We start from the raw sequence: 72,089 nt of genomic DNA, 5'->3' as shown, positions 1-72,089 counted from the left end.
GCTGGGCCGTATGGGATACCTTGGTCCACGAGGATCCTTTGTATCTCAACCTCCTTCAGGTATTCCGGGCATCTTCTGCTGGAGGTTAGATGCTCATGGCTTTTGCAAAATTTGCAGTAGGATCGGTCGGGACACTGTGGGCGGTTGTTGGGCTCGTCGGTCGCCATTGAGGCGTCCGCGGGATGATGCTTGGAACAGTTGCCACATAGTTGTTCTGCACTTGGACATCGCTTGCCGGTGTGTCTAAAGTTCCAACATCGGAAACACCTCATGGGATTAAGGGAAGTAGTTTCTGGTTGGGCATCTGAACCAGCCGAAGGTGACGTGGCCCGGGATGACTGTGCCTGCGAAGGTCAGAATAATCGTCGGTGTATTGGCCAACTTACCGTCGGGGAGTCGCTTTTCGATCCGGTGTAGCTCCTTCACACCTTGATTCTTCAGTTGGCTCAGAAGGTAGTCGTCTGGAAGGTCCTTGGCGTCCACGTTCGAGACCACACATCTGACGGAGTTCAGTTGTGGGTGTTCGATAACCGATACCGGTGTTCCGTCGCTCAACTTGTCCATCTGCAGCAGCTTGTCAAATTGTTTCGGGTTACGAACCTTGAGGGCATACGAGGTCCCTGCGTTTTCCTTGTTCGCGCTTTCGATTGCTCCCCCGAGGAAAGCTTCAACAGAGAGGCGGAGAAGGAACGGGTTGGCCGGAAGTGGGCGACCGTTCACACCTTGCAGTCTCGCGATCTGGAGTGGTCCGGATGAGTTGTCAGGGTCCATATAACTCGGGAGCCGTCTCCCGGTATATTCACCGTCGATACGGTTGGTGATCGTGCCATTACTGGGGCCCCCTGGGTCCCCTAGGCGAATGGGGTGGCCCGAGGCCACCGCCATGATAAACCCGCGCGCACCGCCAAACGACGCGGGCGGATTTCGAAAAGAACTCGACGAATCGAACGACCGTGCGTCTCCACCGCTGATAAAAAAGAGATCGTCACTTCCGCCACACAAGTCTCTTATGTACTTATATACCGCACTAGTAACCGAGCGTCTCCACCAGGACGGCCTGGGAAAATTTCAACCCATCGCACTGGGTTCACTCGCACTCACACTTACCTCGAGTACCGTGCGCCTCCACCGAAACGCAAAATAACTACCACCGCGCGGAGAAACGTGGGCTTGGTCGGCGTCACCGTCCGAATGACGTCACGACCAGCAGAAACTAGAAAATACGGAAAATCTCCGGAACCAGTGGCCAGATCGGGTCGGGTCCAAGGGTAGGTCCCGGAGCCGTGGCCCACTAGACCCTGGCCAAATTTCGCGTCGAAATTCCCAAAAAAATGGCAGTCGATTTTTTAATGGGTTTTAATTAATTGTCACGTCAATCAGCCGAAACTGATGGAGTCCCCGCCGAATGACGTCACGGGGGCCACTCGCGCACTCGCACCGGGAGATGGGGCGTAGCACCAACCGCCGAAAACAACGACACACGCGCCGAGAACCACCGTCACTAACGCCGAAAGTACGGGGAAGAGCACTGAACGACCGAAAACACTCGCCCGGTAGATGGGGCGGAACACCACTCGTCCGAATAAAGAAAACGCGCCGAAATAAAAAGCTCAATAAGCACTCGCTACGAAAACGACCGTCTCGTTTGCTTGTTCGAGCTAAACTGAGAGAACAATTAATTGCAGATAAGTTTAACGAATATTTTGTCAGCAGTGTTTCATCGATTAATGCATCTATTGAATTAGTTGATGAACCCGACGAAATCCGACAGCCGATCAATGTTAACTGTAGATTTGAAGGCTTTCACCCAATAACATTGGAAGAATTAAGGAATATTTGCTTCTCGATGGGAAAAACGGCTGGTGTAGATAACGTAAATGCAAAAGTGATACAAGACTGCTTTGATGTCATCGGAGACAGCTTGCTGGACCTAATTAATGAATCTATACAAACTGGGCACGTGCCACAAGTTTGGAAGGAATCCCTTGTGATTCCTATACAAAAAGTTGCTGGAACGATTAAATCCGAAGAGTTTGTGTGTGTGTGTGTTTTTTTTTTCTTCCTAAACAATGGAGGGGGAATCTGCTCAACAGACATCCTGGGTTGACCAGGAAGTACGGGGTTAGGGATCACCGAGGGAGGCAGGACTACATTCCCGACCCGCTAAACCGTTTCCATTGCCGCCAAGCCCATAGTCCCTTCGGTACAACCAGAAAGTAATGCTTCAAAGGGGGGCCAGTGCACAACGCACCCTCGAGGTTAGCTGCGTGTCCTTGCAGCACCGAACATCGTAACTCGCTTTTTTAGAAGAACACCATGGTATCGTGCCAGCGCGTTGCCGGCTTTCCAGGTGGCCTTATCACGCCCTATGTCCTCGGAAGGTGGGAAGGGTCGACTTCGCGCCTGCTTCCCTCTGCACGACTGGTATCAAGAATGATGATGCCGCGTGCACCCCAAATTGACCTTTCTGCGATAGGGCCTATTCGCCAGCACACAGAGGGACTTGCCGACGCCTGCCCCAGCCTTGACGAGGACCCCTTTCCGTCCTCGGGCTCGGAACCCGCCCGGTCGACCGACGCCGCGAAAGCGACGATACCATGTTGTTCTTCGCGCGGCCACTTGTTCGATAAAAGGATCGAGTTCGACCACAGAGCATGACCACCGGTATGACCCATGAAGCCGACTCCGATCCCTTGGACCACCTCTTATTTGCGCCTGAACTAGCCATCGCTTGAGTCCACGCGCCACCTTCTGTGTAGCTCCGAAACGATTTGGGCGATAGCCGATTAAACGGCGTTCCAGCCAACTTCATCTTTACACATCCTCCGAACTAGGTTGTCCGGGTAGTGTCCAGACCACATGTGGCAAGCATGTGGTCACGCATTGCGCGAAAACATGAGCACATGAACAACACGTGTTCCGCCGTTTCCTCTAAACCTGCGCACACCAAACACTCAGGGCGAGGCCGAGCAAGCCAGCTGCGTTACCTGCACTTTGATTTTGCAGCACGCTGAAACGCCGGGCACATCGAACCCCCATGGGGTGCATGCTGTTCACAGCTTTGCTGGAACAAATCAAACAATTGGGAGGGTTCGTGCAGCATTGTGCCTTATGTCCCTCCAATCCGCAGCGTCGGCAGAGATTGCTTCTGTCAGGGCCTTTGCAGTCCCATTGCGCACCGAGTCCCGAGTTCACCGAGCTTGACGGCACTCCTCATCGCCTTCAAAACATCCGAGTACTTAGCCTCGTCCGCCGTGATGACTAGGGCATCGCCCTGGAGCGATTGGCGCCTACCCTAGAACTTCTTGCTACCCTCATTCGCCTGGGCCTTCTTTTCGGCCCTTGACGTCTTCGGTTTCCTCTTGTTCTTGACCAGGGTCCAGGAGGCGTCACCCCCCTCTATTTCCCTGGTCTGGTGCGGCTGAGAACTTTCAACCTGCCGTAACCCCTTATCACCGTCTTTCCTGAGTGGACGGACCTTTCCAGGTCCTTCCTCCCCCGGTTTTGGAGGTACCTGACCGGGGTTCAGCTTCCCAGCCCCACTACCCTTGTTCGGGGTAGTAACCCTCCGCGTTTTGGAGCGGCCCCCAGGGAGCTCATCCCCTGGAGACTGTCTCCCCCGTTTTTGTATCTGCTCCGTTTGAGCAGTCACCCCCGACGTACCCGCAAATACTTGAGCCTCAGTCTGGGTAGACTTTGGGACCACCGTCTTCGCTGGCACGCCTTCGGTCGATTCGACCTTGTCCGAGTCCGCGAATCCTCAGTCTGGGTAGACCTCGACTCCACCGATTTCACGGGTTTACACTTGGCCGTTCCGACCGCCCTCTCCAGCCTGGCGTCCAGCATCGACTTTCGAAGTTTCTGCAAGCTCCTCTTGAGGTCCTTGCTGATATTATGCTTCGATGACGCAAAGTCGATGATGGCGTCCAGCTGTTCCGTCGCCACCTCGAAGGCCGAAAGCCCATCGCGTTTGCGGTTCATCGCCTCCACAAGCCATGGGCCGTCAATAACCCCTACCGACGTTTTTATAGCCGAGAGGAAGGTTGAGTGACCCACGCTGGCGCTGCGCACTGAGCTGCCGACTATTTCCTCTGGCCTCCTAGGCGGAGACCTGAACAACCCACCTCTTGCGAAGGGGTTGTCGCCTACACTACTACCACTAATTGAAGAATTGACTTGGTTTTCCATTTTGGTCCCACGAGTTGCTCGGGAAAAGAGGTCCACCACGCCAGAGCCCAGCATGACGCGGTAAGGGACAATTACTGTGGAGGGTGCCCAGGTACCCCACAGGCTCCGTTAAAGGCCTAGCTTATTATTTCACCCCCCTGGCCATGCATCCCCTCGGCACGGGTCGCTTGACGCCTTGGGATTAGCCTCTTAACCTCTTGCGAAGGGGTTGTCGCCTACACTACTACCACTAATTGAAGAATTGACTTGGTTTTCCATTTTGGTCCCACGAGTTGCTCGGGAAAAGAGGTCCACCACGCCAGAGCCCAGCATGACGCGGTAAGGGACAATTACTGTGGAGGGTGCCCAGGTACCCCACAGGCTCCGTTAAAGGCCTAGCTTATTATTTCACCCCTCTGGCCATGCATCCCCTCGGCACGGGTCGCTTGACGCCTTGGGATTAGGGGTTAGGGACGATGGTCCCGGTCTAACTCGCAGTGGCCATGGGGAGGGGTCGTCAAGCCCTTGGACAAAGTCCCTGCTGCCCCCCCCCCCGTGTGTGTGTGTGTGTGTGTGTGTGTGTGTGTGTGTGTGTGTGTATGTGTGTGTGTATGTGTGTGTGTGTATGTGTGTGTGTGTGTGCGCAAAACTACTCAAAAAATGTCACTCATTTTTCGGGCACTTATCCTCAACCGATTTGCTCGCAACAAATTGCATTTGACGCAGAATCCTGTCCCATTGTTTCCTATTTGAAATTGGCCAGATCGGACTATGGGATCGAAAGTTATGGCCAAAATACAAATTCATACGAAAAAATCGCGTAAAAAATGTCACTCATTTTTCGGGCATTTATCCTCAACCGATTTGCTCGCAACAAATTGCATTCGACGCAAAATCCTGTCCTATGGTTTCCTATTTGAAATTGGCCAGGTCGGACTATGGGATCAAAAGTTATGGCCAAAATACAAATTTATACGAAAAAATCGCGTAAAAATGTCACTCATTTTTCGGGCACTTATCCTCAACCGATTTGCTCACAACAAGTTGCATTCAACGCAGAATCCTGTCTCACTGTTTCCTATTTGAAATTGGTTAGATCGGACTATGGGATCGAAAGTTATGGCCAAAATACAAATTCATACGGAAAAATCGCGTAAAAAATGTCATTCATTTTTCGGGCACTTATCCTCAACCGATTTGCTCACAACAACTTGCATTCGACGTTGAATCCTGTCCGTTTTATCCTTTTGAAAATTGGCCATATCGAACTATGGGATCGAAAATTATACCATTTTTGCCTTTCTCGTATACAAAGTATACGTAAAGGCTATATGTTCGCTCGAAAAACGAACTTTTGATAGGAGTCCCGGCTCAGAAGTTATGGCCAAAATACATTTTTTTCACCAAAAGTGCGTAGAAATTACTCACTCGAAAAAAAAAAACGGGAAAGGCACCATCACCGCTAGGTGGATTAATCTGGGTTAATTTGAATAATGATTTTTCTTTCTGTGTACCAATTAATTCACTTCACGCCCAAAAACTGTTGAAAACTGCTTTCCAAAAATCGAAGTGAGAGACAAATTTGACGACAGTAGTGTGAATGTAATAAAATGCGGAAGACTCAAATTCACTAGCGCAATAAGTGAAATGGTGAGTACAAAATCTACGCGATGCAACTTCATTCAATCTGAACAATACAACGTATACGCCAGCCAACACGCAAACAAAGATGTGCATACACAAGTAAATAATCATCTCTTCGCAGTTGCCAGATTAATTTATTGGAAAAAACATTGCTGTTTGTCGTATTGAACAATAAAACCAAAAATAAATATTGAAACATGTTACGTAAGCTTCTATTACATTCCAAGTGGTGTATAAAAAAAATTTAAACCGATAAATACCCACACGCAAAAAAATATTGCAGTCGAAACTACCATTCCGAGGGTTATTTTAAGAATACGCACCGACGATTTTCAGCAGATAACAAACCCGTTTGATTTTACCATGCGCGCAGTAGAAATCAACTGTGGCCTATGCGGAATGTTGTCACTTGAACTGAAACAGTTGTGAATTTCTCTGGAACCACGGTAAAATTTACTGAAATTTCATGGTTGTTTTAAAAAAAGAGCGTAGTCTACAAAATAGTAGTTTTTACCACGGATTTTTTTTCAGTGCATATATTTGATACACCATGAACATGTCTTATGATATAAATTAAACAATTCGTCAAGTCTGGCAACATTATGCATCAGCTGGCATACACTCAAAATAATCTAAACGTTGTTTCCACCTGAATTTTCAGGTACATTTTACGTGCACACGTAGCTGCAAATGCTTCAGAAAATTCAGGTGAAACTTACGTGTCCGGTGAATTCTATCCAAAACTCAGGTAGAACTTACCTGATTTTCACGTAGAATGAAATTTCTATCGGAAAATCAGGTAAAAGTTACGTGAATTTCAGGTGGAAAAAATCTACGTATTTTTTCAGGTGGAAAGAACGTGCAGATTTTTTTGGGTGTATTTTTACAGCCCCATTTCCACCCACCCCAGTTGTAAACAACATTTTATTCATCGCTGCTGCACTTTTCCGTACCAATTGCATCACTATTACAAACAAGTGATACAGTCATTAATTTTCAAAACATTGTGATGGAGTCTTGAGCCTTAACACTAGGATTGATTCGCTAAAAAAACTTACGCGGATACATTCGTGCAGAAAATCGTTGTAACTAAATTTTCAAATGGGTATATCTCAGTGGTTTTTCAACCGATTTTCTCAGTTTTTTCACCAACCTCTTAGCCATCTCTTCTAGTTTCTGGACATTGCAAAATATTGTATCTAGGGGTGTTCAATTTTGCACTAGAGCTGTGGGAGTAAGGCAACGGATTTAGAAAAATGCGATTTTGGAGATATACAGTCACTCTCAAAATTGAGCGTACAGCATGGATTAGACACAGATAACAGATGTTGAAACTAGCATACCATACGTGTGTAAACATCCGCAACCGTTAATTCAAATGTATTTTAAATTGGGACCGCGTTTGGCAATCGATTGGAGATGGCGCAAGAATCATTGTTATTGAAAACGCAGCCCGATTGCGGCTGTCAAATGCATTGGCTGCGTTCGACGGTTGTAATTCAGCTGCATCCTTATGTACTGCCGCAATCAGTTGAGTAGATGGCAGTAGTGGGCCAACGTATATCAATTCAAAAGTTTACACAGGATTTTCAATAAAATTTGTTCTAGCTTAAATATCTGTTATCTGTGGTATAACTTTATTTAAAAGTCGATGTATATGTAGCTTATAAGCTCAGGACACTCATTAATAATAATATTAATAAAAGAGCAGCACACGGATACATTATAAGATGTCATTTTATATTTGAAGACTCAGTCACCGTACACAGAGCCAAAAAAGTTAGGATCCCAACATTTTCTTATCGTGCAGTTTCGAGCGAAAAAAAACCGGACGTGACATGACATAAGAGAGAGAACGATCGTACAAGATATGGACAATTCATCAATCCGAATACGGAGGTCAAATGGGAGGCAATATTGTCGGCGTAGCACCAAGTTAGAATTCGGAAGTCGGGACTTCCGAACCGAACTTTCTTCCGAAGTTTTATTTGTCAAACTAATTGATGCGTTGTTTAGCGCATCTTTAGGCGAATCCAGCGCACTACTTCCGAAGTTGGGAAAGTTGCCTGAATCTGGAGAAAAATCCAACTTCGGTATAAAAAGCGGTATAAATTTATTCCGGATACACAATAAATTTGTGAAGGCCGTGCTACAATGAAGAGTGCAGCGGCGAATTTCGACAATTAATCCATTTATTTTCTAACGTACGAAAAGAACGGCGAAATGCTGAGCCTCGATCACGGTTGTCCAGTAACCTTGGGGATTTTTTTGAATTTTCAATAAATAAGTAAATAATTATTTTGGTGTTTGATTTATTCAAATTGAAAGCACACAAAACTTGTTGTTTCTAAAGTATCACAGTGAAATTGAAAACAAACTACATTTTTTTAAAGAGAAAAATGTTAGTATGAAAGTAAAATACACTTTTAGTTTTAAGGTGATTATAGAATGAAGCACGTGGTGAATTTCTAATTCACAACACGTTTATCTGCATACATTTCCATAAGCCCAAATCTGGCGTAATAGTTTTTGTACAGTGCCAAAACTCAAATCATGATTGTTCAGCATAACTAAGCAAACGATCTACCATTATTTCAGCCACATACGCGTTATGGTTCTTTCATCTCGTGCTCTTGAAAAAAATATTGGAAAAGCACGTGGTTTACAAAATGGCCGATTTCTGGCTTCATTCTATAATCACCTTAAGAGGATAATGTTATTTTAAAAAGTAAGCTGTTGTCAAAGCTCTCACCGAAGTGACATTTCTGCAATTGTAGATTTAATAAGCTAATACTTTCTACTGAAAATCACTAACTATTTTTCTTAATTTTACCAACGTTTTCTCAATTTTACCAACGATTTTTTTTTGTGTGTGGGGACAAATTTGGTTGAATCATTTAAATTCACCAAGATATCATTAAATAAGCTGCCAAACTCTTAAAAAAGTTTATTTTTACTCGCCACATGGAAATCTTTCAATTGTATCCCTTATGGTAACAGATCGTGGAGTTCAATCCAAATTTAATTATGAAATTACGATTTTAAGCTATCTTTTCAATATTCAATCAGAAGTGCTCTACGGGATTGAAAAGCTGTTTTCATGTTCGGTACCTTAACATGCACCTTGTACTTTTAGAATTTGACTGTGAATGATTGGATTCAATAATATTACTCTTAATGATAGACCTGAGACAATAATCGAGCTTTAAAACAAATTTACGTTGAAGACATATTAAATTTGAATTATGTTATTCCTAACATTTGTCGTTTTCTCTGTATGTTTATATCTGTTTTCATCATTTACCGACTGAATTTTGACAAATTAATCGTATGTCTCGCTCGATTTCGATTATCTATCATATATAAGATACGATGCCGGTGAAACATACAAATTAAAGCATTTATTTTGCCCACAGGCATTGAATTGTTAAATAGCAATGTTCTTACTTCTCACTTGTTCGCCATTTCGACCAAAACATGGAAAAATTTCAAAACATTGAATGTTTAAGTAGCGGATGTTTATTATTATAAATATAATCATGAAAAAACAATATGAAAATACAATAATCGTGTTTATAATAAGAAATTTTATAGAGAAAAAATCGCTGTACGCTCAATTTTGTCACATCTAATAGGCGTATTTTGAGATTATTTTCAAATAAATGAACTTTAGAGAAGAAATTTCAACAATTTTATGTACGCATACATTGAAGGAAGGGATGAATATTGAAATGCATTAAAAACAACCGAGCTAACCATTTAATTTCCTTTGAAATTTTCGAATGTAGTCAACTAATCCATACTGTACGCTCAATTTTGAGAGTGACTGTACTTATCTTTCATTACCAAAAATGATATCTATTCATATAATGATCAGTGTTGGTAAAAACTCAAAATCTCAAAAAAAACTTAAAACTTATATACGAAACATGTGTGATAATAAATTATGATGTTCTAGGATCTCCGAACTGTATTGGAATTTGAATCAAATGGTCTACCGAATCAACCAAAGCTTCCATGGTCAAGCCGCAGTATCAACCCAATTATGTCCTCCGAGTATTTGTCTTTCACTTGCGTCTCAAATCCAAACATATGAGATGTTGTAAGATCTTCAAATTGTCCCGGTATGAGTAAAATGGTCTATCGAATCAACCATGGCTTACATGATGTCCCCAGACGCGGTTTCAACCCAGTTATGTCCTCCGAGTATTCATATTTCACTTGCGTCTCAAATCCAGGAAATTGAGATGTTGTAAGATCTCCAAGTTCTCCTGAGTTCGAGTAAAATGGTCTACCGAATCAACCAAGGCTTCCATGATTCTTTCCATGTAAATCTATACTTATGCGATATCTTCAATTCAATTTTCTACAGGTAATCGGTTTATTTCGGCATTTCTGACCGAGAAAAAACCGTGGCGCAATGACCAAATGTCTGCAGATGTTCGATGCGCACACCAAAGAGCTGGACAGAGCTGGATTATTCGGATTAAGTTGGTTGGCAGCTGCTGTTCGGACGCTCTGGCGCGTTTGTTTTGAGATCCAACAAACTAACTAATGTGATCTAACTCTAATTGATTCGATCAAAACTATTAAACTAATAAAATAAACATGCTCAAACTGTATACTCTGATTCCATTTTGAATTTCAAGAGAAAAATAAGAATAAGGGATAAGGGTGAAGGGAGCTTTTTTGGATTTTTTTTTATAAAATGTTGCACTATATCTTCTACAATGTCACCATTTTTATTTGACAGTGCTACAATTTTATTTTGAAAGTATAACCTTTTATTTTCAGAGCGGCGACCAACTTTTGAACCATTGGTGTATTAAAAGTTTGGGTACCTTTGCTTTGAAGACATGCAACTCTCTACGAAAAAGAACCAACGAAACTTTTTATTTTAACCTGTTAATACGAGACAAAATGAAACGCGTGCTTTGCAGTGGATATAAGAACAACTAGTAATTTTTATTTGACGTTACAATACACAACAAAACAGTATTAGGTAATTCAATTGTATTTAACTCAAGTTACACTGTTATCATCCCCCTTCAATTAATTACCCCAAGCATATCCCTTAGTTTCCGAAATCTTGGCGAGGCCAACCCCTTAGTCATTACATCTGCTAATTGATCTTCGGTTGGCAAGTATTTCAGTTGTACTCTTTCCCTCTGAACTAATTCTCGCACAAAAAAGTTTTGGATTTCAACATGCTTCATTCGCTTATGCTTGCGTGGCTCTACTGTCACCGAGATACATGGTTGGTTGTCCTCGTATATGCTCACCGGTTCTACCACCTTGACACCAACAGAATTCAGCATGTTCACGATCCAAACTACTTCGCAGCTGGCCTGACACAAGGCCATTAGTTCCGCTTCCGTAGTCGATAAGGCCACAGACGACTGTTTCTTTGTCGCCCATGTCACAGTTGATCCAAAGAGTTTGACGACATATCCGGACACCGAACGCCGGTCATTGGGATCATTGCCCCAATCTGCATCCGTGAACGCTTCCAACATCTCCGCCGATTCAGTTCGTCGATACACCAGCTTGCCGTCACTAGTACCTTTCAGGTATCTAAGTACACTGAGGTGCACCCAGTGTTCCTCGGTAGCACCACACTGGAACCCAGCGAAGTAACTCACTGCCGCACAGATGTCTGGTCGTGAGGTTATCATTAGGTACATGAGGCACCCTACCAGTTCTCTGTATGGCTTATCCGTAGTCTGTTCCTTGGTGCCTTTCATAAGTTTCAGGTGCGGCTCCATGGGAATGGGCGAAGGCTTGCACTCCTCCATACCAAACCGCTCGAGAACGCTCTGGATGTATGCCCGCTGATCGATAGTCATCGTTCCCGCTTGTCTGTCTCGCTGAATATTCAACCCGAGAAAACTTTTCACCTCCTGAAGGTCCGTTCTCTCGAACTCTGTTGAAAACCGTTTCTTGATGACTTCAATCGCTTGCAGAGAATTACTCAGGATTAAAATATCATCCACATAAATGACGACTAGTACGACGACGCCATCACACGACCACTGATAAAGACAGAAGTCATACTCGCTGCGTTTGAACCTCAGTTTGCACATAAAGTCGTGAAACCGCTGGTTCCAATTCCGAGAAGCTTGCTTTAGACCGTAAATGGCTTTATTGAGTCTGCAAACACGATTCTTCCCCCTCTCAAACCCAGCGGGTTGACGCATGAAAATTTCCTCGTCAAGCGAGCCGTTCAAGAAGGCACTGCCAAAGCCAGAAGAATGCGTAGCGTGGCCATTTTTGCCACAGGTCAATTGCCATAGTCAAATCCCAGTTTGCCATAGTCAAATCCCAGCCGCTGCGTAAAGCCACGAGCAACCAGTCTAGCTTTATACCGCTCCACCCCACCTTCACTGTTCCGCTTCACCTTGAACACCCACTTGCTGTCAATCACCTTCTTTCCAGCGAGTAATTCGACAAGTTGCCACGTATCATTCTTTTCTAGTGATTCTAGTTCTTCTCTGATAGCACTCTTCCACAACTGCCAGTCACCCCTTTTCTTAAGTTCATTCACATTAGTCGGAATATTTTCATCGAATTCTTCCGCACTCAGAGCAAATGCACTTATGTTCATGTTGTACTCACTGTGCCAGCTCGGTGAAACCGCATTTCTACCGCTTTTTCGAACACCGTCCTCTACCACGGGACCACTTGAGGGGCATCTGACACTTCACTCTCATCATTGCCATCGTCCGAAAAACAAATCTTTCCGAATCTGTATGTATCGTCTTGCTCTGTAACACTCGCATCAAGTTCACTTTCCGTATCAGCTACCCGGTCTTCACTAATAACTTCATCGTTCTTCTTCTTCTTTGACTTCACCGTACAAAGACGCAGCTCGCCCTCATTAAAGATGACATCACGGCCGACGAAAACCTTGGTACCATTCCATAATCGGAACCCATTCGGCGCATACCCAACAAAGCTTACCTTTTCACTCTTAGCATCCAACTTTTTGCGCAACTGTTTCGGCACATGCACATAGCAGTCGCTGCCAAAAACTCGCAGGTTCGCAACATCTGGCTTATTACCATTCCAGGCTTCATACGGTGTCACATCTCCCACCACAGCAGCACTTGGGCTCCGATTCATCAAATACACGGCAGTGTACACAGCTTCGCCCCACAGTAACTTCGGGAGACCACTGGCTTGCAACATCGCTCGGGCTTTCTCCTCGATGGTACGATTAAGCCGCTCGCTCACGCCATTTTGCTCTGGCGTGTACGGAACCGTTTTCTCCATCTGAATTCCCTTGCTGCGACAAAACTCCTTCATTGCACGACTAGAATATTCTCCCCCATTATCGGTTCTGAGGCGAGAAATCTTCGAGCCGAAAAGAGCACTGGCCATAGCCTCATATTCCTTCAAACACTCAAGCACTTGGTCCTTTGTTTGCATCAAATACACCACCGAAACGTGAGTATAATCGTCCGTGAACGACACGAAATATTCATTTCCGTCCCACGACACTGGCGTTATCTTCCCACATACGTTACTGTGAACGATTTCCAACGGGCGCGAAGCGCGTTTCGAATCACTACGCGCTTTGAACGGTTCACGGGTTTGCTTCGCGGTTATGCACGGCTCACAGAGCAGTTTCTCAGTTTTCTTCACATCACTTGCGATTTTCATACCATCCACCATTCCCCTATTCACTAACTTCAGCAAGTTATCGTTTCCGAGGTGGCCAAATCGCAGGTGCCACAGTTCCAACTGCTTGTTTACTTTTCCGGTGATCATCGCATTGGATTTTTCGCTTCGCAGCTTCACGCACTCAAAATCCATACAGTAGAGCCGGCCGAGCTGGCGACCTGTAGCGACCACTTCATTATCGGCCTCAACTGTCACACACCCACCGAAGAAAATCACTTTCTTTTCAGAGTTCTCTAAGCGCCTCAGCGACAGCAAATTTAACGATAATTCCGGAATGTACAAAACATCTTCGATCCGAATTTCTATTTCGCTACCATCCACAATCGCACAAGCAGTAACACTTGGTAACACGACCTTTAAACCGAGCAATCAGATTTACTCCACTTTTGGCAGTCTGAATGACTACTGGCGACTCAATCTTCTCCAGACAATCGAAAACCGCTTTGTTGTTCGACATGTGTTCCGATGCTCCACTGTCCAAATACCACTTGGAACTCGCCACCGCACTAGCCGCAACAACATCTGAATGACTATCCGCCGCAACAAACGAAACTGTTTTCGTCCCGACGTTCGCGGTATTCACTGCACTTTTCTTCGACTGCTTCGGGGGGGCTATTTTGTATTCATTTTTCGGGCACTGCGCTTTTCGGTGCCCCGGCTGACCACAACTAAAACACTTGAGTTTTGCTTTGTTTTGCTTTCCAGCAAAAGCCGCTCCGTCCACCTCTGCTTCCTGCTGCTGCCCGCGACGCTTTGCCTCCACATCCAAATACTTTTGGCGAACGAGATCCAACGTGAGCTTATCGGACACCGCCTCCATGGCAGTGGTGACCGCATCGTACGATGACGGCATTGTCAACATCAAATGACAAATGACATTCTCCTCGTCCATCTGTGCACCGGCTCCTTTGATTTCCCGGACCAGCTTATCAAAACGGAGAAAGTGGTCCTGCAGTCGGTCATTTTCCTGGAAGCGCATGGAGAGCAGCTGTCGTTTCAATAGGAAACGATTGGTGATACTCTTCCTTTCGAATACATCGTGAAGCCCGTCCCAAATCTGTTTCGGATTTTGTTTGTCTTTAATGGAACGTACACACGGTCAAGCAATTCGACCAACATTGACTCCACCTCTCGTTTATTCAAACATCCATCAAGTTTTACCAACAGCGGCACGAACAATCGACCAACAATATCATACACGAAAGACCGAAGCGCCAACTTGAGTACCAAACATCAGAAACTATATGAGGGTTTGTGCAACTTCACTACAAATGCTCAAACATGTTCGGCGAACCTTGACTCCAGCCCCGACAACTCAAACCAAAATCAAACCGTTTTAATTTTTTCCAACCGAGCCGCCAACTGTCAAATGGTTGTTCGAACAACTTCACACACGTTCAAACAAAGCAGCAACAGAAGCGTTTTCTGGAGGGCGGAGTCAATGTTCGTCAAACTGCTTGACTGGTGTGTACGTAGCATAATGTATTCGAGGTGACTGTCCGCTATCGCTTGAATCAGCACGGACCGACACTTGTTGTCCTGCTTTATTCGTGCTTTCTTCTTCGCCTCCTTGACCGCTTTTACGTCCGCCGTTTCTGTCGCTGGAATCACCCAAAAGCTCTCATACTCCGCCGCTACCTCGACGCACTGAAGCACTTCCAACTGTTGGAGATATGCTTTCATACGGAACACCCAGTTGTTAAAACCGGTCCCGTCGAACGGCTTAATCCGGAGACTTCTGGTATCGTCCTCCATTCCCGACACTTTTTGCGGTACTTTTCCGAAAAAAAAACGCGATTATGCTGGGCACATAAACCTGTTAATACGAGACAAAATGAAACGCGTGCTTTGCAGTGGATATAAGAACAACTAGTAATTTTTATTTGACGTTACGATACACAACAAAACAGTATTAGGTAATTCAATTGTATTTAACTCAAGTTACACTGTTATCATAACCAACGATTTTTTTAATTTGAATAATGATTTTTCTTTCTGTGTACCAATTAATTCACTTCACGCCCAAAAACTGTTGAAAACTGCTTTCCAAAAATCGAAGTAAGAGACAAATTTGACGACAGTAGTGTGAATGCAATAAAATGCGGAAGACTCAAATTCACTAGCGCAATAAGTGAAATGGTGAGTACAAAATCTACGCGATGCAACTTCATTCAATACAACGTATACGCCAGCCAGCACGCAAACAAAGATGTGCATACACAAGTAAATAATCATCTCTTCGCAGTTGCCAGATTAATTTATTGGAAAAAAAAACATTGCTGTTTGTCGTATTAAACAATAAAACCAAAAATAAATATTGAAACATGTTACGTAAGCTTCTATTACATTCCAAGTGGTGCATAAAAAAATTTAAACCGATAAATACCCATATATTTGATACACCATGAACATGTCTTATGATATAAATTAAACAATTCGTCAAATCTGGCAACATTATGCACCAGCTGGCATATTTTTACAGCCCCATTTCCACCCACCCCAGTTGTAAACAACATTTTATTCATCGCTGCTGCACTTTTCTGTACCAATTGCATCACTATTACAAACAAGTGATACAGTCATTAATTTTCAAAACATTGTGATGGAGTCTTGAGCCTTAACACTAGGATTGATTCGCTAAAAAAACTTACGCGGATATAGACTAACGCAAAATGAACTCCCCCAAGAAATTATGACGTTTGAGCGGGTCGCATAATGAACGCAAACTGAACTTTTGTTCGAGAAGACGACCCGCTCAAATGTCAAAATCCATCGGGTGAGTGAATTCGATGAACCCCTGCATAAGTCTATTGCGATTTTTTTCACCATTTAGACTCTTACGATAAAAATTTCGTCTTACTCAGATTTCGATTTCGCTGCTGGCTACCGTGCGTATTTAACTTGAAGATCGTGACAGCTGCCGCAAGCCCCCTCATGTTTACATATTTTTTCATTGTTCTCAGCTCTCCAGCTGATCATGTTTACACAACAAAACCAGCTGGCGCTTCGATGTTTACATTCAGTCCTATTGTTCTCAACCGACCACGTGCTTGACGATCAAGGTAATCTATAAAAAGGTTGTCGAAAATGCCTTGAAATACAAAATTGACAACTCTTGAATTTCGTCGAGCGAATCTAATCATTCGTGAAAAATAAATACAATACATTCGTGCAGAAAATCGTTGTAACTAAATTTTCAAATGGGTATATCTCAGTGGTTTTTCAACCGATTTTCTCAGTTTTTTCACCAACCTCTTAGCCATCTCTTCTAGTTTCTGGACATTGCAAAATATTGTATCTAGGGGTGTTCAATTTTTCACTAGAGCTGTGGGAGTAAAGCAACGGATTTAGAAAAATGCGATTTTGGAGATATACTTATCTTTCATTACCAAAAATGATATCTATTCATATAATGATCAGTGTTGGTAGTAACTCAAAATCTCAAAAAAACTTAAAACTCATATACGAAACATGCACGTAAAAAAAATTAATGTTATATATTATTAGGATTTCTAATACTTTTTTGCCGAAACAGGCGCTTAATGATATGTATAAGAAAAAACATATACATCGCATTAATCACATACATTCCAAAACTTATACTTATTATTAACTTATGAATGTTATTAGCTTTTTGATATGGGATCATTCATTAGGTGGCATAATGAGGAGTATAAGTATTTTCGAATGGTTTTTTGCCATAACATATAAGGTTATTCTTTTACGTGTGTGAGATAATAAATTTATATAAAATTTATATAAATAAATTTATATAAAAAATATAAATTTTTTTTTTTAAATTTATCTTTCACTTGCGTCTCAAATCCAGGCATTTGAGTTGTTGTAAGATCTCCAAATTGTCCTGGAGTTTGAGTTAAATGGGCCCTCCTTAGCCGTGCGGTAAGATGCGCGGCTACAAAGCAAGACCATGCTGAGGGTGGCTAGGTTCGATTCCCGGTGCCGGTCTGGACAATTTTAGGATTGGAAATTGTCGCGACTTCTCTGGGCATAAAAATATCATCGTGTTAGCCTCATGATATACGAATGCAGAAATTGTAGCTTGGCTTGGAAACCTCGCAGCTAATAACTGTGGAAGTGCTTAATGAAGCTGCGAGGCGGCAATGTCCCAGTGGGGGATGTAATGCCAATGAAGAAGAAGAAGAAGACTCACATTTAAATTACGCGAACATTTTTTGCTCCGCACTCAACGTTTGTTTATTACAATTATACTCAAGTCGATTTTCACCCATTAATGGATATAAACTTTGAACTTCGAAATGAGGAAAAGTATACAATAGACCTCTTCATGTTTTCAAAAAGTATCAAAAATTCAACCGGTCAGCCCAGAATCACAATTCTTATGCTAAAAAAAGTCTCCTGTCAAATTTTCAGCAAATTCGGATAAAATTTCGAGGTGGCTCAAGTCGATTTAGTGTTTTTGGGCTATTTTCAATTTTGGAAAAAATCTAACAAGAGATATAAACATCGAAAACTATCGCAACAACCTCTATACGGACGCTTTTGGTGTGCTCTACAAGTCTTGTGAACATTGCGATTCGTTCCGTTCACGTTTTGTCCATGTTAAAGTGATTTTCAAGCTGCATAAAAATACTGTTTTCCCCAAACATCGTTGTTCTACAAAATTCTTGAATCTATGACAAATGATTGCTAATTTATTATATTATTATTCCTCTTTTTTCCCTGGAAAAATACTGTTTTCCCCAAACGTCGTTGTCTCCAAAATTCTTGAATTTATGACAAATGATTGCTAATTTATTATATTATTATTCCTCTTTTTTCCCTGGAAATTTGAGTTATATAATTGCTTATGTGTGATTTACCGTTAAATTCTTAAAAAATCAGAAGCTGAACATTTGCCATAAATTTGCACGCTGAGATTTCTTCAAACAAGTTGTTCAAACAAAGAAGCTTCGATTTCACTTGTTACTACGATGCACTCGATGTTAAAAGCATGCAAACATATGGTGATATTAACAAAATTTGGAAGTCGTTTGTTGTAAGCATCAAATATCATATGATTTGTTTTATGTTTTGTTCGAACAACTTGTTTGAAGAAAACCTAACGTGCAAATTTACGACAAATGTTCAGCTTCTGATTTTTAAGAATTCAACGGTAAATCGCACATTGGCAATTATATTACTCAAATTTCCAGGGAAAAAAGAGGAATAATAAATTAGCAATCATTTGTCATAAATTCAAGAATTTTGTAGACAACGACGTTTGGGGAAAACAGTATTTTTATGCACTTTAAAGCTTAAAAATCACTTTAACATGGACAAAACGTGAACGGAACGAATCGCAAGGGTCACAAAACTTGTAGAGCACACCAAAAGCTTCCGTATAGAGGTTGTTGCGATAGTTTTCGACATTTATATCTCTTGTTAGATTTTTTCCAAAATTGAAAATAGCCCAAAAACAGTAACTTGAGCTACCTCGAAATTTTATCCGAATTAGCTGAAAATTTGATAGTAGACTTTTTTTAGCATAAGAATTGTGATTCTGGGCTGACCGGTTGAATTTTTGATACTTTTTGAAAACATGAAGAGGTCTAGTATACAATCAAGAGACACCAGAACCGGCCTCATGTTTGAGGTCGCAATACGCACACCCAATATTTTTTTACACGGTTGGTATTCTTTACTGGGAAATGATTTTTCACAGCTTTTTAAATACCACCTGTTTTTTTTTAATTTTTTGTGATTTTTTTCATGGGGTTAACTCAAAGTTTCATTTACACTAATGGTCTTAATCGACTAAAACCGACCCGTGTAAAAAGAACTTCGTTCTGTAAAATGGATTTCAATACAGATCAGAATACAACATTTTAAGAAAATCTATAATTTTGCTGCAAAACCGGCAAAATGTTTTACGCTTTACTGAACGGAGTAACATGAACCCACTTGGGAATCGTAGTAATAATATTTCATTGTAGTTTTAAACATTTTTTGGTGTCACCGATCTAGCAACAGTACACGCAGAAAAAATTATTTTAAAAACAACAATATTTCACATAAATTTAAAAAGGATTTCGCATTGTTTTGGCGGTAATAAGAAATATTGTTGTTTCAACAATCCAATATTATTGTTTTTACGAGAGCTGGAGCTGGAATTTGAAGGAGCTTTCTGAAAAGCTTTCATCGACTACAATACTATTGTTGATTCAACAAGAGATCTATGTTTAATTCAAATGCCATTAATTTTGGATTAAAATGGCTTTTCTTTCGGCAATATTACATTGAATTCAAATAAATATTTCAATTGTTTTTTTGGTTTTGTTGTTAATATTTTTTTCCGTTTTTTCACAAGAATAATAAAAATGATACAGCTTTTTATTTTACAATCTCCGCCTGCGTTCTTGTTATATAGAGGAACCAAACGCCGTTCTGAAACCGAATCCTTTTAGTATAGAAAATCAGGAAAAATTAAATTATTTGCTCACCTGTTGGGAAACGTACCTATCATCCAATGCTGAACATACAATGTTTGACCTCCAGCGCTTCTTCAGAACTCCGTCGTATGTGCGTTTTGTTCAATTGGTGAAATTGCTAGTTGAATCTTTCCTCGAAGTGGGTTTCATGTCCTGTAATAATCAAAAGTCAAAACCAGATTAAAACACAATTTCTAATTATTGGTAAAAATATAAAAACATACTTACCTTGATGAATAAATGGCAAATATCCTACATGAAGTCGCCAACTTATTCTCGAGCGTTTTTAAAAACAAATTTTCTCATCGTCGTTGACACTAAAATCAATCCGTACATTTCAAAATGCCTAATTATTTTTGTGAAACAAATACCAGGTGACGGCAAGCATTTGCATTCGCCGCACGCACCTCTATAACATCATACACACCAACAAGCTCTATACTGGTTTTGTAATAGCTCTGTATCGCTCAAAAGGCTAAAGATAATGTAAATGGCTACTTGGCTATATTCCATCGTTGGCCGTGTTCATACATTATGTAATATTAAACCGTGCGTGAACCCGGTTGGTTAGACCCTTATGATCAAGTCATCATATGTATATGAATTCAAAAAGCATAATCAAGACCTACACAAAATTATGTCAAAATGACTCAGCAAAACCGTGATTATTACAATCTGGGTAAGGATTAGGGTGGCTCAAATTAGTATGGGAAAAACTTTTTTCATTTTTTTAATGGGCCGCCATCTTATTAGGCCCTATTTGACGCCCTGATGCTCTGGACAAAATTTCAGCCAAATCGGTCAACGTTTGGGCGGTGCTAAACTCGTTGGAAGTTTATATGGAAAAATGTATGCAGAAACATCCAAAAACAGTGAATTACAGTTGGACGGCACAACTTACGATGCAGAACTATGATACTCATTCAGATCTTTAAGAATTTAATACAGAATGTTATGCAGAAAACCGCGAAGGCTTAATTATTAGCATTTCTCTGAATTGGGGTTTGGGTAAATTTCGTTTCTTTTACCTTTGAAAAGAAATAAATTCACCCCTACAACACTCCTAATATCTTTGTCTAATAAACTCTAATCTTCTCGCGGTTTTCAGCATACCATTCTGTATTTAATTCTACAAGAACTGAAAGAGTATCATGATCGTAAATTGTGCCGTCCAACTGCAAATCACTGTTTTTGGATGTTTCTGGATACATTTTTCCATATAAACTTCCAATGAGTTTAGCACCGCCCAAACGTTGACCGATTTGGCTGAAACTTTGTCCAGAGCATCAGGGCATCAAATAGAACCGAATAAGAGGGCGGCCCATCAAAAAACTTGAAAAGTGATTACTATGTCTGAAACTTGATTATGCATATGTACAACATGTGATAGATTTAGTTCGGAAAAGGTATTGGAGGGTAACCGCCCCTTCGGTGGGGTTTGATCCCACGACCCCAGTTCGCATGATAGGTGCTTTCCCCACTAAGCTACGAAGGACCTCCGTCGTCCTCCGCAGCTTAGCGGGTACTGATGAAACCAAATTCCCAGCACCAGGTACCAGCCGATCTCTCGCAATACATTTTCAGAACTAACTCTCTCAAATGTATTTTTGTACACATGTCAACCAAGTAGGATGAGTATTTAGTATTGTCCGGCTCCTACACCTGGTGCTGGGAATTTGGTTTCATCAGTACCCGCTAAGCTGCGGAGGACGACGGAGGTTCTTCGTAGCTTAGTAGGGAAAGCACCTGTCATGCGAACTGGGGTCGTGGGATCAAACCCCACCGAAGGGGCGGTTACCCTCCAATACCTTTTCCGAACTAAATCTATCACATGTTGTACATATGCATAATCAAGTTCCAGACGACATAGTAATTAATTTCCACACCGGGTGGCTTAATACCCGGCATATAGGCAATTAACTTTTAATGTGTTGAAAAAGTGTTTTTTGAGCCACCCTAGTAAGGATACATTTACTCAAATCTGGATAACCGTGTAAACGAAAATATCTTGGTAACGGATACCCAGATCTTTTCGCTGCAGAAAATTGGTATTAAGCAAAAAGTGTTAAATAAAACAATTTTCCCAACGCATATTATTTGCCGACATTTGCCTCACGATATATTAATGCAAAAATGATAAATTTAGATTAGAAACTTTGCAGTGACCAACTGTGGAAGCGTTTAATAAATACAGAGCTGCGAGGCAGCAATGTCCCAGAGAGGGATATTACAACAAAGAAAAAGAGCAGATCCCTTCATTTTGAAACAAGAATGTTAAATCGGAATACGTTAAATCGGATTGATCTGCTTCTGCCGCCATTATCGTGCAATCATTTGGCGTCCAAACTACATCACTGCATATCTGTATTGCATTTTTGAAACGGCATTTGTTAAGAGAAGCGTAAGCATTTATCAAACGGCTATTCTTATTTTAACGAAAAGATACATAATACTATATTTTGCCCACAAAAACATACTGGGGTTATTTTCTAATGTATATACACAAACCGTACGAGCTTTTTTGAAAACCTCATTCCAAATCAATATTGTTGAAAAAATAATAAATCGTTATTGTTATTATCACGACAAATCTGTTTGAAACAATAAATTTTGTCGTATTTTCTATAAAATATGACCATTTGAAAACAACAACCATTTTTTGGTTCAATGTATATTATTTTCTGTCCGTGTAGTAATAATAATAATAGCAATTCAAACGTAACAAACATTAGAATGAGAAGACATATTTTAGAAATCGTGCTCTTAGTTCGTTATTAATACATAATAGAGGTCTCATGCTTGATTAATAATGACGTAAGGAAGTGTAGTAACCATAACTGGTTGACCATGGAATACGAAAAGCCAAATAATCATGTATGAATGAGTGTATTTATATATTCACTTATTGCAAATTGTATTGAATCATAGGAAAAGGATTGAGGTTTAGACTCAACAGTCATCGCTTAACTGCTTTCTCCATGAATAAGCAAACAAGCATGTTGTAGTAAATATGCTTTGATTGTGAAACGCACTTGAATACATATAAATGGGTGTCTTTCGCTATCTCGTTTGTGTGTAGAGTATGAGACGAGAGTAAAATATGAAACTATGGACAAAAGACAAAAATCAAAAAAGAAAACACCTTTACTGACGGGAAAAGCACACTTCCATACGTGCCTAGTTTGGAACGAGATATGTGGAATCAATCTGATGAACGTTCAATATGTGCTAGTAACTTCAATTTGCTGAAGGATATTACGAAGAAAAGAATGATATAGTCGATATTTGTAAAACACTTTTTACTGTAGACGTTGCGCGAGTAACATCGTTTTGGTACTCCAAATACCACCAACTATAGAAACAATATGTGAAAGGAGCGAGTGAGACAGCCACGCAGTATGAGATCAACGGGAGCGTGTTGCTGATCCAACAGTGGAAACTGCAGAGCGGGGGAAAGAAAGTAGCCGAACAACAAAAATCACGTTCATCATACAAAGTTTTCATTAAGAGTTGAAGAAGTGGAAAGAGTTCAGTCAGTCGCGCAGAGTGATCGGGCGAAGAAAGTCGTGTTTTTTGCCTTCAAGGAAGAAACGTGTGTGTGTGTGGAAGACTCAGTTCGTCGTAGATTAAGTATAGTGAGTTTAGAACGAGTTGATTTTGGGTGACAACTTGATTTGGTTCAGGGTGAAAAATAGTTGAGGATACTTAACAATAGTGCTCCGTTGACATTAGTGGATTATGGAGTTCAAACTTTGTTGAGACTTTATATTCTCAATTTGGACAGGATACTGGAACTGGAAATACACGCTGTTAGTGAATAAGTTCATCGAATTATCAAGAAAACGTGTACTCAAGTCTGAAATGGTTTGGAATCGTATAGCATGTGAATTTTGAAAATGGACTGGATATTTTCAGTTAAAAATAAAGTGAAACTTATTTTACTATAGAAATGTTCTTCAGGCATTAAATTGGCCAGGGAACTAGATTTGCCCGAAGAAAAGAAAAAAAATCTCGCCTTGATATCATGTCAGCATTGTCGTTACAAATATACAAAAGTGATTTTTCAATGTCATGATCGAGAAAAGTTCCAGCTATGAAATGATGAATTTCGAACATAAATGAATAAAAAATATGAGCGGATTAAAAATTTGCACTCAAATCATATGAAAAAATATTAGATCAATTGTTAATAGGCACAGGGCATGTCTTCTTTTTCTTCTTCTTCTTCTTCTTCTTCTTCTTTATTGGCATTACATTCCCCACTGGGATATTGCCGCCTCACATTAAGCATTTCCACAGTTAATTACCATTTCTGCATTCGTATATCATGAGGCTAACACGATGATACTTTTATGCCCAGGAAAGTCGAGAAATCGGCACCGGAAATCGAACCCAGCCACCCTCAGCATGGTCTTGCTTTGTAGTCGCGCATCTTACCTCGCGGCTAAGGAGTTCCGGCTATGAAATGATGAATTTCGAACATAAATAAATAATTAACACGAGCGTATAAAAAATTTGCACCCAGATCGTTTGAACAAATATTAGATCAATTGTTAATAGGCAGAGGGCATGCAGGTCATGCCCAATTTCGATTCCAAATGTATTACTTGATTGTAGGCAGAGCTAATCATCCGGTGATAATAATTAATGCCACTGGGTGCAAAAAAAAAACTTTAAGCACGTTTTTGTAATGACAAAAATTAGGCTTTAATTGGATTATTCGGATCTAAAATGCTGTAAATCAGACAATACATATAACATCAGATTAGTAGAGGACAGCATAACTACGAACAGTTCCCATGATTGCAAAAGCGATAGTGGAACCTGTTTCTGGAAACTTACAATCCCAGAGCTTGCGTACATATTAAGCAAAGGTTTAGTTGTTTGGGAATAATTTTTACAGCTATAGGTATTATGATTTTACCGAAATATGGAAACTTACTGTAAAAATCATGATTTCTTCTACCGATGACTCAATGAATAGAAAAAATATATTAGTGGATTGCAATGAAATTATTGACTTTTTCAGCGTTTATTTTTTTCTTCCGTACCTTGAAATACTGGAACCGACAGTGAAAGTCAAAGTACAATATTTACCAAATACCCTATCAAACATACTTTTCAAAAATCCATTAAAAAAATGATCAATAAACATTTGTTACTTAAAAGAAATTAACAAATCGTCATTTGCATTATTCTGAAAACTGCGGTTTTGCTTCGGTTAAGTTTTTAGTTTTTCAATTCTTAATCATATGGTACACTAACGTTGACATATTAATTCTGCTGACCAGTGACGCATTTATTGAAATTATCAGACTTGACAGCTACGTTTGTCAGCAATCCATTCTAGTTGTTGAATCCTTTGATGTACAGACAGGGCAACTATACTTACTTGGGAATCAACCCTCATGTTTTGTTCCTTGGATGCCTGGGTCAATCATGGAGCAGCAACTACTAAGTGAACGGTCATCAACATTTTAACATATGTACAGTCGGGAAACAACGCACGAGAAAAAGGTTTTTTTGCCTTTCTCGTATACTAAGTATACGTAAAGGCTATATGATCGTTCCAAAAACAAACTTTATAGAAGGCCCGGAGTGTTATATATCGACTCAGTTCGACGAACTGAGGTGATGTCTGTCTGTGTGTGTTTTTTTTTCTTCCTAAGCAGTACTGGAATTTCTCATTTTCAATGAGAGATGTCACGCGATGTTTACATATCTGCTCCTTTCAATATCTATAGAAACACGAAGGATGAATGGCATGCTACAAAAATCTCAAAAAAATATTTGTCCCGTGACAGGGCATGAAAGTGTGCAATATTTGCTTTATTGTTGTGTTTATTGACATTTTCAACTCAGTGAATTAAAGGAATATGATTAATTTATCGACTAGTCACTGTTCTTCACATATATCTTTTAAAATAATTTAGAAATTATAGTTGTAAAATAAAGTGCAACATCCTTTCATGACTGCCTTTTATGCGATATTGATCAAAGAACCCACGATTCTTTCATTTGGTCGCCTGAAATAGAAAAAGGCGCTTTGCTCTTTGTCTTGTGACGATCACGACCTTTTCCAGTACTGTTCCTAAGCAATGGAGGGGGAATCTGCTCAACAGACATCCTGGGTTGTCCAGGAAGTGCGGGGTTAGGGGCCACCTCCGACAGCAAACGAGGGAGGCAGGACTGCATCCCCGACCCGCTAAACCGTTTCCATTGCCGCCAAGCCCATCGACTTCTTGCTACCGCCTACCATAGACTTCTTGCTACCCTCATTCGCCTGGGCCTTCTCTTCGGCCCTTGACGTCTTCGGTTTCCTCTTGTTCTTGACCAGGGTCCAGGAAGCGTCATCCCTCTCTATTTCCCTGGTCTGGTGTGGCTGAGAACTTTCAGCCTGCCGTAACCCCTTACCACCGTCTTTTCTGAGTGGACGGACCTTTGCAGGTCCTTCCTCCCCCGGTTTTGGAGGTAACTGGCCGGGGTTCAGCTTCCCAGCCCCACTACCCTTGTTCGGGGTAGTAACCCTCCGCGTTTTGGAGCGGCCCCCAGGGAGCTCATCTCCTGGAGACTGTCTCCCCCATTTTTGTGTCTGCTCCGTTGGAGCAGTAACCCCCGACGTGCCCGCAAATACTTGAGCCTCAGTCTGGGTAGACTTTGGTACCACCGTCTTCGGTGGCACGCCCTCGGTCGATTCGACCTTGCCCGAGTCCGCGAATCCTTGGGCCTCAGTCTGGGTAGACCTCGACTCCACCGATTTCACGGGTTTACACTTGGCCGTCCCGGCCGCCCTCTCCAGCTTGGCGTCCAGCATCGACTTTCGAAGTTTCTGAAAGCTACTCTTGAGGTCCTTGCTGATATTATGCTTCGATGACGCAAAGTCGATGATGGCGTACAGATGTTCCGTCGCCACCTCGAAGGCCGAAAGCCCATCGCGTTTGCGGTTTATCGCCTCCATAAGCCATGGGCCGTCAATAACCCCTACCGGCGTTTTTTTAGTCGAGAGGAAGGTTGAGTGACCCACGCTGGCGCTGCGCACAGAGCTGCCGACTATTGCCTCTGGCCTCCTAGGCGGAGACCTGAACAACCCACCTCTTGCGAAGGGGTTGTCGCCTACACTACTACCACTAATTGAAGAATTGACTTGGTTTTCCATTTTGGTCCCACGAGTTGCTCGGGAAAAGAGGTCCACCACGCCAGAGCCCAGCATGACGCGGTAAGCGACAATTACTGTGGAGGGTGCCCAGGTACCCCACAGGCTCCGTTAAAGGCCTAGCTTATTATTTCATCCCCCTGGCCATGCATCCCCTCGACACGGGTCGCTTGACGCCTTGGGATTAGGGGTTAGGGACGATGGTCCCGGTCTAACTCGCAGTGGCCATGGGGAGGGGTCGTCAAATGTGTGTGTGTGTGTGTGTGTGTGTGTGTGTGTGTGTGTGTGTGTGTGTGTGTGTGTGTGTGTGTGTGTGTGTGTGTGTGTGTGTGTGTGTGTGTGTGTGTGTGTGTGTGTGTGTGTGTGTGTGTGTGTGTGTGTGTGTGTGTGTGTGTGTGTGTGTGTGTGTGTGTGTGTGTGTGTGTGTGTGTTGCAGAGGTGGTCCGACAGTTCCGGTGGTGGATAACGTCCGCACTGGCGATGCCCTACATACCCGAAGCACTTCCTTCTTCTGTCTTCTTTCTTCAGCAGGTTGACTGATCGAGTGCCGAAGTCGGTCCGACGATTCCGGTTGGCAGAAAACTTCCGGTTCACCGGCGCCCCGACGACCCGAGGCCAACACTGCTCACTATGCTGGATTTTCCTCCGAGTCAACGCTTGTTTGCTGATCCCTTCTCCATCTACGCTGCAGCTCTGACAATATTTGCCTCACGACTCTGCTTACCACATTCCACGTATCTTCATCGTGACACATTCGCTCTGCGATGTTGTCCACGCTTAGGGCAGGCATTCCTCTACGTGCTTCCGCAAACCTCGGACAATCGAATAACACGTGCTCTGGAGTCTCCTCTACGTTGATACACGCCGGGCAGAATGGCGATGACGCATGGCCACATCGGTGCAGATATTGGCGGAAACAACCGTGTCCGGATAGGAACTGAGTGAGGTGAAAGTTCACCTCTCCATGCTCCCTGTTCACCCACGTCGACACATTGGGGATGAGCCGGTGGGTCCACCTTCCATTGTCTGCATTGTCCCACTCCTGCTGCCACTTCACCATTGAGTCCAGTCTCATCGTCTCCCTCACATTTCTGGTACCTCTCCGTTGGTAGCACTCGATATCCTCTGCTAAGGTTATGCAGATTGGAATCATCCCTGCGATAACGCAAACTGCCTCTGACGAAATTGTTCGGTACGCACTCGCCACTCGAATGGCCATTAGACGAAACACGCTATTCAACTTCCTGCGATTACGTTTCGTCTTGAGCGCAGCTCCCCAGGCTGGAACGCCGTACCTAAGTATTGAGGATGATACGGTCGCCAGAAGACGCCTACAGCTGCCTCTCGGTCCGCCAACGTTCGGCATGATCCTAGCAAGCGCACTGACCATCTTTGCCGCCTTCTCGCAGGAATAGTCGACATGGGTGTTGAAATTCAAACGGTCGTCGATCATCACTCCTAGATGTCTCAAAGCCCGCACGGACGGTATGTCGTGCTCTCCGACGATAATCTGCATTCGCTGTATGATTCGGCAGTTGCTGACCAGCATCACTTCCGTTTTGTGGTGAGCAAGCTGTAGCTTGACCCCATTCATCCAGTTTTCAACTGCGTCGGTCGTCTCCGCCACCAGCATATCTACCTCTTCCAGCGACTCTCCGGTTATCGTTAGAACGACATCATCCGCGAATCCGAAGATCTGCACGCCTTTGGGCAACTTCAGCTTTAGCACTCCGTTGTACATAACGTTCCACAGCATTGGGCCAAGTATGGAGCCTTGCGGAACACCCGCCGTAACCCTAATCGACTTCTGCCCCGAGTTCGTATCGTAGACCAGAATCCGGTTTTCGAAGTAGCTCTTAAGGATTCTACACAAATAGCCAGGAACCCGCATTCCATGCAGCGCTACGGCGATGGCCTCCCAGCTGGCACTGTTGAACGCATTTTTGACGTCAATTGTTACTACGGCGCAGAACCGATTGCCGCACCTCTTTTTCTTGGATGCTTTCTCTGCAACATCAACGACCGCCTTAATTGCATCCACCGTCGATCTGCCTTTTCGGAATGCAAACTGCTTCTCCGACAAGCCGATCTCACCCTCCGTGAACTGCGTCAGCCTGTTAAGGATAATCCTTTCCAGAAGCTTCCCCAGTGTATCCAGCAGGCATATGGGCCTATACGAAGCTGGACTCCCCAACGGTTTTCCTGGTTTCGGCAGTAACACCAGTTTCTGAATCTTCCACTTATTCGGAAAGTAACCATCTGCTACGCATTTCTGCAGCACCATTCTGAACAAATCTGGAAACGCCAGTATCGCAGTTTTTAAAGCCACGTTTGGAATTCCATCCGGACCCGGAGCTTTCTTCTTCTTCAGACCTTTCGCCACTGATGACAGCTCGTCGTTGGAGACTTGCATACCTGCAATGGTGACACGGTCTTCATCTTCGTACGGTGCAGGCGGCCACATCGTAGAATCATGTTGCGGGAAAAGACCGTCCACGATGATCTTCAGCTTGTCCGGACACATCTCCGCTGGCGTCGCTGGACCCTTGATTTTCGTTATTGCCACCCGATAAGCATTGCCCCAAGGATCAGCGTCAGCTTCTTGGCACAACTGCTTGAAGCAGTTGGACTTGCTGACTTTGATCTCTCGTTTGAAAGCCGCTCTAGCTTCCCGGAAAACTATCTTACGTTCTTCTCTTACCGTTTCAGACCTTGCCCTCTGAAAACGTCTCCTGGCCCTGAGACAGGCAGCACGAAGATTGGCAAGAGATTCGTTCCACCAGTAATTTGGGCGTCGGCTGTCTAATGGCTCAAGTTTTCTTGGCATCGACGCATCGCAAGCCCTCGCTAACGTTTCCGTCAGTTCATCTGCTTCCAGATTTATTGCGCCGCTGTCAACTCGAAGTGCTTCGATGAAAAGCTCCTTGTCAAAGTCCTTCGTTTTCCATCTTCGCCCGGTCGTCCTTATCCCTCTCCGCGTCGTCGGTAGCCGTGTTCCAACACTATACCGGATAGCTTGGTGATCACTATGAGTGTAGTCCTCACAAACTCTCCAGTTCATGTTTCTCACCAGCGACGGGCTGCAAAACGTCACGTCAATGATGGACTCCCTGCTGTCTCTGCGAAATGTACTAACGGTACCTTCGTTACACAGTCCGACTTCCAGCTCTGCAAGCGCCTCCAGCAAACTGTAACCTCTGGCGTTGGTCAGCCTGCTCCCCCAATCCACTGCCCAAGCATTGAAGTCGCCTCCGATGATTGCGGGTTTAAGGCCGATCAGCTTCTCCGTGAGTGCATCCAGCATCCTGTTATACTGCTCTAAAGTCTAAAGCTACACACGAAGATCCCGTTGATTTTGGCGACAACAAAACCTTCGTTAGAGCTGTCTACCACCTCTTGGATAGGGAATCTGCCCATCACTTGGATAGCCGCAATCCCCGTAGCATCCGCCACCCAGTTGCCGTTGTCAGAAGGGATCCGGTACGGCTCAGCAATAATTGCCACGTCGCACATTGCTTCTGTTGTCGACTGCCACAACAGCTGCTGTGCGGTGTCGCAATGATTGAGATTCAACTGGATGATCTCCATTAATCTCGGCCCGCCATCGCCTTCTTGTATGCAGGGCATTGGAAGCCACCCGTCGTATGGTCGTTTCCGTCCTCCGGAGCAGGCATCGCGGTTGCTTCGTACAGTCCCTAGCAACGTGTCCTTCTTCGCCACATTTTCTACATAGACCGGATCTATCCGAACCTTTGCAGTTTCGCGCCTGGTGTCCAAACGCCATGCATTTGAAGCATCTCTCCATCTCTTTGGTGACCCGCGGAGTGAATCTCAACGAGCACACCGACCATCCGACTTTCACCTTGCCCACCTCCACCATTTTGTTGGCAGCAACTGCTGGTAATCGTATCGCTGCTACTTGTGTACCACCGTACGCTTTCCTCAGCCGGATCGTCATCTGCACCTCACTCAGCATACATTGTGAGACAAGAGCCTCCCTCAGTTCGTCTTCCGACGTAATCTCGTCCAGGTCTCTGCACTCGACTACTGCCTCCTGTGTAAGAGCTCTTACGTTTGCTTCACTGCCCAAGGAATTGGCAACGAGCTCCCGGAAGGCCGAGCTTTTGATTGTTGGATCTTTCTTCAGCTCGAACAGCAACTCCCCCTTCTGGGTACGCCTAGTCCTCACTACTTTCTCTCCCAAGTCCTTGAGATCCGGGTTTTCTCTCACTTTCCTTAGGATTGCTGCATACGTCGTCCTGTCGCTCGCTTCGATGATCAGGGCGTCGCCCTTGACCCTCTCCTGAGGAGATCGACGTTTTTCTTTCTTCTTCTGTTCCTTCTTCTTTTCCACAGTCACCTTCTGCTTCTTCCTCTTCTCTCGCTGGCTTTCTACGGTTTGCCATTCACCGTTCTTGGCGCCATCCTTTAGTACGTTAGCACAATCGTGCACGTTCCGCTGCTTCTTCGGGACTTCCTGCTCCCCTGGCGAGTCCCTGCTTCGCTTCTCCGTGCGAGTATTTTGGATGCTCATTGGTGTCTGCTGTGTGTCTGCTGCATGCTCCGCTCCCTCTCTCAGCGTTTTTTCAGCTGCCTCAGCTCTTTTTTTGAGCGCGTTCTGTTCGTGCTCGGCAGCTTTAACGGCGGATTTGATGCTCGTCACTAGAACCTTTATCTTAGTGTGGACATTGTGTTTGTCCTTCACGAAGTCATAAAGCTCGTTGACTCGCTTCCGCACTTCCATCAGGTTGGACCTCCCAAGTTGTAGTTCCTCCTGAATAACACTACTTGCCGATTTTGGTGTGGACACCCTATTCTCGGATCCTAGCTCCTGTTGGCCTGCCTGGTTCTCAGAAGTCTTGGCCAAACTGCTGGTACTTGCTACTGCTGCCTGCGCCATCACTGGAGATCGCTGCAGCTTCCCACTCTTTGCGAAAACAATCGCTCCGCCTGCTCCTTCGTTGATTTTTGTATTCGTTTCCATGTTAAAGGGTCCCTCCGGGCCGTTATCTCTACCCGTTGTAGATAGTCGCCTTTTGTGATCCCATGGGTGCCTTTGTAAACAGTGAGGTCCATGCAAGGGTTGACTCCGGTGCCTTATAGCACCGTGTTCAGAGCCGGATCGACGTAGATTAGGAATGTTACATCTGAACCTACTACCCACCAGTCTAGGTGACAGGTGTTGAGCGTTACCGGAGGCCTGCCAGGTTGTTTACCGGGACGGAGGCAGTCGAACCATTAGCCTGCCTGCCGTTTCAAAAAGATGTCACTCTTTTTTACTCAGGAAACAGAATAGCTCGACTGTCAGCCCATATACGCCTAATCCTATCCAAAAACCGAGAATCGTCCAATGTCGTTTGCCGTGACCAGTATACCATAATCAGGATCTTACTGGTATGAATCCTGATGTGCCAGTTGGCACTCCTCTTGGGCTTGTGTGCTTTGAGCGGCGTACGGTCGCTGTGATAGGGCCTGCTTGCAGACACATGCAGCTTTTTATAGAGGTTCAACAGAGCCCACTGTCAAACCCCACCACATCCTAGACAGGCCCCCTAACTCGCAATGGCCATGGGGAGGGGTCGTCAAGCCCTTGGACAAAGTCCCTGCTGCCCTGAGTGTGTGTGTGTGTGTGTGTGTGTGTGTGTGTGTGTGTGTGTGTGTGTGTGTGTGTGTGTGTGTGTGTGTGTGTGTGTGTGTGTGTGTGTGTGTGTGTGTGTGTGTGTGTGTGGGTGGGTGTGTTTTTTTTCTTCCTAAGCAATGGAGGGGGAATCTGCTCAACAGACATCCTGGGTTGACCAGGAAGTGCGGGGTTAGGGATCACCGAGGGAGGCAGGACTACATCCTCGACCCGCTAAACCGTTTCCATTCCCGCCAAGCCCATAGTCCCTTCGGTACAACCAGAAAGTAATGCTTCAAAGGGGGGCCAGTGCACAACGCACCCTCGAGGTTAGCTGCGTGTCCTTGCAGCACCGAACATCGTAACTCGCTTTTTTAGAAGAACACCATGGTATCGTGCCAGCGCGTTGCCGGCTTTCCAGGTGGCCTTACCACGCCCTATGTCCTCGGAAGGTGGGAAGGGTCGACTTTGCGCCTGCTTCCCTCTGCACGACTGGTGTCAAGAATGATGATGCCGCGTGCACCCCAAATTGACCTTTCTGCGATAGGGCCTATTCGCCAGAACACAGAGGACTTGCCGACGCGGTGCCATTTTTGCCCCAGCCTTGACGAGGACATCTTTCCGTCCTCGGGCTCGGAACCCGCCTGGTTGACCAACGCCGCGAAAGCGACGATACCATGTTGTTCTTCGCGCGGCCACTTGTTCGATAAAAGGATCGAGTTCGACCACAGAGCATGACCACCGGTATGACCCATGAAGCCGACTCCGATCCCTTGGACCACCTCTTATTTGCGCCTGAACTAGCCATCCTTGAGTCCACGCGCCACCTTCTGTGAGCTCCGAGACGATTTGGGCGATAGCCGATAAAACGGCGTTCCAGCCAACTTCATCTTTACACATCCTCCGAACTAGGTTGTCCGGGGTAGTGTCCAGACCACATGTGGCAAGCATGTGGTCACGCATTGCGCGAAAACGTGAGCACACGAACAACACGTGTTCCGCCGTTTCCTCTAAACCTGCGCACATCAAACACTCGGGCGAGGCCGAGCAAGCCAGCGGCGTTACCTACACTGTGATTTTGCAGCACGCTTAAACGTCGGGCACATCGAACTCCTCATGGGGTGCTTGCTGTTCACAGCTTTGCTGGAACAAATCAAACAATTGGGAGGGTTCGTGCAGCATTGTGCCTTATGTCCCTCCAATCCGCAGCGTCGGCAGAGATTGCTTCTGTCAGGGTCTTTGCAGTCCCATTGCTTGTGCCCCAATTCCAGGCACTTGAAGCAAACTTCGGGTTGCTCGTATATGCTCACTGGGCATACCGACCATCCCACCTTGACGCTGCCTAACTTGACTACCTTGGAGGCGTCCGCTGCAGATAACCGAACCAATGCTACCTGCGTCCCTGCCGGACCTTTCCGTAGCCGAACGGCTGCGGTGGGCGTCTCCACTTCACACTCTCGCCGCAGTGCCGTGACGAGCTCTTCGACTTCGGTGATCTCGTCCAGGTCTTTAACCCTTAGATTCACCTCCTTAGTCACCACCTCTGCCAACTTCTTGTAGGCGGCGCCCTTTTGCGAGACGCCCCGCTTCAGCTCGAGGATCATCTCGCCCATCCGGGTACGTCTTATTCGACGTAGGGAGTGAGTGCTAGTAATGGACCCCGTGCGTATAATGGACCCCCTGAACAAAAACCGAGAGTTTACGCTTGAATCTTCAATTTCCTGCAAACTTCCATAGGATAAAGTTGCTTCACTTATCAGGGTAGTAGTTCCATCCAATTGTCTTGCACTGGGAGACTGGAATTTAGTTATATTAACTAATTTATGAATGTAAACGCGCTAGAGGGTCCATTACTAGCACAGAAGGGGGGTCCATAATAGGCAACAGGAACATGTGGAAATGGAACATGTGAATCAAATGGGGGGACCATAATACGTATGTAAACAAACTCGATGTTGCGTATTATGGACCCGGGGGTGGCCATAATAGGCAACCTGGCTACATACTTTTAAAATACATATTTTAGTAGTAAAAATGAATGTTTTACCATGTGTTATGTACGAAACGCGATGCTGCTACCTGTTGATTGTCATCTAGTGCTGCAGAATGGCAATTTGTCATGAGTCTTACTCTAGCGAAGCGATTGAAGTAAGTTTCCGTCGTTAAGGGGTCCATTACTAGCACTCACTCCCTACGTCGGCGCCGAGTTCACCGAGCTTGACGTCATAGAGAATTCGGTCGTTATGATTATCAGCAAACTACATTGTTATTAATCGAAATATTACTTAAGTATGGAACCAAACTTAGCAAATTGTCAAAAATTATAAAAATACTAAAAATTATATCACCCAACCAGCGGATGGCAGATTTTAATACAGTTCTGCATAAGAACCTTGCAGAAACTGTATAATAATTGGGCATATACAAAATCTGTATTATTTCAATACAATTATTGTATTGAAATAATACAGATTTGTATTATTTTAATACAATATTTGTATAAAAAGCTTACAGAATTGTATATGCCCAGATTTTATACAATAATTGTCAGATTTGTTTTTTGGGTGTAGATGCTGAGTAGAAAGCAGATATAGGGGAAAATACCTATTCTTGGCAGTCTAAGACATTCGCCAAATAGAATGATAAAAATAATGAATAAATACACTAAAACACAGGTATAGTTCAACTGGTATACTTTTGTATGCTCTTTCTTTGATGATTGGTGTTCACTAAATATAACAGCTTTTACCACAAACTCAGTAAATTTAATATAAAGTAACAGGTCAACGTTTCTTCTATTGGCAACGTTTCTTCTATTTCTTCTATTGGCAATTTCTATTATCAGCAATGAGTTTGCTCCCTTTAGCAACTAGACATGGAAGTAGAAAACTAGTAATGTATTGGTGCCAAATGCTGGTTGTTTATATCCTCCAGTAGTAAAATTCATTCATATTAATCGGCCACACGCTCATCGCTTCACTCAATTTTGGAACAAACTTTATTGTTTATCAAATTGGCTTAAAACAAAACATGGATTTTTAGCCTTGTCATCAATTTTATGTGATGTAGACATATAGGCAAAAGCATTTAGACACATTGTAAAACAAATTTAACCCTTATGCGTCCAACAAAATACAAACTTAAATGGCAGATAGGGTACCCGTGTACCCAGATATTGATATTATCATAACTTTTACCATTTTCAACCTATTTGAATAATGTTGGCCATTTTGGAGAAGGGAACTTAAATGCTTTTTGTCCGCTGCCAAGATTTACATCTTTTGTCTTTTGTAATGCCTTAGAGTCGTAAGCAAAAGTCTATCAACCAGTTTCAAATATACAACTTGCTCTTTGAGGTCCTTACATGATATGTTCGTTTCATCAAAAAAATCATGGTGGTTGTGTACAAGACACGACCGCTCGACGTAAACTACGTAAAACTAAATCTATACACATAAGAATGAATTTTTGTCTGTCTGCCCTTATAGACTAGGAAACGGCATGAACATTTGTATGTAGAGGTTTTTGGTAACGATGAAGGTTCTTATGATGGTATTAGACCCCTCCTCTTCTGGAAGGGGGGCTCCCATCATACAAATGAAATACAAATTTCTGCTTTAATCGAAAATTAATCCTAACCTCGTGAGTCTTCATATATCAATAATGGGCAGCACTGTCCTATCCAGCCGTTGGAGCCACCCCATTCTTACACTACGTTTCACAGTTGAATAATAGATAATACCCTAAAAGTAGGCAATTATTTATGGTTGAAATGCGCTATGTAGGAACGGGAATGGTTATGATTGTTTTGATGAGCTTGGAAAGTATTGAAGTTGCAAAAGTAAAACGGTCCTGTCAGCCACATAAGGGTTAAAATACTAAGATGTGGCTATCACTTTTGATATAATTCATGGTCTGCATACAAATCTGAATAGAAGCATTTGTAAGTATTTTAACATTTTTGCCTTTCTCGTATACAAAGTATACGTAAAGGCTATAGGATCACTCCAAAACCGAACTTTTGATAGAAGGCTCGGAGACCCATAGTGTTATATACCAATCGACTCAGTTTGACGAATTGAGGTGATGTATGTATGTGTGTATGTATGTGTGTGTGTGTGTGTGTGTGTGTGTACAAAAATGTGAGACACACTTTTTGGTACTTAGCATTATTCGATTTGCTCTCAACAAATTGCAGTCGACGCGGATTGCGGTCTAGTTGTTTCCTATTGAAAATTGGCCTGATCGGTCATTGCATTCCAAAGTTATTGAAAAAACATTGTTTTTCTGCCAAGGGTCCCCCCTTGGGAAATTTTTTTTCAAAAACGAAGAAAAATTTTTTTTTTTTAAAGATTGCAGCAATGCATTCAAACGTCCACAAATGCATATGAATTGATGGAAAAAGTAAAATCTATCCACCTAAAGTGCTATTTCGACCTCTTTTATGTGTTTTTCTTATTTTTTTAATGCGCGAGAAAGGCACCACCAACGCTAGGTGGATTGATCTGGGTTTTTTTTAAATAAATGCCATCGCCGGATATTTTGTTCGTATTTTTGCTAAAATAAAATCACATAGAATTGTGCGTGGTATCTTTTGAGCGTGTGTTTGATATGCTCACAAACACATTCTCTCGCTCTATTCCGAAGTGTGCTGCTGTCAAAGAAAACGAACAGTCCCGATTTTATTTAGTGAAACATAGAGCAAATATTGCATAAATTTGCTCTTTGTGGTGATAATCAAGTGTTGGTAAAGTGTAAAAAGTAGTTTACGTACTTAATTTGTCGTGTCATAAGCAATAAATAGGAAAAACAGGTGATCCAAAAAAGTAAGTAACAGTTTACTTTTCGTGCGCTGCTTTCTTTGGCAATGCAATAATAGCAAGGATTTCGTACGTGCAAATTTGTTTCGGTGATTAACACATCAAATCTTGCTACTTTTACACAAACAACTTATTCAAATGAAAGCTTAGACATGAAATTGTGTGATTGAATCAAAATTATGTTCATAAATAGTGTATGTTTGCTGGAAAACGCAAATATTGTTGAGGGTGCCAACAACCGTCGCACCCTGCCAATGCCGTATTTACCCTACCTGATTAAACTAATGATAATATCAGGTTAATATTCAAACTAAAACTACTGTTATCTCAAATTGTTTAAATAACTCTGGCAAATCTGCACTTAGAAAAAAGAAAAACTCATAAAATGTTTTTGAATAAATGTTGTGTCAATATTTTCCTCTATTTTGAAAATCACCCCTATTCTTGTTCACGAACGAATGAAACTTTCGAAAGAATGCAGTTCGTTCGAATCGTTTCTCCATTTAATTTTGCTGGCGTAAACGAGAATGCACATTAGCTTTCGTTCGAAAGCGCGTTCGTACGTAAACAAGAATAAGGGTGAATACCCTTGCAATCTGTTGGAATATAGATGTTAGAATCTATACCAGATGAAATTGTCAATGTGGAACGAGAGTAATTTATGATATTCAAAACTTATTGATATGCACAGCGTAGATAATATACTTCAATACTTGAAATAGAAAAAAAACTACGAATGTACATTTCTAAAATAACAATACAAACAAATTTGTTGGCTTCGTGGCCGTGCGGATAGCGACGTCAATCGTCTAGACGCATGTGCTATGGAGTGTGGGTTCGATTCCCGCCCCGCTAAAGAGAAAACTTTTCGTGATCGAAGAATTCTCCACTGGTCCATAGGGTGTTATGTGTCCTGTCCGTTGTCTCATGCAAGGTGTTAAGTGTTCAGTCTGTACGACTTCTGGTCGACGAATTGAATACAACTCTAAGTTTTTCTACAGATTAACATTAAAAATTTCAACGGACCCAAGATAATTCTTGGAATATGTTTTCATGTAGCTAAGTAGAACGAGGAAATATTTTTAGAACATATTTTATCCCTATCAGTGAACACCATAAATCAGGATACACAAAAATACAAGAGCGAAAAAAAAATGAATTTGTTGTTTATATGAATATCCTGAATTTATATGAATATCCTGGAATCCTGGGTTGGACGTCCAGGAAGTGCGGGTTAGGGACCACCTCCATCAGCAAACGAGGGAGGCAGGACTACATCCCCGATTCGCTAAACCGTTTCCATTGCCGCCAAGCCCGCCGTCTCTTCGGTACAACCAAAAAGTAATGCTTCAAAAGGGGGCCAGTGCACAACGCACCCTCGAGGATGGCTGCGTGTCCTTGCAGCACCGAACATCTTTACCCGCTTAGGTGGCCTTACCACGCCATATGTCCTCGGAAGGTGGGAAGGGTCGACTTCGCGCCTGCTTCCCTCTGCACGGCAGGTATCAAGAATGATTATGCCGCGTGCACCCCAAATTGATCTCTCTGAGATAGGGCCAATTCGTCATCTCACAGAGAGACTTGCCGACGCTGTGCCCGAGGACCCCTTTCCGTCCTCGGGCTCGGAACGCGCCCGTTTGACCGACGCCGCGAAATCGAGAGTAATTTATGATACTAATTTACGATACCATTTTGTTCTTCGTGCGGCCACTTGTTCGATAAAAGGATCAAGTTCGACCACAGGGCATGACCACAGGTATGACCCATGAAGCCGACTCCGATCCCTTGGACCACCTCTTATTTGCGCCTAAACTAGCCATCCTTGAGTCCACGCGCCACCTTCTGTATAGCTCCGAACGATTTGGACGATAGCCAATAAAACGGCGTTCCAGCCAACTTCCTTTACACATCCTCCGAACTAGGTTGTCCGGAGTAGTCGCCAGACCACATGTGGCAAGCATGTGGTCACGCATTGCGCGAAAACGTGGGCACACTAACAACACGTGTTCCGCCATTTCCTCTAAACCTGCGCACACCAAACACTCGGGTGAGGCCGAGCAAGCCAGCTGCGTTACCTGCACTGTGATTTTGCAGCACGCATAAACGCCGGGCACATCGAACCCCCCATGGGGTGCTTGCTGTTCACAGCTTTGCTGGAACAAATCAAACAATTGGGAGGGTTCGTGCAGCATTGGGCCTTATGTGCCTCCAATCCGCAGCGTCGACAGAGATTGCTTCTGTCAGGGCCTTTGCAGTCCCATTGCTTGTGCCCCGGTTCCAGGCACTTGAAGCAAACTTCGGGTTGTTCGTATATGCTCACAGGGCACACCGACCATCCCACCTTGACGCTCCCTAACTTGACTACCTAGGAGGCATCCGCTGCAGATAGCCTACCCAATGCTACCTGCATCCCTGCCGGACCTTTCCGTAGCCGAAAGGGCTGCGGTGGGCGTCTCCACTTCACACTGTCGCCGCAGTGCCGTGACGAGCTTTTTTTTAGACTTTAAAGTCGATGATGGCGTCCAGCTGTTCCGTCGCCACCTCGAAGGCCGAAAGCCCATCGCGTTTGCGGTACCTGGCTTTCGGCCTACGTTTGCGTTACCTGGCCTCCTATGCGGAGACCTGAACAACCCACCTCTTGCGAAGGGGTTGTCGCCTACACTACTACCACTTATTGAAGAATTGACTTGTTTTTCCATTTTGGTCCCACGAGTTGCTCGGGAAAAGTGGTCCACCACGCCAGAGCCCAGCATGACGCGGTAAGGGACAATTACTGTGGAGGGTGCCCAGGTACCCCACAGGCCTAGCTCATTATTTCACCCCTCCTGGCCATGCATCCCCTCGGCACGGGTCGCTTAACGCCTTGGGATTAGGGGTTAGGGACGATGATTCCTTTGGTCGCACCCACTCACTCTAGCTGATGTCAGAAGGACAACAGTGCCCAGGCTGCCCTACCAGCTAAGTACAAAACCCTTAGCTGGCGGTAGATTGTCATCGGAAGACCCGTGGAAGCGTGAGATTGGAACTTGTGAGGACCAGAGCTGTGTATGCCGCTCCTTCCCAGATGTCAACTCACCATTTCGCAGCCCAAGTGTGTGTATGTGAGAGAGAGAGAGAGAGAGAGAGAGAGAGAGAGAGAGAGAGAGAGAGAGAGAGAGAGAGAGAGAGAGAGAGAGAGAGAGAGAGAGAGAGAGAGAGTAAAAATGTGCCTTGCGGAAACGATTGTATGACAATTCCCCGAATGCAAATTCCCCGAATGCAATTTCCCCGAATGCAACAATTTCCTGAAGATTGTACGACAATTCCTGAAAACCAATTCCTGAATGCAATTTCTGAATGTAATTTCCTGAATGTAACAATTCCCCGAATGCAATTTCCCCGAATGTAACAATTCCCCGAATGTAACATTTCCCCGAATGGAACAATTCCCCGAAAATAAAATACCTCTTGTCTGGAGATTATCAGCTGAATAGCCTTTGATAGTATTTCATGTAGTTGATCTTCCAAGATGTGTTGTTGAACTATAAAGATATCAAAATACAGTGTTTTCTAAGGAAGTTTTTTTTCTAAAATAGAGTCAAACTGCAAGTAATTGTAATTTGTAATAGTAATTGTAATTTTTGTTGGGTACGGCAACTTTTTAGTTTACACTGTACATTAAGTCAAGGAAGTCCGATTGAAAGCCTTTTGGTAAATATTTTAACTATCTTCCGAATAAAATTTCGTTCCTGTATATACCTTCTTCACAGATATAAGGCAATAGTAGATGTGAATTATTGTAAACGAAAATAATGCGTTTGCCCAATGGTGCATGTGAATCCTTCTTTAAAATGAATGCATCTGCTCGGAATAATGCAATGGTAAATGTGTCCTTCTTCAGTGGGTGTTTCACCAAATAACTAATGTTAATATTTGTTCTTTTATAAAATGTATATGCCCTGAATATGATAATGGGGGATGTGGTCTATTCTTGAAAAAAGAAGGCATTATCTGCCCCATTCTCATTACACCGCGTCTGTTCGGTGATTTAAAGAAGGCGTTGTCTCATGTTTTCACTTTATTCCAGACAAACGAGTTCATTTAAAGAAGGGGCTATCTATCCTCTTTGCCTTATACCGGGCAAATGTGTTTATTTGAGGAAGACTTTATCACTTCCTTTTCCCAAATACCGGGCGATGCTATCATTTAAAGAAAACATTATCTCCTACCGTCGTCTTATATTGGACAGACGGGTTCATTTTAAGAAGACATTCCCTTGGCTTTAAACCGGGAAGATGCGTTCATCATACCGAGCAAACTTATTTATTTAAAGAAAGCATTATCTCCTCACTTCGTCTTATACAGACCAAATGCGTTCATTCAAAGAAAGCATTGCCTTCTTTCAGCACATTGTCTTCACCTTCAATTGTTCTACATTATATCTGAAACTTGGGCTGTTTTCCAACTTAGTTTTCTATTATTATTTACACAGTTATTGAAAGCTTCCCCGTACCTGCCAGTTGCATGATTGTCTTGTGTAGCAAGTACAATGGATACACTGTGCACAAGGAGCCGAAAATGCATCTCACCCTAAGGGATCTTAGGCTGACCATAGAATCGAACTCGCAACCTCCGAATCGGCAATCATACGCCTTTGCTCGCATTTCTTATCACCTTGTGCCGCACTCAAAAAGAAGGGTGATGCATTCGGGGAAATGTTACATTCGGGGAATTGTTACATTCGGGGATTTGTTACATTCGGGGAATTGTTACATTCGGGGAATTGTTATTCGGGGAAATTGCATTCGGGGAAATTGCATTCGGGGAATTGTTATTCGGGGAATTGTCGTACAATCTTTCCTGAATGTTACATTTCCCCGAATGAAACAATTCCCCGAAAAGAAAGTATCTCTTGCAAAAACAACTTTACGATCGATTGTATGCGTCCGAACAGAGCAGCGTTCAAAGATACGTTATAGAGTGTCTTCTTGTTCTTGATCCTCCAAAATGTGTTGGTAAATTGAAAAGATATCAGAGTAAAGTGTTTCCAAGGTAGTTTTTTTTCAGAAATAGTCGTTTGCTCGAAATGAGGCAAAGGCAGTTTCCCTTTTGGAGAGCAGGTGTTTGTCCGTAATAAAGATGACTGTGATCTCTTATTTTGATGTAGGCGACTTTAACCAGAATAATCCCTTCTTAACCTTCCGGGACTCTCATGGTCCTGGATCTCTTACGGAGTCCTGCCGCTCTTGTAAACGACAAGCTTCCTTTTTCAAAGATGTTGTACTTTTTACATCGGGGGGAGTCACGGAAGGTTAAGCAAAGAGTATCGAGTAACATTTCACTCAAGAGGCGAACCAGCTCGGGGCTTAAAGTCTCTTCAATAAAAAGGAAAAAAAAAACATTCACCGAAAAACATTTGGCTGATTTCGTTTTCACGGATTAACATTTTGTGGCATGTAACTCTTGTGGGGGCCCTCCTTAGCCGTGCGGTAAGACGCGCGGCTACAAAGCAAGACCATGCTGAGGGTGGCTGGGTTCGATTCCCGGTGCCGGTCTAGGCAATTTTCGGATTGGAAATTGTCTCGACTTCCGTGGGCATAAAAGTATCATCGTGTTAGCCTCATGATATACGAATGCAAAAATGGTAACCTGGCTTAGAAACCTCGGAGTTGCCACAGTTTAATAACTGTGGAAGTGCTAAATGTACACTAATCTGCGAGACGGCTCTGTCCCAGTGTAGGGATGTAATGCCAATAAGAAGAAGAACTCTTGTGGTATGACATTTGATGGATTATACTCTTTCAGAATGACTTTTGGTGGAATGCCATTTTGCAGAATGATTTTACCCGTAATGCTGGGTAGACACCTTTAAGTGGTGTGTTACGGGGTAAGATCTACCACGGTTACATTGTTAGCTACAGGCAAATCCTGACCCAACAGGCTCAAGTATTCGCGGGCACGTCGGGGGTGACTGCTCCAACGGAGCAGACACAAAAACGGGGGAGACAGTCTCCAGGGGATGAGCTCCCTGGGGGCCGCTCCAAAACGCGGAGGATTACTACCCCGAACAAGGGTAGTGGGGCTGGGAACCCCGGCCAAGTACCTCCTAAACCGGGGGAGGAAGGACCTGGAAAGGTCCGTCCACCCAGGAAAGACGGTGGCAAAGGGTTACGGCAGGCTAAGAGCTCTCAGCCGCACCAGACCAGGGAAATAGAGGGGGATGACGCCTCCTGGACCCTGGTCAAGAACAAGAGGAAACCGAAGTAGTCAGGGGCCGAAAAGAAGGCCTAGGCGAATGAGGGTAGCAAGAAGTCTAGGGTAGGCTCCAATCGCTTCAGGGGCGATGCCCTAGTCATCAAAAAGGACGAGGATAAGTTATCGGACGTCTTGAAGGCGATGAGGAGTGACGTCAAGCTCGGCGAACTCGGCGCCGACGTACGTCAAATAAGATGTACCCGGATGTGCGAGATGATCCTCGAGCTGAAGCGGGGCGTCTCGCAAAAGGGCGCCGCCTACAGGAAGTTGGCAGAGGAAGTCCTAGGCGAGACGGTCAAGGTGAGGGCACTCACGAAGGAGGTGAATCTAAGGGTTAAAGACCTGGATGAGATCACAGACAGAAGCAATCTCTGCCGACGCTGTGGATTTGGAGGGACACAGTGCTGCTTGTTTGATTTGCTCCAGCAAAGCTGTGAACATCAAGCACCCCATGAGGAGCACACTTCGAGCCCGGCGTTTAAGCGTGCTGCAAAATCACAGTACAGGTAACGCAGCTGCAAATTTTTATTAAACTCAATTTGAAAATTTATAATGTCACATTATGAACTGATTGATATATGAAAACTTGCAATATTGAAACCATAAACCTGCATTATGAATTAATTAAGATGCTTTATAGGAATTAAGAATTTCATAAGGCGTGATTATGGCTGCCAATACTACTGTTGCAAATCATAAGGTGGAGTTATGGATTGATTAATGTCCAGCATACAACATTCATAATGCATCATTCTGATTTCATAAAAGTGCCTTAAGAAAATGTTATGGTTTGTATTGACTACGAATTTTTTTTTTTTTCATAATGTATCCTTTAGAATTTCATTCTTATAACTTGTGGCAAATTTCCAAAAGGCAGCATTATGATAATCGATAGATCATTTGCCTGAGTGTACCCGGGCTTGGATACTGCCAACAGGTTGTCTCCCAGGTACCTTGCAGTAGGTACCCACCTGTTGACATTTCGTAGCCCAGATAGTCCTCAAATATTGTGGTGATCACCCTCAAATCAACAGGCCTATTTTCAAAAAGAACAAATGGGTTCAATTTTCTTGGACATAAAAGGGGCCTTTGACTCAGTTTTCGTTGACGTCTTTTCAAACAAACGCCACAAGTGTGGGCTTTCAGCAATATTAAACAATTATTTCTACAACTACAACTACAACAACACTTCAAGAATTAGCTACATAGGTCTCCCCCAGGGCTCATGTTCAAGCCCCCTTCTTTATCAGTTTTACAGAAGAGACATCGACGGATGTCTCATGAATAGTTGCTCGTTACGACACCTTGCGGATGACACCGTTGTCTCGTTTACAGGAACAGAGGCGGGCGATCTGAAAGTACCATTGCAGGATACTTTAGACAATTTGTCTACTTGGGCTATGCGGCTAGGTATCAAATTCTCTCCGCAGAAAACTGAGCTGATTGTCTTTCCTAGGAAGCATAAGATACCCGAACTTGAGCTTCACTTTAGAGGTAAGAAAATCAATCAAGGCATTTTGCATAAATATTTAGAGCTCTGCTTCGACTCGAAAGGCACCTGGGGAATGCACATTAGATATCTGTATCATAAATGCCAACAACGAAACAACTTCATGCACACAGATTCCGTTGGGGAGCCCATCCGGAAGATCTGATAAAGCTCTATCGCACAACGATTCTGTCGGTCATGAAATCACCATGAGAAAAGAGATCCTTGGAAAACCAGATCCGCACCGATTGGAGTGCATACCACCAATTTTTTCAAGCAAGTACTGCCATGTCAGTTGCGACAAATGGTTTCTAACCGACAGGTCAAAATTTTTATCACGCTTCAGGCAATCCCCCCTCCCGCTTCTAAGCGTTACCTAATTTATGGATGTTCCCATAGAGGCTATTCGTTCAATGAGCACTCACCGTATTTCCTGCGTGAAATTCATTTTATTTTTTTTAACTGCTCTATCGAATCGCTTTTACACTATCACTTTGGTATGAGTTGTTTTACATTGCTCGATTCCGGGACTTACGAGAGCAGACTCACTTGCCAAGGTGGGCGCTATGGAAGGCGATATTTATGAGCGTCAAAGCGACTTCAACGAAATTTTCTCCATTGCTCGTCAGGCCTTGTTCAGTTAGAAAAAATGAAATGAAGGATATTTGGGTAGGTGGTTACATTAAATGTAAAAGAAAAGTTTGATGAAAAGTTTGACGAAAAAAGTATTGTCAATATATGCCTCGTGTGGGGTCTGCTTCATAAGAAAGAATGAAATTTTCGTTCTTTCTTATGAAGCAGACCCCACACGAGGCATATATTGACAATACTTTTTTCGTCAAACTTGTCATCAAACTTTTCTTCAATATTTTCACTGATTAGCCGTAGCTGAAGAAAAACTCAATTTTTTCTTGAACTAATACAAATCAAATAGCGGTATAACGCACAAAACACGCACACACTCAACCGTCATCGACTCCTGTGGGCAAACTGCGGGGGGAGATGAGGGGAAATATTGGAAGGAATATCAAACTTTTCTGATTTCCCTCAATATTTACTTCAATATTTTGGGTTCGCACTCACATCATCAATCTTTTTCTTCAATAATCAAGAGTATGTCAAACTTTTTCCGTCGTGTGGGGTCTGCTTGAGATTCCTCCACTCAAAATATTTGTCACTTTAATTTCACTATAAAAAGTCATGTAGACTTAAAAAATCGAAACTTTCATCGGCCTTACTGGAATCAAATAAAACTTATTCAAATCACAAGTGCATCTTAATAAGAAATGTAGTGGAATTCATTAGAAAACATTAAAAATAATATCTATATACTCTTCTAGTGAATTCTACTCAAAATGAATGTATGAAAAATATACGAGTGGGGTTCTCAGAGCGAAATGTATGTTTATCAACTATCGCTAATGAAACATTTTGCAAAAGCATTATGAGAACGATTTGCGAAGCAAAATGTTTGAGTATGAAATAGTTTTATACTCCTATTTTTGCCCTCGTCCGCATCTAGTGGACGGGATACACATCACTAATAGGGATACTATAGAAAAAAAATGATGAAAGTTTCACTTAAAATTTAAGTATACATATATATCCTATAGGATGGTCAAACAAAAATTCACTTAAATTTTATTTTATTTTCTAGTGAATTGAGAATAATGAGTGCCATCACTAATAAATCATTTAACTTTTACACACGAAACTACATGGAAAATATCTGTATATGTTTTCAAGTAGCTTCTAAGTGAAAATTATTTTGAGTGGTTCAAGGGTCGGACCTTAGCCGGGACTTTATTAAGGTAATGTGTCAGCTTATGTTCAATCACTTCTCAATTAATGCGCATTCCTTTCAAATAGGGCTTGCAGACAGCAATCGTTGAGGCTGTGGTGCAGGTTGCCAGGAAATCAACCATGTTGTATTTTTTTTATCTTTATTATTATTAAGAAAATTATTTTGAGCTTTTTAGTGGAATGCCTTCACTTGTCATAAGACGAGTTTGTACACTGCTTAAGAAGTGTCGCTGCACTGTTTATCGCCTCCCGTTAACGCAAATTTGTTACGTGTTGAAGTGTTAAAAAATTGTAATACCTAAAATTCAAAACTACAGTGCTTGTCGTTATCACCAGTGCATTGATTTGAGAACTATATTTCACGTGTTTGCTCGGAATCTCCCCAAAATATTATCGATAACCGGATTATTATACTGTCGGCCATTCTTCACAATTAGACATGACAATGAATTATTGCGAGAAATGCTCTCTTGCTATCAACGTTACTGATCTACATACAGTGTGCGAAGGAAGGTGTGCCAAATGGTTTCACGCTGACTGTGTTGGGGTAACAGAAACCGATTTGACCGAATGACATGCATGTCATTATTTTGCAAGATGAGAAAAAGAACAAATTCCTATGCTGCCACTACCACCAAACCATTCCAGTCAATAGATGCTGCCACAAGCACCGAAACATACCGTTCAGTGGAGGATCAAATTAATGATCTAAAGCGTACGGTAGCTGAAGTCGTCGATACACTCGCAAAAGTCATAGGAAAGCCAGTTGCTGTTCCTCATTGTCTGCGGAGGCACAAACGAGATCGCTTACTTATCAGAACATGCCGCGAATGAGATTGAGACATTTTCGTTATTTTTATCTAATATTGATAAAAATGCAAGCGAAAAGGATGTTCGACTGATGGTGTCACATTGCCTTGGTACGCCTTTAACGAATTTCGATGTGGTAAAGCTTGTACCAAAGTGGAAGAATACGGAAGCATTGGACTATATCTCCTTTAAGGTCGTCCTCAGTATGCAGCATAAACTGTTAGCACTAAAGATATCAACTTGGCCGAAATCGATAAGGATCCGGGAGTTTGTTACTAATAATAATGAAACTTGGAAGCCACATTAATGTATTTTTAGTCTTGTGTGTATTTTTGCGAATGAATAATCGATTAACGTCAATTATGTTGTGTGAACTATTATATTGTATGTTGCGTGGGTTATTCTATTTTATTATTGTTATCACGATGCAAATAATGTATAAAACTGTAGTTATTCGATGATTGTGCTGTACCTAATGAAATTTAATTGTAATGATTATTCTTATTTTATCTATAAGTATTCAATAAGGCCATGTCTGGCCAGTTGGATGAAAGGAAATAAATACAAATACAAATCCCATTTAATTCCACCACTTAATTGTACCTTGACAGGTATGTACTTCGATACGATACTTCACTAGTCCCCTATTCCAGTTTTTAACTTAATTGAGTATAATTGTCCGATTTTCGGAATGTAATACACTGCGTGGCTGTTGTTATTTTCCCAAATGGGAACTTGCACAAAACTTCACGCGGCCAATCACTGTCGAAAAGTACGGCGCCAAACGATACACCGCAATCACTCGCATAAACAAAATTGTTTTGCAGTTACTTGGCTGTCAAACATTTCCCGATCTTCCAATTTCTCTTTCCATGATGCACGAGGGCGCAAACATGCGCGAGACTCTACATGACTTCACGAGGATTTGCATACATTCCTGCTCCAATCAGTTGCTGAATCTTGTGAAATTTAGTAACGATTGCTTTTTAGTTGCATTCCTACTAATTTGGCACTAGAAATATAATGTGAAAATATTTTTTACAAAGAATACTAAACTCAAAATAAGTTAATTTTTATTTTTTTCTCAAATCATAACAATACTTCTCAATATTAAATCAGGAACGAACATAACCACAATCTTCAATGTTTGGCTCCGGCACAATAGAAAATTTTGGCTTCAGTTTGACAACCAAATCGATTCTATCCGCATCACCCAGTTTATTACTAGTCGACCCAGCAGACGTTGTCCCGCCTAGTATGCGAAAATGCCCGTTCTGAACTGACTATGCGAAGTTTCGATACGATTCTTGATTTTAGGTTTTCAGGATTTACTCGTGATTTTCGCATGAGAAAATATCATATAAACCCGTCGGAAACGATAACAGACATATTTGCTGAAGGAATGGAGAAAATCCATCCAGCCGATTTCGAGTTATGCGGATACGAACACAGACCATTTCATTTTTATTATATAGAAAAGGAGATTATTTGTTTTTATTAACGAGATTTTCGGCCCTAGGTCGGCTCATCTCGTAGCCTTTATTTCAACAACGCCATCAAATCACTAATTTGAATGAATCAAATTCCTTAATACAGCTATAATTGGAATATCCATCCTAACGAATGAATAGACGCAGAGGGTGCAATGAACTACACCAAAGCGAATGGTGAAACCTGTTTCAACTTTCCTTTTTGTTATGTCTGCTTAAGATTTATTTCAACCAGCCATACCCACATCATCAAAAGGCCTTGAAACTGGCTTCTTCGTGTAACACTTTCTTTTTTTATTTATGCTTGATAATCAAGGTATTTTTCGTTATATCATATTTATATGCACACATACATTTTCTTTCAACTTTTCCATTTTTTAAATGAAATATGGAAATATGAAAAAACTTACGTGATTAATTTTGGGCTAACGATACCATAAAATATGCAAAAACGTTACGAAGAACAGGTTTGGTTGGTTTCACGATAACGGAATTCAATGTGTCGGTCAAAAGAAAGTTCACTTTCCATCCAGCACAGATGTTTTTGCTGGTTGGATAAGTAGGCGCTTTCTCGCATATTTTTGCTCTGTTTTATTGAATTGAAACCCATAGGTGTGCACCAGTGCAAGACTTGATGAATAATTATTATTTCCGTTTTGAAGTCAATTAGCTTCTCTATCGATGCTATTGATTTCTGTTTCACTCTATACGTATACACAAGTTTAAGGTAGAAGTTGACTATGAACGAAGTCAGGCACTGTATGTAATTGGCAAGCTGTAAATACTTTTCATTATATTGCATTAGTGATGCAATTATGTGATTGGTTTGAAATAGAGAATATAAGTATATATCAGTAAAGAAGAAATTTCAATTATATGCTTACGTGTGCTCAGGAAGGTGTTATATTTGAAGCGTTTCATGATGATACTAAAATGATTAGGCAGATTCACAATAATATGCAGTATACTTGTAGTAGTAGAACTTGTAGAAAAATGACACTAGGACAAAATAACAAATATCGGCATCAACATTTCAAAAGGGCGAAACTGCTTTTGTAAACAAGAGCTTCTCACGTCGCTGGCGGGCTTATTTGTGTCCACCCACGCAATCCAGCGCCATTGAATGAAAGAAGAGGAATCGGTGCTTCCATCAGTGGTGTTAAATTGCGTGGGTTGGCTAAAATTAGCCCACCAGCGACGTGGGAAGCTCTTGTTTACAAAAGCAGTTTCGCCCTTTTGAAATGTTGGTGCCGATATGGTCCAACTATACACTCAGCGTACGGGGCCGTCCAGAAACCACGTGGTCATATATGGGGGGAGGGGGGGGTTTGGAAAATGACCACGATAAGCCACATGGGGGGAGGGGGGTGTTGCTCTCCAACCACGTGGTTTTTTTACACGAAAAACTTTTGGTGAATAACAATAGCGGTGTAAAAAATACAAATCATTAAAATTTAATGATTTAATCATTAAACGCAAAGCGCATTTTAGGGCCGATGCTCACGTAGCGTCTTTTCAACTCAGCGTTAAAAAGACGCAGGTGTGCATCGAGAAAAAACCGGTAACGCAGCGTCGGTCGTAACGCCGATGCATATCTGCGCTATTTGACCATCTTAGCCTTAGATCCTTTTTCCATTAAAAAGTAAACGAAAAAACAGGTTGCGATTCAGTCTCAATTTCCACAACAAAAATTTGGAAAGGAAAAATGGGAAAATATAAAAAAAAATCCGCCGCGCCACGCCCCCGCCGCAGATGGTTTTTGGCATCACGCCACCGACACTTTTGCATCAGCGGACTGCAGCTACAAATTCGAAAAATATTCATGTTTTTACAATAATCCAAGAAAAAAACTTCAAAAGAATTTCTTGTGGATATTCAGGAAAAATCCAGTAAAGAAATTTGCTGTAAAAACTTTGACATTACTTAATATAATCCTGATAAAGTGCTGGCATTCAGAATGATTTTTGAACAGTTCTCTCTGAACAATTTTGCTTGGAAATTTTGCTACAAATTGTTAATAAAATGTGTAAATTGCGAAAAAATTTCCTTAAAACTCCGAAAAAAATTCCATGTGAATTCTGTCTGAATATTCAAAACAGTCTCGTGGGAAATACATATAATTTTCGGTGAAAAAAAAAATGTTCAAATTTTCATATAGGGAGTGAGTGCTAGTAATGGACCCCTTAACGACGGAAACTTACTTCAATCGCTTCGCTAGAGTAAGACTCATGACAAATTGCCATTCTGCAGCACTAGATGACAATCAACAGGTAGCAGCATCGCGTTTCGTACATAACACATGGTAAAACATTCATTTTTACTACTAAAATATGTATTTTAAAAGTATGTAGCCAGGATGCCTATTATGGTTACCCCTGGGTCCATAATACGCAACATCGAGTTTGTTTACATACGTATTATGGTCCCCATTTCCACATGTTCCTGTTGCCTATTATGGACCCCCCCTTCTGTGCTAGTAATGGACCCTCTAGCGCGTTTACATTCATAAATTAGTTAATATAACTAAATTCCAGTCTCCCAGTGCAGAACAATTGGATGGAACTACTACCCTGATAAGTGAAGCAACTTTATCCTATGGAAGTTTGCGGGAAATTGTAGATTCAAGCGTAAACTCTCGGTTTTTGTTCAGGGGGTCCATTATACGCACGGGGTCCATTACTAGCTCTCACTCCCTATATTCTTTTTACATTCTAATGAAATTTTCTACGACAAGTTCTTTCGAATCTTCACCAGAAATTCTTCTTTATTTCCAAAAGAAGTTTTTCGAACATTTTGAGGAGTGCACTTGAAAATGTTTAGTCTCCAGTTAGCTTCGCGAGCAAAGGCGTAGGGTTGCTAACCCGGAGATGACGAGTTCGATTCTCGTTCCTGTCTAGGATGTGTTCGGGTGGGAAACATTCTCGACATCCTAGGTATAGTGTATCTATCGTACTAGCTACACAAGATATATAATCGTGCAATGGCTGGCATATAAAAGCTTTCAATTTATAACAAAGGAAATGCTAATAGAATATACTAAGTTGAAAAGCAGACCAACTTCCAGTTGAAATATGGAGCCATAGAAGAAGAAGAAGACTTCTAAATTTTTCAATAAAAACTCTTCTGAATTTCCGAAAGATATTAAACAGCCAATACCACATGAAACACTTTGATATTTCCGTTGATTCTTTGTTTCTGGATTTTTTTTTCAAATTTGGAATTTTGAAATGAAGTTTTTTCGGAATACTTTTTTACGCTCTTTGTGAATTCTATCACATTTTTTAAAATTTTCCAAGTATTTTTTTATTCGAGGCATTATTTAGAATTTCCACGGAAGAGTCTATGGATTATCTTCAAAAAATTCTTTGGATTTTCAAAAAATAAATCTTTAGAATTCTCGAGATTCTTGTTTTTTTTAAATTTGTACCATAAATTCTTCCATAATTTCATCGGGAATTCATTCTTCTTCGGAAAGTCATTTTGATTTCTTTGTAGATTCAGCAAAACATTGCTTTAAATCTTTACCATGCAAAGATGCACAGAAAATGATTTAGAAATTTTAAGGAATTTTCACATCAGAAAATCTTTAAAATTTTGATTTAATTTTTTAAAGAATTCCTTCAAAAGTACAATTTTTTCGTTATTTTCACTTGTAAAAACATCGGAATTTCCTCGCGAAATTCATTATTGTTGTTTCAGATGAACTTTTTTCGATTTTCTACTGGAAAATCTTAGGAATTTCCATCGGAAATATTTTGGCATATTCCAAATAATTTGTTTTGGAAATTTAAAAAAAAACTGCTGAAAATGTCCAAGAATTTCTTTTGGAAAACGAAAAAAAATTCCATTGGAAATTTAGAAGAATTTCCTTTGAAGATTCATTAAAGTTGCCCAGGATTTTGAAAAAAAAATCTTTAGAGATTCTGTAAAAAAAGTAAGCTGGATTTTTTTTTCTAATTTATACTGAAACCTGTTAATACCTGTTAATATTGGAATGTAAACCAATTTGATGATTCTGAAAGCAAAACTGGAATTTCTACAGGAATGCTACTCAAAGGAAACAACAGTAGGAGGTTTTATTTGCATATCTACGATTACATATTAACTTTGTAATTCTCTGATAATTTTGTTGTTGTAAGAGTTCAGTTCAGATGCTTCGCTAAGGTTAATATATCTTAAGAATTTCCAGTACCTCCAGAGCTACGGAAGTTCCCAAAAACTCTTAGGAATCTATAGGGATATTCAGTGATGAACTTTATAATTATTTGAAAAAAATCACTAATAAAAAAATTTATAATATAGGGATAGGGAGTGAGTGCTAGTAATGGACCCCGTGCGTATAATGGACTCCCTGAACAAAAACCGAGAGTTTACGCTTGAATCTACAATTTCCTGCAAACTTCCATAGGATAAAGTTGCTTCACTTATCAGGGTAGTAGTTCCATCCAATTGTTTTGCACTGGGAGACTGGAATTTAGTTATATTAACTAATTTATGAATGTAAACGCGCTAGAGGGTCCATTACTAGCACAGAAGGGGGGTCCATAATAGGCAACAGGAACATGTGGGAAAACCATAATACGTATGTAAACAAACTCGATGTTGCGTATTATGGACCCGGGGGTGGCCATAATAGGCAACCTGGCTACATACTTTTAAAATACATATTTTAGTAGTAAAAATGAATGTTTTACCATGTGTTATGTACGAAACGCGATGCTGATACCTGTTGATTGTCATCTAGTGCTGCAGAATGGCAATTTGTCATGAGTCTTACTCTAGCGAAGCGAAATGACCACGATAAGCCACATGGGGGGAGGGGGGGTTGAAAATCTTCAAAAATATGACCACGTGGTTTCTGGATGGCCCCTACCGGACAATCGAAATTCATAACTGGCGCCTTATGATATGATCTTCAATTGATTATTCCACCAACAGCAGTGCTTCTTATACGCAGTCACCTTCCCGAGTATTCAAGCGTCAGTGGGCGTCCCCGAGTGGTGTGTGTGTGTTTTATTTATACAAGGGTTTAAGGCATTGGAAAAACCTGCGTGACAGACACCTCGAGCATCCACACTATGCTCGAAGGCGAACAGGGATGGGCTCCTCCCGACCTGCTAAAAATGTGCCGCCCGGATAAACCGGGTCCCTTTGCCTCCTTGCCTCGATCCCCCCGGGACCACGGGATGCTGCGACCACGGGGGGGGGGGGGTTGGTGCTCATGCACTTCTTCTAAAATTCCGGCCCCTAGCTTAGGCTAGTTCGCCAACTGGCTTGCTGAGATCCACTGCTACTTTGTCTCGATCCCTTGGCGGCTGTGCCACAAACTTCCAAACTTCCTCCTGACTTTCCCCGGTGTCGAGGGGGGTCCACCAGTTCCGGTGAGGGAAACTTCCGCACTGATGGTGCCCCGACTACCGGCGGCTATCGCAGGGGACGCTTTCGCGCATTGCGCCGACTTCGTCTTCGGGTTGCAGAGGTGGTCCGGCAGTTCCGGTGGTGGATAACGTCCGCACTGGCGGTGCCCTACATACCCGAAGCACTTCCTTCTTCTTTCTTCTTTCTTCAGCAGGTTGACGGTTCGAGTGCCGAGGTCGGTCCGACGATTCCGGTTGGCAGAAGACTTCCGGTTCAGTGGCGCCCCAAAGACTCGAGACCAAACACTGCTCACTGTGCTGGATTTCCCTCCAAACCGACGCTTACTTGCTGGTCCCTTCTCCATCGACGCTGCAGCTCTGACATTATTTGTGTCACAACTCTGGTTGCCGCATGCCATATACCTTCATTGCGACACATTCGCTCTGCGATGTTGTCCGCCCTTATGTCCGCCTTCTTCTACGTGCCTCCGCAAACCTCGGGCAGTTGAATATCACGTGCTCTGGAGTCTCCTCCACGTTGATACACGCCTGGCAGAATGGCAATGACGCATGGCCACGCCGGTGCAAATATTGGCGGAAACAACCGTGTCCGGACAGGAACTGTGTAAGGTAAAAGTTCACCTCACCATGCTCCCTGTTCACCCACGTCGACACATTGGGGATGAGCCGATGGGTCCACCTTCCATTATCCGCATTGTCCCACTCCTGCAGCCATTTCACCATAGAGTCCAGTCTCACCGTGTGTGTGTGTTTTTTTTTCTTCCTAAGCAGTGGAGGGGGAATCTGCTCAACAGACATCCTGGGTTGACCAGGAAGTGCGGTGTTAGGGATCACCGAGAGAGGCAGGACTACATCCCCGACCCGCTAAACCGTTTCCATTGCCGCCGAGCCCATAGTCCTTTCGGTACAACCAGAAAGTAATGCTTCAAAGGGGGGCCAGTGCACGATGCACCCTCGAGGTTAGCTACGTGTCCTTGCAGCATCGCTTTTTTAGAAGAACACCATGGTATCGTGCCAGCGCATTGCCGTCTTTCCAGGTGACCTTACCACGCCCTATGTCCTCGGAAGGGTCGATTTCGCGCCTGTTTCCCTCTGCACGACTGGTATCAAGAATGATGATGCCGCGTGCACCCTAAATTGACCTCTCTGCGATAGGGTCTGTTCGCCAACACACAGAGGGACTTGCCGACGCGGTGCCTACGCCTGCTCCAGCCTTCACGAGGACCCCTTTCCGCCCTCGGGCTCGGAACCCGCCCGGTTGACCGACGCCGCGAAAGCGACGATACCATGTTGTTCATTGCGCGGCCACTTGTTCGATAAAAGGATCGAGTTCGACCACAGGCCATGACCACCGGTATGACCCATGAAGCCGACTCCGAACCCTTGGACCACCTCTTGTTTGCGCCTGAACTAGCCATCCTTGAGTCCACGCGCCACCTTCTGTGTTGCTCCGAGACGATTTGGACGATAGCCGATAAAACGGCGTTCCAGCCAACTTCATCTTTACACATCCTCCGAATGAGGATGTCCGGGGTAGTGTCCAGACCGCAAGTGGCAAGCATGTGGTCACGCATTGCGCGAAAACGTGGGCACACGAACAACACGTGTTCCGCCGTTTCCTCTAAACCTGCGCACACCAAACACTCGGGCGAGGCCGAGCAAGCCAGCTGCGTTATCTGCACTGTGATTTTGCAGCACGCTTAAACGCCGGGAACTTCGAACCCCCCATGGGGTGCTTGCTGTTCACAGCTTTGCTGGAACAAATCAAACAATTGGGAGGGTTCGTGCAGCATTGTGCCTTATGTCCCTCCAATCCGCAGCGTCGACAGAGCTAGCTTCTGTCAGGGCCTTTGCAGTCCCATTGCTTGTGCCCCGGTTCCAGGCACTTGAAGCAAACTTCGGGTTGCTCGTATATGCCCACAGGGCACACCGACCATCCCACCTTGACGCTCCCTAACTTGACTACCTTGGAGGCATCCGCTGCAGATAGCCGAACCAATGCTACCTGTGTCCCTGCCGGACCTTTCCGTAGCCGAACGGCTGCGGTGGGCGTCTCCACTTCACACTGTCGCCGCAGTGCCGTGACGAGCTCTTCGGTGATCTCGTTCAGGCCTTTGACCCTTAGATTCACCTCCGTCGTGAGTGCCCTCACCTTGACCGTCTCGCCTAGGACTTCCACCGCCAACTTCTTGTAGGCGGCGCCCTTTTGCGAGACGCCCCGCTTCAGCTCGAGTATCATCTCGCCCATCCGGGTACATCTTATTCGATGTACGTCGGAGCCGAGTTCACCGAGCTTGACGTCACTCCACATCGCCTCCAAGATGTCCGAGTACTTAGCCTCGTCCGTCTTGATGACTAGGGCATCGCCCCTGAAGCGATTGGCGCCTACCCTAGACTTCTTGCTACCCTCATTCGCCTGGGCCTTCTTTTCGGCCCTTGACGTCTTCGGTTTCCTCTTGTTCTTGACCAGGGTCCAAGAGGCGTCATCCCCCTCTATTTCCCTGGCCTGGGACGTCTGAGAGTTCTCAGCCTACCGTAACCCCTTACCACCCTCTTGCCTGGGTGGACGGACCTTTCCAGGTCCTTCCTCCCCCGGTCTTGGAAGTACCTGACCGGGGTTCAGCTTCCCAGTCCCACTACCCTTGTTCGGGGTAGTGTGTGTGTGTGTGTGTGTGTGTGTTTTTTTTTTTTTCCTAAACAATGGAGGGGAATTTGCTCAACAGACATCCTGGGTTGACCAGGAAGTGCGGGGTTAGGGATCACCGAGGGAGGCAGGACTACATTCCCGACCCGCTAAACCGTTTCCATTGCCGCCAAGCCCATAGTCCCTTCGGTACAACCAGAAAGTAATGCTTCAAATGGGGGGCCAGTGCACAACGCACCCTCGAGGTTAGCTGCGTGTCCTTGCAGCACCGAACATCGTAACTCGCTTTTCTAGAAGAACACCATGGTATCGTGCCAGCGCGTTGCCGGCTTTCCAGGTGGCCTTACCACGCCCTATGTCCTCGGAAGGTGGGAAGGGTCGACTTCGCGCCTGCTTCCCTCTGCACGACTGGTATCAAGAATGATGATGCCGCGTGCACCCCAAATTGACCTTTCTGCGATAGGGCCTATTCGCCAGCACACAGAGGGACTTGCCGACGCGAGGCCTACGCCTGCCCCAGCCTTGACGAGGACCCCTTTCCGTCCTCGGGCTCGGAACCCGCCTGGTTGACCGACGCCGCGAAAGCGACGATACCATGTTGTTCTTCGCGCGGCCACTTGTTCGATAAAAGGATCGAGTTCGACCACAGAGTATGACCACCGGTATGACCCATGAAGCCGACTCCGATCCCTTGGTCCACTTCTTATTTGCGCCTGAACTAGCCATCCTTGAGTCCACGCGCCACCTTCTGTGTAGCTCCGAGACGATTTGGGTGATAGCCGATAAAACGGCGTTCCAGCCAACTTCATCTTCACACATCCTCCGAACTAGGTTGTCCGGGTAGTGTTCAGACCACATGTGGCAAGCATGTGGTCACGCATTGCGCGAAAACGGGAGCACATGAACAACACGTGTTCCGCCGTTTCCCCTAAACCTGCGCACACTAAACACTCGGGCGAGGCCAAGCAAGCCAGCTGCGTTACCTGCACTTTGATTTTGCAGCACGCTTAAACGCCGGGCACATCGAACCCCCCATGGGGTGCTTGCTGTTCACAGCTTTGCTGGAACAAATCAAACAATTGGGAGGGTTCGTGCAGCATTGTGCCTTATGTCCCTCCAATCCGCAGCGTCGGCAGAGATTGCTTCTGTCAGGGCCTTTGCAGTCCCATTGCTTGTGCCCCGGTTCCAGGCACTTGAAGCAAACTTCGGGTTGCTCGTATATGCGCACAGGGCATACCGACCATCCCACCTTGACGCTCCCTAACTTGACTACCTTGGAGGCGTCCGCTGCAGATAGCCGAACCAATGCTACCCGCGTCCCTGCCGGACCTTTCCGTAGCCGAACGGCTGCGGTGGTCGTCTCCACTTCACACTGTCGCCGCAGTGCCGTGACGAGCTCTTCGACTTCAGTGATCTCGTCCAGGTCTTTATCCCTTAGATTCACCTCCGTCGAGTGCCCTCACCTTGACCGTCTCGCCTAGGACCTCCTCCGCCAACTTCTTGTAGGCGGCGCCCTTTTGCGAGACGCCCCGCTTCAGCTCGAGTATCATCGCGCCCATCCGGGTACGTCTTATTCGACGTACGTCGGCGCCGAGTTCACCGAGCTTGACGTCACTCCTCATCGCCTTCAAAACATCCGAGTACTTAGCCTTGTCCGCCGTGATGACTAGGGCAGCGCCCCTGGAGCGATTGGCGCCTACCCTAGACTTCTTGCTACCCTCATTCGCCTGGGCCTTCTTTTCGGCCCTTGACGTCTTCGGTTTTCTCTTGTTCTTGACCAGGGTCCAGGAGGCGTCAAGCCCTTGGACAAAGTCCCTCATTCGCCTGGGCCTTCTTTTCGGCCCTTGACGTCTTCGGTTTTCTCTTGTTCTTGACCAGGGTCCAGGAGGCGTCAAGCCCTTGGACAAAGTCCCTGCTGTGTGTGTGTGTGTGTGTGTGTGTGTGTGTGTGTGTGTGTGTGTGTGTGTGTGTGTGTGTGTGTGTGTGTGTGTGTGTGTGTGTGTGTGTGTGTGTGTGTGTGTGTGTGTGTGTGTGTGTGTGTGTGTGTGTGTGTGTGTGTGTGTGTGTGTGTGTGATGATCCGAGATGATCCTTGTGTTTGTTTGCGTTATACTCCACTTACGGTGACGTCATCACCTCGTGTACTCGCCTATCTCTTTCTCACCTGTTGGAAATTGGTAAACGATACATGAATATTAGATACGTGCGAAAGGGGTGGAGTCTGACAACAGTTTGAGAGCATATAGAAAACATATTTTGATTTCGACATCAAATTGGAATCATGATTTGTTTTCAAATATGAATCATTTTGTGGTAAGAACCAGTATCAATGCACTTTGGGGCGAAATCCAATTAAAAACCCAGATTGATCCACCTAGCAGTGATTGTGCCTTACTCGTGCATTATTAAACAACCCAATCAACAAATCAAATGCATTATCGGGAAATTCGTTGAAATGCTAAATAATTTGATTATTGATTTTAAAAATCACTAAGTAAAGTATTATCACGTATTATTAGCGTGCGCGTTTTATGCGAGGTTTTTTATTATACCAGAAAGCTGCAGAAACGTTATATGGCGTTATGCGTCGTAACTTGCATGCAATCAAAGCTTGCGTTGCAATTGTTGTACTAAAGTCGTGTACAAAATCGAATAGAAGGTTGATACTTCAAGCACTCAAGGCATTTTATGGCATGCTCTAACTTAATTACTATGTTTCATAACTATCTTAATATTTAGATTTTTTTGGAATGAGCCATCGTTATGAAATTCAATAGTGATCAAAATCGGTTAAGAATTACTATATGAAAAAGTGGCTCATGTTTTTCGGTTTTCGTGTGCACACACACACACACACATCCACACACACATCCACACGAACAGACAGCCATTTGTTCAGTTTGACGAGCTGAGTCGATTGGTATATAACATCATAGGTCTCCGAGACAGGGACGGGAATGGTTGACATTTCTTTTTACCATTCATTCTTCCATGCAAAAAAATAAAAACAAAACCACGGCAGCCGCAGCAGCAGCCACGCCAAGCAGACGACAGTCAGCTCATGGTTTTTTCTATTTTTTCTCCCCACAATTAATGTTTTCGTACAATAATTTCACTACGTATTAATGTTTTTGGTGAGAAATATTCATTTCATTACTCCTTGCCAATTTTAGAGATGAGAACGAATAAATCAGTACCTACGGATAGCACTCCTTCTAAGCTTTGCGCCACAGGTAATTGAACTCGATTATGTGCTGTTTACGCTGCGCACGAGCCGAAACAAAAAATCTCATGCAAATGCTGACTACACGCCGGCACGACTCTAACGTATCAGCAAACAAACAGTTTGCCTCATCGGAAAAAAAATGTCACGATGTCGCGTACATTTTTTTTCGAAAACTGTTTCGGCTTGTTTGGTGCATGAAATTTGACTGGATAAAATGTAAACATTCGCATAATCAGAGTGTTTTAATGTACATTTCCCAACACTGCTCCGAGACTTCTATAAAAAGTTCGATTTTGGGGTGAAATGATAGCCTTTCGGTACAACTTTGTTGTACGAGAAAGGCAAAAACAAACGTTAAACGTCCAAATCCCAAACAGAAGCCATGAACAAAATAACAAAACAAACTGTCCATATCATACTTGATTGATATAATTGATATATCAAAAATTTGTACTGAAATATCTTTCAAATATCAATAAATGCTATGAACATATGGATAAGAACAAACTAATGGCACTTGATATTGATCATATCTTATACTATCGACAAACATATGATTTCCGCATAATGATTTTCATATCACGCTGTACGCGTACAGTGACAAGATGGCGTACATCTTTCATTTCCACCGTTGTATCAATTTGACAGCTTGCTTTGAAACTGATTCTACCGCTTTCCAAAACAATATTTTTCCTCAAAATGTATAGAAATCATAAACTGTTACTATAGTTTTTATGAGTATTACAAAATATTTACCCATACTTTTTGAATAAATTGTAAATTCATCGATATGAAAACGTCATAGTTTTCCAATTCTTCGTATAGGTATTTTAGCAGAAATATGCGAGTTTTGGCTATTATTTCTGCTGACCTTATTCCCTCTATTCTATGATATTCATGTGGACATTTTGAAGGATAAAGCCAGCACCGTTCAATTGGGTCATAGATCTAATTTTGTATTTGTCCAAAACAATGGTACAAAACATTCTTCTCATCTAAAAAAGTAGATGCTGACTAATGGCAAATCAAAGATCTCCCATACTTTTCAATCCCCAGACCTCATTCCAATTAAAACCTATGGGATCCCTGCACAAAATGTATGAAATCACATACAGAACTCAAACCATTGAATATAATGTAAAAGTGAAGGTAGATCATCCCGGAAACAACCCAAGAACTGGCAAAATCAATATAAAGACATCTTCAGAGCAAAATTGTAGCAAATAATGGGCTTACGAATAATTATTATGCCATTGTTGTGAAAAAAAATCATCCGGAATTGCAGAAAAACGATTTTTACTCAGTCAGCTTGCAAAATTTGCAAAATTTAATGTTTGTTTTAATTTCATATGTCAAACGGCTTATTTGACATTTCAAACAACAAATTATGTTCTGTTTCGTACAATACAACGGTCGAAGGGCAGGGTACGGAAATCATCGTGCTATCGTGATACCAGCGTGATTCTGGGTGACAGACATATAATTTTATGCTGTACAGTGATATTGGTATCATATATGTGTCACAAGTGTATTACAAATATAGCATAAAGCTTTCAGTACACTGTTTGTTTAATCGACAAATATTTGTCATAGCCTGTTTCAACAAAATTTGACGTTTGCTGATTATTTGTTATGTGCCAGTACACGATGAGCAAATATTTGAATAAAACCTATTTGTCAAATACTATGTTTGAAAACTTTGTTTGACTATTTGTCAAATGTTGTTCAAAAGACAGTACATTGTTTGTCGTCAAACTCGCATTAGACATTGTACAAGAAGTTGAAATTGGTAACCAGAAGCAGGACACGAGTATGAGCAAATCAATATCTCCAGTAAAAAGATTAACCCTGACGTTGAGATTCTGCGCTACCGGAGAAAGCATCAATGCAATATTTTTTCAGGATTCCACTGACGACAATCTCCAGAATTGTTCCAGAGGTTTGCCGGGCCATATATGAGGCCCTTAAGAATCTTCTATCATCTATCATTGGAGAATTAATCCCTATGTTAGAAATGAGTACCCTAGAATTTTACAACTTTGTTGCAACATTTATAAAATTCGCAATTTGCTGCAACATTTATAAACCTCGCAGCTGTATCAAGGAGGATTACGCCTTTTTTCTTATGAGCAGTTCCTTCTAACTTTATTTATACTGCCGGTAGACGCATAATTGTTTCATGTTTGCTGGGATTTCCTTGGTCTATTTCCCTCTATTTTCCCCCGAACGTTTGGGTCCCCAGGTCCGATTACACCACATGAGTGGAATAATCTGTTTTTAAATCTTATTTCCAAGGAACTGTCTACGGAACATCATTTGGAACCGAATCTCTAAACAATGTGGAAAATATTGGACTGCTCTGAGGATAATCCGCACATATTTATCGGAGAAAATCCATAAATTTTTATTTTGAGATTTATGTGTACACACTTAACCATCTACTATCCCAGAACGCACTTAAAACAAACAGGACAATGTTATTTTTTCTTTTCTTTTTCGTTCCGGATCAGTCAATTCGTCCAAGTTTAAAATTATTTGTAAGTATTTGCAACTCAACATCGGTAAAGAGTTGCAAACATAATCAAATATTTAACAGTTTTGACAGTACACGATTTGTCATTTCTGCAAATATTTGTTATGCGCAGTGTTGCAAATATTTGATAAACGAATATTTGACAAGTCAGTACACACAAAGCAAATATATTTTTAAAATTTAGCAAATATTTGTCAATTAGACAAACAGTGTACTGAATGCTTAACTCGATCTCCTCATAATATTTTAGTGCAAAGTATATATTTTTTATATTTTTATTTAAGAGAGGCCCTTGACCGGTTATCTCTATAAGTGCAAAATATTGATATTGTCGTATGATCTTTTATCTCTTATATCAATCATGTCCACATCTAATTTTTCAATCTTATCCACATTTGATATTATTGAGCTATTTTTGTCTACTCGGGATGAGATGGAAAAACCACGTTGACGATCACTGTCCATAGAATTGCCCGAAAACATTTCACAAATGTGCAAGTAATGGCAGTATATTAGAACGTCCCAGCAATAACTATCACTATTTTCTTTCTTCAACAGAAAATTCAAAATGAAAGTCACATTTCTGCTTGAGCTTTTATTGATTCTCATAATAATCGCTTTTGCAGCCTCCGCACCAGTAGAAGGTATGCTTTTATTTAATCAATCTGAGAATAAAATGTCTAAAAGCTTTCACGATGTCAATCCGTTTTCACTCAGTACAACGAAATGTTCGAAAAGGGGCTTTAGTCTATCGGCAAGCCGCTGATGATGTTGCGGATGCAGCAGCGGTAGAGGTGGCTCCAGTGCCAGTTGTGCCAGTTTCAGGTGGCGATGATGATGATGACGACGATGATGATTCGGATGAGTTTGATTTAGGAGACGATGATTCAGGTGAAGATGATGATGCCGATGACGATGATGATGACGACGATGATGATGATCTGATTGGTAACGTTTAGTAATAAGTTAACACAGAACTTTTTTCAAACTTTGTCCTGTTTTTAGGATCAGTTGAAGATGAAATTGATGACGATGATGATGATGATGATGATGATGAAGATGATGTCCCAGTAGCAGTTGCACCCGCTGCACCAGTAATTCTCGATCAGCAGAAGCAGTCGGCTGTTAGTCAACCAGCTGCTCCAGTTGTTGCCGTAGATGAAGATGAAGATGATGACGACGATGATGAAGATGATGAAGATGATGCATTGTCTTTTTTCGGTGAAGATCTTCTAGGCGCCTTAGACGACGACGACGATGATGATGACGATGATGATGACGACGATGATGATGATGATGACGATGACGACGATCAAGCAATTGCTGTTGCGCCAGTTTCGTCATCTGATGCTCCTGGACCAATAGCTCCATCCAAGAAGAAGAAGAGAAAGCCAGTGCCTGTTAAAGAACCAGTCGGTGCTAACACTCAGGCTCTTCTTGATCTCGCTGATGCTGCCGCAGCCCAAAACGAGATTGATGCTCCACCAAAACAGAAGCCAGAGGGAATAGATGTAAACAATGAAGTAAACAAAATTGTGGAATCGCTCGCTGCTCAAAAGGCTGACCAGAATGCTCAACCAGCAACGGAACCTGCAGCGGAAGAGGAAGACGAATTAGAATACGACGAGGGCTCCCCAGAAAAGGTACAATCATTATCCTCTGATAATAACAAAGTTGACGTTGTTGCCGCTCCTGCAGCTGTGACTGCGACGAAGCCGACTAGTGACGACGACGACATCTTCGAAGGTATCACATCTTTAGTGGACGATGATGACGATGACGATGATAGCGATGAAGTGATACCTCAGAAAAATGAACAAACTGGAAGTAACGATACTGAGGTACAACCTGAGGATGCCGAAGACGATGACGATGACGATGACGATGAGGACAGCGACGAATTGATCGATGAGAGCGCTGTTGAAGAAATTGCAGAATCTGATGTGTGACCAGACTACTAGGTTAAGGCAACTCAATATAATGTTCAGTACTAAGTCTTATTCAACTATTATAGTATCGTGTTTGAGATATGTATGTGTAGAACTATAAGTAAATATGGGAAGTATCATCAGAAGCAGCAAAGTGCAAAAGTGATATGAGATGTTAACTGATCATTATTATTAAGTTGTTTCACGTTTCAAACAGAGGGTGGTTTTGAATCCTTAAGGATATTCAGGAAGTGAAAAAACGGGAGAACATGGAAGAAACAAGACTTTATATAAGGAGCTTGCGATCAAACATTCAAGTGCTAATCAAATTAGATTGGCAAATGAATGTTACGAAGCTCCAACTACACTAAATCTTCGATGTACGAAGGTTGTCCTTAATATGTCAAATCAGTATACTTCTCAATGAACGATATAACTAAAGCCATCAACGATTAAGACCAAGTAAAAGACAAGTACATGACAACAGGACTATTGTCTTAGAAGACCTTAGTATTAAGGTAATTTAAATATTTATTTATTTATTTATTTAATTATTTATTTAATTTATTCAAAATGTAAAAAGACTTGACCTCCTACAAATAAAAAACACCGAAATGTCTCGACGCTAATGAGATAATAAAAACTAGCGATGAATAAACATTACAAATATTTAATTTTTGTATTATCACACTGCCCACATCTTATGAGTCGATATCTTATTTATTATAGTAAGTTTATGATAGAAGCAACTGAAGCGATATTCACGGTGCGATATTTGAGTGTATCGACCAACTCACGGTGTTTATGCCTCACAGAAAATACACCAGTCTAGTAGATAACCGATCTCATTGAAGACTAAAGGTAACAGTTGATACCGATAAGATTTGACTTCAATTGCCCGACTAGTATGCAACCGCAATTACTCAGAAATACTTCCAGTATTTTTCCGCCAATATGGATTAATGATATTAACACTGAAGATCAATGACCGATGTAAATAAGCACATAGTAATACTTGTGACACATATATGATACCAATATCACTGTACAGCATAAAATCGTATGTCTGTCACCCAGAATCACGCTGGTATCACGATAGCACGATGATTTCCGTACCCTGCCCTTCGACCGTTGTATTGTACGAAACAGAACAATCCCACTACTACGGTTACTTCTCAGAGTTCGATTTGTGAATGATGTACGGGATTCATTGTGTGGATCTTCAGCCGGAATATTATTGCTGACGTTATGGTGCAACACTTTGCACTTTCGGTAATGCACTTTGATGCATTAGATGATACATGCACTACACAGACACACTTGTGGAACGTGGCACTACAAACCTGGTACCGAGTCGATTGTTTGCTTGTTTCACTAGTCTGCTAGTACTCGTTCGTACCGGAAATGTGCTGTATGAGTGTTAGATGATATATGCGTTTCGTTTTATCCTACTGCTTCACTGTAGTTTGCGTTGTGAGTGGTGCTGACCGGCATCGAACAGTGTTGTACATAATGCCATATTTTATAAATTAAATCAGTTGAGTAATTCGTTGGTCATTGTAACACAACTCCAAGCGAAGCGCAGCGAAATTTTTGTGAATGGAATAGGATGGACATTCACAAAAATTTCGCTATAATTTCCATCTGGTGATAGTGGATGTGGTGATTGCCGATCTTATGATATGCTGATTCAACAGAAGACTCCTTAACTGGACCTTGAATACAGCGTTGTTCTGGTGCCATATAATCATTCTTAATACTACTTTAAGAAGATTCATTGCCCTCACTATCTTCTAGCAAATAGCAAATTTAAATCTGACTATGTGCTGTGATCATAGTCAAAACAAACTTATGTGCTAAATATAACTACATTTATTATTCAATTGACCTGACCACTATCATTTATTATTCAATTGATCAATTGACCACTATCAACGGCAGCTTGTATGTTGGCCATGGGCGCTTTCTAATGAACCGCGTTGAGCAAGGAATTTTCAATTTGTGTATTTGTTTACACTATGTGCTAGGTATCTATTGCTTTTCGTTTCTTTATCTGTTTACGTATACGTTTGCGTGTGAATTAGTTTTTTAGTTTCAAGAGCGTTTTCAATTCGATCGTACTTTTGTGTACGTTTGTTGCATGTCTTGTATTGAGTGCGAGTGATATCACAGTGTTGTACATAATGCCATATTTTAGAAATTAAATCAGTTGAGTAATTCGTTGGTCAACCAAATTCTATTGTAACACAACTCCAAGCGAAGCGCAGCGAAATTTTTGTGAATGGAATAGGAGGGACATTCACACAAATTTCGCGATAATTTCCATCTGGTGATAGTGGATGTGGTGATTGCTGATCTTATGATATGCTGATTCAACAGAAGACTCCTTAACTGGACCTTGAATACAGCGTTGTTCTGGTGCCATATAATCATTCTTAATACTACTTTAAGATGGTTCATTGCCCTCACTATCTTCTAGTGACAAAATAGCAAATTTAAATCTGACTATGTGCTGTGATCATAGTCAAAACAAACTTATGTGCTAAATATAACTACATTTATTATTCAATTGACCTGGTCCACTATCAACGGCAGCTTGTATGTTGGCCATGGGCGCTTTCTAATGAACCGCGTTAAGCAAGGAATTTTCAATTTGTGTATTTGTTTACACTATGTGCTAGGTATCTATTGCTTTTCGTTTCTTTATCTGTTTACGTATACGTTTGCGTGTGAATTAGTTTTTTAGTTTCAAGAGCGTTTTCAATTCGATCGTACTTTTGTGTACGTTTGTTGCATGTCTTGTATTGAGTGCGAGTGAGTGAGTTTCTAATTAGATTACGGATTGTAAGGCATAGAACGATAAGTTGGACTGCCTGAAGATTGCTGTATACGGTAGGGCAATGTCGTGCTTGGTGTTATGGTTTTCTTCAATGATGCGATTCTCGTTACAATTAGATGATTTTGATGAAGTGCTAGGATTATTTCTTCTATAGACTTACACCGAAAGGTAACTTTTTCGTTGGAGTTATACGGCTTGATGTCAACTCCGACTAGTGTGTTTTGACGGCATGTGGTGCTCTTTGTCGGCAACTATTTTTTTTTTTTAGTTTTTATTAAGGTATTTTTTAATCTACAGACTAAGTTCAACACCGGTTGTCGGCAACTAGAGAACATTGCGTACATAGCTCAACCTGAAATGTTTATCTTATTTCTTGGTTTAGTTTTTTGCTAGGTTGACGGTCGTATCGGTTGCGCTGGTAGCGTAGCTTGACAGATAGGTTTGCATACGTCTGTCGTGCTCTTTGCGGATCATATTAATCACAATCTTGATCACAAACTACAACTCAAAACACGTACTCGCACTCGAAACCGCACCACGTTCAAAATAGGTGTTCACTCGGCAACTGTTCTCCAACAACTCTCCGATACAGGATCTGCTTCACACCACACCCGTGAAGCGTCTCGACACCAAGCAATACTTACACACACCTTCACTGGTCCCATCATCAGCATACCATCATTTTTCACGCTTCTCCAGTGATCGCAGTCTCGAGCTAACCAAACACACAACTACCACACCGCTCAAATAGCATTACCACACCACTGTCCTTCCAGGGTATGAACACACACCAGTCAGCATCTCAGCCCATCACTCTGTCTCGCAAGCAGCAAATCTTGTTTCCCACATGTTTTCTCCAACACACACACACACACACACACACACACACACACACACACACACACACACACACACACACACACACACACACACACACACACACACACACACACACACACACACACACACACACACACACACACACACACACACACACACACACACACACTCGGGGCAGCAGGGACTTTGTCCCCATGGCCACTGCGAGTTAGACCGGGACCATCGTCCCTAACCCCTAATCCCAAGGCGTCAAGCAACCCGTGCCGAGGGGATGCATGGCCAGGGGGGTGAAATAATGAGCTAGGCCTTTAACGGAGCCTGTGGGGTACCTGGGCACCCTCCACAGTAAATGTCCCTTACCGCGTCATGCTGGGCTCTGGCGTGGTGGACCTCTTTTCCCGAGCAACTCGTGGGACCGAAATGGAAAACCAAGTCAATTCTTCAATTAGTGGTAGTAGTGTAGGCGACAACCCCTTCGCAAGAGGTGGGTTGTTCAGGTCTCCGCCTAGGAGGCCAGAGGCAATAGTCGGCAGCTCAGTGCGCAGCGCCAGCGTGGGTCACTCAACCTTCCTCTCGGCTAGAAAAACGTCGGTAGGGGTTATTGACGGCCCATGGCTTGTGGAGGCGATGAACCGCAAACGCGATGGGCTTTCGGCCTTCGAGGTGGCGACGGAACAGCTGGGCGCCATCATCGACTTTGCGTCATCGAAGCATAATATCAGCAAGGACCTCAAGAGGAGCTTGCAGAAACTTCGAAAGTCGATGCTGGACGCCAAGCTGGAGAGGGCGGTCGGGACGGCCAAGTGTAAACCCGTGAAATCGGTGGAGTCGAGGTCTACCCAGACTGAGGCCCAAGGCAAGGCCGTAGGCACCGCGTCGGCAAGTCCTCTGTGTGCTGGCGAATAGGCCCTATCGCAGAAAGGTCAATTTGGGGTGCACGCGGCATCATCATTCTTGATACCAGTCGTGCAGAGGGAAGCAGGCGCGAAGTCAACCCTGCCCACCTTCCAAGGACATAGGGCGTGGTAAGGCCACCTGGAAAGCCGGCAACGCGCTGGCACGATACCATGGTGTTCTTCTAAAAAAGCGAGTTACGATGTTCGGTGCTGCAAGGACACGCAGCTAACCTCGAGGGTGCGTTGTGCACTGGCCCCCCTTTGAAGCATTACTTTCTGGTTGTACCGAAGGGACTATGGGCTTGGCGGCAATGGAAACGGTTTAGCGGGTCGGGAATGTAGTCCTGCCTCCCTCGGTGATCCCTAACCCCGCACTTCCTGGTCAACCCAGGATGTCTGTTGAGCAGATTCCCCCTCCATTGTTTAGGAAGAAAAAAAAAACACGCACATATTGCGCTTTTTGCACTTTATAAGAGTTCTGCGAGATTTTTTTTCTCACAGTCATCTTTTTCTCACACTCAATACACTCAAAAAAGTTTGATTTTCCGTGTATAATATTTGTGTGTGAGTGCTCAATCTGAAAACAAATAGACGTAAAATCATGGCGGGAATCGATTTAGTGTACACGCTTACATGTGACTAACAAGTAATGGGTTATAATTGGGTAAATTTCAGTAACAAAAATCGATCAACCCGAAATGAGAGTGAGTGTGAGAAAAAGAAGCGGGCAAATCACAATCTACACATAACTCTTCAAATTGGTGAAATCGGCATTACATAATCAATAACATTTTTAGCTTTCGCAGATATCACTCTCGACTTTCCTTTCTCGTGACCCAACATATTTTCACCGTTATGCTGTGATGGCGGTGATCGCCGAGACTGCCATCACTCAACAGGGTTGTGAATATACCCTAACATTTACAGGGGTGTTTCATCTTCAATCAAAATAACTATTATTTTTTTTTTTGTTCTCAATTTATTTATTATGTGCTTGTCTTATACGCTACAACGTCCTGATAGCATCCATTGCTTGCAGTGCCCGGATAAAAATGTACTATTGGTTCAATAGTGTAAACAATTGATTTACCATACCTTGAATGTACGGTATACAATAGGATCAGGGTTTCAACTTTTTGTTTCAATGAGACCAAAGCAAGCGTTTCTCGGGCCAAGGGAGAATCTTTTTTCGTTGTTTTGTTGAGGATCATCTTTCACCTATCAATCTTTCTCTACAATTACTCTTGAATGATAAACGAAAATCTTGCCTATTAGATGAAAATCCTTTTTCGTTTCATCACTTTTACCCTCTCACTCACTTTTCGCGAGAATTATCGCAGAACAATTACAAAATTGTATGGCCGCGCCGGGATTCGAATCCAGAATAGTAACAATAATAGCCGCAGGGATGCGCTTACTCTAGCCACACCACCACGCTATCTGTATGAAAGCATTAGATTATTTGTATTACATAAGCGACTACCATTTGCATTGAAGATGCCACGAAAAGACTCGAATATGAAAGAAAAGGAGCAAATCAACGTTTGGCGGCAATCGAAGTGAGCGAAAAATGGTTATCACTCGTCAGGCTGTTTTTCTTTCGCGAAAAGCGATTTCTCCCCGAAAATTTTCGTGAGGGAGCATCCTGTGCTCCTGAGATTGAGTGAGCGATACGAACCCAGAATAGGATACATTGTTTCTTGATGGTTGCACAGATTGAATCAACACTGAGGATACAATACATCAACACATTTCGCTAATGTAACAATCCTTGCAATTGTTTTAGAAACGTTTTCGTACATAAGATTCATGCATTGATAACATTTGAAACGTTTCTTTACATTACATATAAACTATATAACAATATTTGCCTCATAGCGCCAAACATGCATTTTTTCCCTTTAAATTGCATTGTTGAACAGACAATGAACAGTAAAGCTGTCACAACTGAGAAATCAAAAATCGTATTGTTTTACTATACAAATACAATACAATCCATTGTATTTTGAATAGTTTTGCTCGGATATTTCAACAATATATTAACCGTACAGTCTATTGTGTGACGAAAAAAATGTATGGCAAAATCTCAGATTTTGTATAGTTACGATACTTAACAACCCGTACATTGCGAAAACTTCATTTACATTTGAGTAAATGGATCATAACAATGCATTCTAATGTATTTGTATGGTTTCATTTACAATATAATCTATTGCCAATTTAATGTTATTAATAGTAGTGTTACAATAAATTGTATTGTTATTCTACTGTATTTTTTATTCGGGTGGTTCATGGTCCAGTGTCTCTTCGCCTGGATAGAGGTACGTCAATGTTCTTAACCGTTCGCAGATTGGTCAGTGTTTAGTGCTGTTGTCATGGATGCTAGGGACACGGCAGGTATTTCCGTCCATCGTCATAGGGGCTAAAACCATCGAAAGCAACATCCA

The 72,089-nt window shown here is 42.8% G+C and overlaps 1 protein-coding gene across 2 annotated transcripts; it reads left to right on the top strand.

Annotated features, from left to right (window-relative positions):
• The first annotated feature begins 23,425 nt into the window (after positions 1-23,425).
• On the top strand, positions 23,426-65,734 carry LOC134203204 (coiled-coil domain-containing protein 1-like). 2 transcript variants are annotated; one of them, XM_062678089.1, is made up of 5 exons: positions 23,426-23,578; positions 63,698-63,783; positions 63,857-64,087; positions 64,145-64,782; positions 64,838-64,977. In XM_062678089.1, exons 2-5 carry the CDS (start codon positions 63,708-63,710, stop codon positions 64,841-64,843), a joined length of 951 nt encoding a protein of 316 aa, XP_062534073.1. In that variant the 5' UTR covers positions 23,426-23,578; positions 63,698-63,707; the 3' UTR covers positions 64,844-64,977. The 2 variants fall into 2 exon arrangements, with proteins under 2 accessions (XP_062534073.1, XP_062534071.1); XM_062678087.1 differs by having other exon boundaries at positions 64,145-65,734.
• The last annotated feature ends 6,355 nt before the right edge of the window (positions 65,735-72,089 follow it).

This window comes from Armigeres subalbatus, unplaced genomic scaffold, assembly GCF_024139115.2.
Source record: "Armigeres subalbatus isolate Guangzhou_Male unplaced genomic scaffold, GZ_Asu_2 Contig1672, whole genome shotgun sequence".
NCBI classification, from domain to species: domain Eukaryota; kingdom Metazoa; phylum Arthropoda; class Insecta; order Diptera; family Culicidae; genus Armigeres; species Armigeres subalbatus.
Note: the sequence above shows the minus strand (reverse complement) of the source record. Positions and strands in the feature narration are given on the sequence as shown.

Excerpts from the sequence above, each read along its gene's own strand:
- LOC134203204 (XM_062678087.1), top strand. The coding sequence starts at position 63,708 with ATGAAAGTCACATTTCTGCTTGAGCTTTTATTGATTCTCATAATAATC. Across the intron at positions 63,784-63,856 it reads AGCCTCCGCACCAGTAGAAG|TACAACGAAATGTTCGAAAA; the intron begins GTATGCTTTTAT and ends GTTTTCACTCAG. Across the intron at positions 64,088-64,144 it reads CGATGATGATGATCTGATTG|GATCAGTTGAAGATGAAATT; the intron begins GTAACGTTTAGT and ends TCCTGTTTTTAG.